At 43.1% G+C, this 51400-nt stretch overlaps 1 protein-coding gene across 2 annotated transcripts; it reads right to left on the bottom strand.

The window, feature by feature from the left end:
* Nucleotides 1-435: 435 nt before the first annotated feature.
* Nucleotides 436-44940, bottom strand: ZCCHC2 (zinc finger CCHC-type containing 2). Of its 2 annotated transcripts, none has more exons than XM_086608411.1 (14): nucleotides 43993-44940; nucleotides 30217-30328; nucleotides 26883-26959; nucleotides 24331-24402; nucleotides 20974-21086; nucleotides 18960-19054; nucleotides 15589-15690; nucleotides 13772-13829; nucleotides 10911-11049; nucleotides 9327-9391; nucleotides 8329-8423; nucleotides 5674-5802; nucleotides 3478-4986; nucleotides 436-2439 (listed from the first exon to the last, which is right to left on the bottom strand). In XM_086608411.1, exons 1-14 carry the CDS (start codon nucleotides 44938-44940, stop codon nucleotides 2372-2374), a joined length of 3582 nt encoding a protein of 1193 aa, XP_086464537.1. In that variant the 3' UTR covers nucleotides 436-2371. The 2 variants fall into 2 exon arrangements, with proteins under 2 accessions (XP_086464537.1, XP_086464536.1); XM_086608410.1 differs by having other exon boundaries at nucleotides 15607-15690.
* Between the last annotated feature and the right edge of the window lie 6460 nt (nucleotides 44941-51400).

The following is a 51400-nucleotide window of genomic DNA, read 5'->3' as shown; positions in this document are numbered from 1 at the left end:
TGGAAGAAAAGATCTCACTTTCCAGTTGCAACATTATTTGCACTGCAGTTAAAAAAAAAAGGCGTGTTTAAACTGGTTTTTAGCCCAAATCCACGAGCCATCAGAACATAACACAGGCTTAACCGTTCCGAAAGAACTTGAGTCAGCGTCCTGGGTCCATCACACAAGGTCATCTTCTTTCTCCCAAGCGATCTATCTGAAAGAAGTTTAAACCCAGAGACAACATCCTGACTTCAGACACAAGACCGACCTTACGTCAAATACACTCGGCTTTGCCTGAAAAGTGACAGATTCCAACCAAAATGGCAGCTCACCAAAACCTTCTGCGACCTCACCCCTACACCCACGGGCAAAGCATCACATCATGTCGTTGAGTGACAAAGGACAGTACTTGCACACAGATACTTTTTTTTTCTTTTTTTTTATTGCTGTTAATTCAAGGAAAAAGGTTGCATAAAATCCAATCTCTTCTAGAAATATAAGTGACCTTTCCAGTACATTTCAAATATCAAAGTATATGGTAAACATACAAATAAAGAGAAGGTAACATACCTCCTATTTACAGTACAGTATTTTAAATCATAAAATAAGTTCCATAAAGTACAACTGGCAGGTAATTCACAATACAAGTCCATTGGTGGTTTAACACCCTCACTTCAACTCAAACGCAGTTCATTCATTTCAAGTGGTCCAAAAATACCCAGATCAAATAAAAATTTTAATCAAAATAATTTTCATTTACTACTTAAACTTTTTTTTTGTTTTGTTTTGTTAAATTAAAGCTTTCATCTACCTCCCTCCCCATTCCCCCCCTCCAAGAAAAAAGTTTCAAAATGTACACTGGTGCTATAAATATAAATGCTACCTATGAAGAAATGTAGTAATCAAGCTTTTTTTTTTTTTCTTCAAGTTTTTCGTTTGTTTAGCAATTTATTAGACGGCTGAACCAAAGACTGATTTTTTTTTTTTACTTCATCCCTCTACCGGCCACCAGGTCTGATTTTAAGAAAACACATTTCTGCCATGAACTGTGAGGAATGCCAAACCCTATGGATATACAGTGGTAGTTGTTCGTCGGTGTTGAATGCAGCAGTCAAAAAATACACTCATCTTCCAGATAACCTCAGTGCACTTTAGGAAATCAAATATTACCTGGAAGCAATTTAGTACATATATTGGCTTTTAAAAATAAAATAAAAAATACAGCAGCATTAAACTTACTTACTCATGATACTGACATGATTAATACCATCTGAACACTCATTTCAGTCTTTCACATTATACCGTAATTACGCAGAGTGGTAAATTGTTATAAAATAGTGACTTTGCTATTTGGTAGACAGGTTCTAGTACTAATACCTGACTATTTTGTAGAAAAACCATAGCTTTTGTTCAGTTTGAAAGAAAACATTTACATTCTAAGTACAATGCAACACTGTAATAGTTTAGGAAAAAAAAAGATTCAATCAAGTCATGTTCATTCTGTGTTGACGCGATGTAGAACAGCTTTAAAAAAGGAAAAAATGCTGTCGACTTTCATTACAAATGCAAACACACTGAGTACAACATTCATACCATTGTTTTCACCTTTGTTGCTGAACATACAGGCTAAAAAGCTACAATGGAAGAAAAAATCTGTCAATTTAAGCTCGTTCATTGTTCTAAATCTGTTCCAGTCCACACAGTTTCAGCCCCTTCCTGCTCTGCGTATTTTCATTTACGTGGGACTCTCAAGAGCTGTGTGTACATGTTGTTATCAGATCGAGGACACGTACGGTGTCGTGTGCTCCTCTGGACTCTCCTAACAGGACGTTTGAACATCTCCCCTCAATTCATGAGCATTAATTTAGAGGACGGGCAGGGTCTGTATGAACTGCTAAACACTCATGCAAGTCCAACGATTCCACGTGGACAAACAGGGAAAGAAAAACCAGCAGCATAAGGAGAACGGGGAGGGAGAGAGGGAAGAAGATTGTGGTGGGGAACGTGACCAAGTTTCTTCTTTCACCATATGGCTGCTCCACCAGTGATGTCAGAGGTCAGGACTTTATTTTTTTTTTAAAAAAAAAAATGCAGTAAACATTGCACATGTCTCAAGTCTTCAGTGCAAAAGCATGGTTCGAATGCTCTTTCTGATTGTTTGGCTGTGTGTCTGAATTACATGCATTACGCAAGCCTTTTGTAGAACCAGGAGGAGACCAGGGACTCAGCTTTCTTCTTTTTGTATGGAACAGAGGTGCAAAAGCAATGAAAAATTCCAAAAGAATATAGAACCGGGAATGTCCCAAAACACAAGACCACCCCCCCCCTCCCACACACACCTTCCCCCAGCTTCCCAAGCTTCAGTTTAAGTAGGCAATGTTTACTTGTTTCAGTCTGCAGAATCCAAGGTATCATTGGAAGGGGGAGGGGGAGGTGCGTATCTCAGTCTGTAAGTGCCTAAAACAGGAAAGAGAACTACTAAGTCACTGCTCACAAGTAAAATGGATTACAAAACCACTACAAGGTATCAAAATGGGCATGCTCTCCAAAAGGCACTATTATCCTCCAGTCCTTTTAAAGTAGGTCCTAAGATTTCATACTATTTTCTTTCATCTGCTTGCTAAAACTGTAAGTTTAAAAAAAAAAAAAGATATCGACCGTAGATACAGGACGTTGCCTTTACTGGAAAAATGCAAAGAAAAGAGGATCCCCATCAAGGTTTGTCTTTCCCATTCCAGTCCGACCAAACAAGTAAACTCAGACTGGACACAGGCCAGGAATCAAAAATAGTTTATGCTCTCTGCAAACACTGCGTTTTCCCCACTCATCTGGACGGAGAGAGAAACGGCGTGTAAGACTGAAGCCATTCCTTTGATTTTTAGTTCCAATTGGTTTCTGCTTTTTTACTGCAACTTGTGGGAAAAGTTAAAGCACGTTTCATTTATGTTCTGCAAGATGGGGCACAGAAGGATGGCTGATTGCGCAAAGGTTAAGTTTTAAGAAAGTTAAATTATCAAATGGCCAGCCTGATGTTTGTGTTTTTTTTTTAAACTTCTATCAAGTTTTAAGAATCCAAGATCGTTTCATAGACAGTAACTGATATCTTTCACTTTTTGCCAATGGATTCTTTCCAAAAAGACACTGAACGAGAACGGAAAAATTGAAACAACATGCAAGTCTCAACATAATGCCAAAAACAAACCAGTGAAAAAAGAATGACAATTTAGGACTGATAAGAGTTCGACTTCCCAGGTCCGAATCATACCCATTGCCAACTCCACGCCGTGAACCCCGTTCCCTTGCACTGTTCTACAGAATTTCCAGGCAGAGATAAGATACTTTGCAGTTTTAGAGCAGGTCACTAGTGCACAACCATTTACACAGAACATACACACGCACGCACGCCTTTCTGCAAGACCAGAAACAGCACATTCAGAAAGGTAAGGAGAAACTGCTAAACTCCAAAGCAAGTCCGCTGGGAGTTATCGTGATTACCTTGTTGACTGGCCTCCATGGATGACTGCTTACAGTCCTGCGCATAGTGTCCACTTACACCACAATTGTAACACGAAACGTTCCCGTTCTTCTTGGGTCCCGACCCATTTGTGTTGGCAACTACGTTAGGTGCTGGATATACAGGATAGAACCTCCCGAATCCTGCCATCTGCTGCATACCATAGTTGGCTTGGCTCCCCATCACTGGGTCATGCATAAGCCCGTTTGCATACGGAGACTGAGGCAGGAAGAAGGGAAGTTGTGTTCCATTGCTTTGATGTGCTTGATTGAGGTAGCTGCCATTGCAAAGTGATGGCAGAGTGAAGAAGGATGGGACTCTGTAGACTTGTCCATGAAGTGGGTTATGATAAAAATAGCTATTAATCTGAAGGCTTCCATTGGTCCCACAGCTACACCTACGTCCGCAAGAACCGCAAGGACCAGATCCCAACTGCTGCGGAGGCAACATTGTCCCGTTAGTGGTGTTATTTCCAACGGCGTTGATGTAGGACGTGCTGTCGCTCTGCGCAGTGCTGTGTGTCAGAGCGGGGCTCGGGCTGGGGGCAGGGCCTGGCGTGTGGGTAGGGATTGCGGGGGGAACGGTGGACTGGACCTGACCGACACCTAAACCGGCCGACTGAGGTGGTGAGGAAGTTGCTACAGAGTTCAGCACGTTTGTGTTCTGGTTGGGCAACACACTGGTGGCGTGAGGACTGCCTGGCAAAGCGTATGAAGCTGGTGGAGGTGGCGCTGCTGCTGTGGAGAGACCAGCTGCTGGAAGAACTACCTTTAGATTGGTAGGCTGAGGGATTGCTCCTGCGGTTCCCTCAATGTGAGGCACCATTTGATTCAGTCCTACCACCTGGGATGCAGGTTTTGTGATGGGATCTGTAGTAGGAACTGGAGATCCTGGGAAACTACCTGGACTGTGGACTGGGATAAAGGCAGTATTTGGTGATCCAATACTTAAGTTTCCTGTCGGCTGCTGCGGTCCATTAACTGTGCAACTTTCCGATGATCCCTGGGGAGAGGGCATTTTCAATCTATGTATTGCCAAATGCAAAGCAGGGCTACCAGGCTGGACAGAATGTGGGAGGAAAGTGGATGGGACTGGCAGAGGGGAAGCCATCAGCTCAAGGCGTTTCTCGGGTTCACCAGAGGTCCCTGGGCCCATTCCACCAGGAGGTGAATTCGCAGACTCTCTCGCTGGCGAGACAGCAACAGGCGTGGTAACGAGCATTCCCATCGTTTTGCCATCTGCGGATATGGGAGGCGGGACAACTGCTTCAGGCTTTTGGGCAGCGCTGTGCATCACACAGTGTAAGGCAGGCATGAAGGAAATGTGTTGAAACTTCGCATTCAAAGGCTCTTCTGAAAGGCTTCCGTTTTCACTATTCACTGAAGAGATCTGAGCAGATGACTTGTTCAGATTTGATGAACTGACAGCACTGTAGCCTGTAAACCTGGTTGTGTTTTGATTCCCAGAGTCCTCGGAATTGCTGTCTGTATCTGTGGAGACCAAAGCATTTGTCAGTCAGAAGAATAAACCTGAAAGATAGGGTCGTGCCCTGGACTCATTTACCCAAATAAAGCCTCTTAAGTTTGATGAGACGAATGATAGTTGTCTTCCCGAATCGTAACAACTTTGAGATTATTCTCGTTCATCCAAATCAAGCTACGCCGATGCCCACACTTGCCTGTATCAAACTGCCCAACTAGCTACTGTCTCTTTGGCTTGTGTCTATCTGCAAACGCAAAGAGCAGGACACAGATGGAATCAGGGATGTGCATCTACGCAGAAAGACATTAACACAGCTTCCTCAAATCTGGAAGGTGGCAAATTAAACTGCCAATACAAGAAGGACCTCTCAGACAAGCCACACTTCTTTCAATATAAAACCAGTCCCTTTCATGCCCAAGTTTTTTCCATTGCTGTACTGCTGAAATTTCTCAAGAGAGCTACGCCACTGAGGTCAGACAATGACTACATGTCTGTAGCAATCTAATACTCAACCGTATTTAAACAGTCCTGCTGTCTGCTAGAAGCCTTCGAACCATCCAGTCACAAAACCCACAAAGCAAAATGTGTCCTGTGGCTAGTTCAGAAATAAAACCAGATAATAAAACTGAGTAACTAATTAAAATTAATACAGTCTAGGAATAAAGATGTTCATGCACACTTTCCATAAATACAACCTCTGTCTTTTTCTTCTTCACTATCAAAGCTTTCCCTCCCATCATGTCGTGGACTAGAAGGAGAACTGTAACTTTCAGATGATGTTTCTCCACATGTATCATGACCAGATCCAGCGTCCAAATTCAGATCTAGAAACAAAAATTGGCATTTTTATTTTTAATCTCAGTATATGAAAGTGGGGTTATTTTGGTTTGCTCACACCCCAAGCTAATTCAGATTTTTGTTTGTTCCTACTTAATTGCATCTGTCCCCTGTATTCCCAACATTCCCACTCCCAGCATTCAGGACTGGTCTCCTCCCAAAACCTGTCATGACTGAATCCTTGGTGTTAAAGGCGGTGACACTGAAAATACATATTTATGGAGAACAGTGAAAATGATCATCCTTAATAAATTTTATGATGCTTATACCAAATTGTGCTACAATAATAATTCCTTCTGAATGGTAGTGATCAAACGTTTCCATTCAAACAGGTGCAACACCCCTGGGTCATACCAGCAAGGGCAGAAAGCTAACTCAGCGGGCAACATCAAAATAATGCACCTTCTTACAATTAACTCCTTCAGAGCAGAGGCTTTAAGCAAACTGTACCAACAAAACCTGTTTAAAGAAAAAGAGGTGAACCAAAAAAAGTTTTCCAAACTCTGGATGAGATCACGGGAAACTGATTTGCTGAAAATCAGCTGTCAGGGTGGGCTCAGAGACTATTAGTGAGTTCAAGTAGGCAGCCAGTACGCTCCCAGCTTTCAAGTTCAGCCTCAAGGGCAAAAGAGCAGGACAGATGCCAGACACCAGCTTCAAGGAAACACCACCCCCCAACACCTTGGCTGGCAAAGCTCCAGGACAAAAATTAGAACACTATTCTTTATTTTATTAATCCTAATAAATTATTATTTTATTAATTTGTTATCGTTATTGCAAGTTTAACAGGTTGGGACAAGTCATCAAAAAGCTGCCTTAATGTTTCAATTCTTGAAATCATTTCCCGGATTAAACCTGAAATCAGTCAAATTATTTCAACAAGTGTTTTGAAGATCTAATAGAACCCTGGAGCAGCACTGTCAACCTCAGATCACCAAAAGCAAGAGTCTAAAGTGCTAGTCACAAATATCAAGTCTTTAAAGTTGCAACTAACTGATGACTCAGAAAAAAAAGGGAAGAAAAAATGGAAAAAAACCCATGATGCGGTTAAGAGTTACTGACTCAAAATAGAGCATTTCAAACCAAGCCCGGCTATACAAAGCTAGGCAGAGATTTAAATTTTTCCTTTAGATTATGTTTCCAGTAGGTTATCTCAAAAGACTTTTTGATGTTTTTACACAAGAGCACAGGTAGAAAGCTCATCTCTGAGCGGGATTTAATTGCTTCCAGCCTCTGCAGGTTGCAGTTTCTTCTTGGAGTGGCCTGAACGAGCCAGACAGGCAGTTTCACATCTGTAGGGTAGTGAGCAGACAGAACTCCCGGTGCAAAGTTAAATAGGGAATGCTTTGCCTTATGTCACACAAAGCTGCATCACCTCTTCAAGTTATTGTCAGCTCATAAAAGCTCGGTGCATTTGGCCTGACAAGAACAGTAATCCATCCGAAACGTATGCAGCAAAGCTGTCCTGTAGAGTATGTTTTCTGCTGCTACAGCCCTCAGCTGTAACTTTCTAAAATCGTCCTGGTTTTCCTAATCTTGTCAACTGTGAATCCTTAAGGTTTTAGTCAAATACTGTTTGTAGAAGGCAACAAAAACTGCCCATAAACCACATAACTCAGAATGGAATCCACCTGGAACTCTCAATGGTAAGAAGAAAGAATGAAAGTTTAATCAAGACTTCACCCCAAGTGGAAGCAAGAGCAAGCCAAGGCACTTTGTAAGAGTCCTTTCAACGCTTACACCAATTAGGTGGTGTAGAAAAAACTTCTTGTCAACTCTCTGTCATGACAGCTAAGTATAAGAGAGGTGAGGCTGCAGCTGATTTTGGGAGATCAGCAAACATCGAGATGGCAAAGTCAGTGGGTAACACAGCCCTTCAGAAATTTGTAATAAAGCTTGGAGACTCCATTTACTAAAGGAACACAAATATAATTTTGTCTTATAACTGACTGACGTACACAATCCTTGGTCTAGACACCAGATTTTGTTGGATTACCCAAACTTGAAAACCCTGTTAGGGTAGGGTACACAGTTTTGTGTTGTAGCTCAGTAGTCACTTGGTTTATAAAATACAGTTCAATGGTTCACACCAAAGGGTTTTCACCCAGGTTCCTCCTGGGCCGTTCCACAACAGCTCAAGAAACTACTGAGCTGCAAAGAGAATGCTAATGATGAGATGCTGGACCTCCACGCGCTCAGACTGCTAAATTTCATATAGAAGTAGCCCAACATTAACCGTTTCTGCAACTACTACTTCACATAAGGCAACTTCTGGAGACTTTACTAGGATTTTTCCAGTTATGCATGAAAAGAGACATACCCTAAGCAATTGCACACAGAAGACTGAGTCTAACACGTTCTGCACAGCAAGTCAAAGCATAGACTAGATATGACATGCTGACTTGAGACAGATTTCAGACTCGTAATTTCCCCTTTACTGCAGAAAAAAAGGAATAAATCAGCAAACCTGGAAATTCCGTTTCTTACAAACAGCTTGGGGAAAAACATCTTACCTTTTGCTGTCCCTGGACGAATGTGCTGTGAGGCTGCAACTCTAACTCCGTTAGTCCTGGTATTCAACCGGCAGTCAGTTTTCTTCGCTTTCTCCCTGTGTAAATAATTATCATGTTGTTTTTCTTTGTTTGTTTTGTGGTTTTTTAACAAATGCATGGTCACAAATAACCAACCATGAATGAACATTGTAAACAAAGGCAGTGACTCCAGGCCAGAAATGTATAATTAACAGATATAACAACAAATGTAGATAATAAACAAATCAGTAAAGCCTGTTAGTGCAATATACCAGGAACTAAGCTGCAAGCAATGCTACTAAACACTACGAATAAAATCTAAAAAAGAAAAAACACAGAAAAAGAAAAGGTGCAGCTGATTCTGCAGTCACCTTTGAAAGCTGATGTCTGTAACGCAGATGTACATCAGACTAGTATAAAAGCATCTGGCTACAGAGTAATAAAATGACAGCAAGTCAACTTGCAAGTAGGCAGAGTATTAGGTAAGGGTGGAAATGTTTTCACTCCCTCGCAGTGCAGGATTGTGTGGCACACAGAAAGCTCTGAAGCCCCCTGATGTGCAAATTATCTTCAATAAAACATCTCAGCAAGTTACCATACACCGCGCAATGTTGAAGGTTGCTGTCAATCCTTATTTGATTTTCAGTGTTTTCTGGACAGCTTTACACTTTTTCATTTTCAAATAAATATAAAGAAAAAAAGACAATTCAGTATGAGTTAAGAACATACTCCTGCTCCTTCATCTTTTTGCTAAGTGGCAGCTGAAATTTTAAGAAACGAATACATACAATTACATTCTATTTTTCAAGGTACTTCTTTTCAGAAGATAAAATAAGTATTTTTATGTAGATTGGCTGCACACCATGCCAGCTCTTGTTCCACAACAGCAGAACAAAGCATTTAATTGACTGTAGACTCTGTTTATCAGTGTGAACGCATTACACTTTGTTTCAGGATTACTGGTTACGTTGGAAACCTACTTTTCCAGCTGTGGCTTTCCTTTCTTCTTGCTTACTGTAGACAGACTTCGTTTTTCCATTGTATGCTAGATGGAAAATACAAAGTTGCCAGTCAAACAACAGAAATTTTATCACAAAAAACAAAAAAAAACCCTTCTAGACTGACAAGTCCATGAGTCCAAGACTACTGTGGTCACAGGTCCCCTAACCACACAGACAACTACTTGTTTGGTGCATTCAGGCCTCTGGAATAACACACCTTGTCTTGTGTTTATGCCATTATCAGCAAAACACCCAGCAAACTACTACCTGCAAATATTCCAAAGATATCAATCAGATTATTGTTTGCATGCTGTCTTTCCTTTGGAGGATAAAAAGGAAAGTGTTTCATCATATACCGGCTAAAAAGGCTCATGACAAGGCTTAAGGGGCTACAGAATTTATTGATTTAAGTGGAATTATTTGATGGTTGAGGGGTGGGGAGTACATGTGGCAAATTATTTTTACGTGGTGACAAAGCAGGTACCCAGCCTTAAACTAGAGGTTGCTGCTGAACTAAACTCTAGAATAAAACCTAGAAGCACGTAAGAAAAAAATAGCTTCTGCATGATTCTTTAAGTATGCCATTACTAGCTGCTAGTAATATCTCGTATTTGGCAAAGGAGTAAAATTTATGAACACTCAGAAATAATCTCTGTCCAAATATGCTGTATTTGGACATCCTTTAAAGAGGAAGCAGCTTTTCCTCTGCTTTAGTATATTAATTTTTTTCTTGCCTCGAGCTTACAATATTTTAAGCTTTGATGCAATCTACCATTTCTTCTTTAGATTTAAATCTCAATTAATTACCCTGCTTTGTGCAACAAGGAAACTGTTTTTGTTTGGCTTGCTATTCCCCACATCGTAATCAATAGCCAAATTCTGCATGTAGGATAAGAGTAATATTAAGCAATTTGAACATGCAAAGTTTTTCAGGCGTAAGCAGTGAGCAACTTTCCTTCCCTAAATTTCAGCAGATTATTTTATTTATAAATAAATATTATTCTCAACTATACTAACACCAAAATTGACCATTGAAGAGGCACAAATCTCACAAAAAGTGTATATGCATCTAGCTATTAACTTTTTTCAACAAAGATTAATACTTAAGCTACTTAGATACTGCAGGTGAGATAGAAAAAAATATGTTTAATCTGTTCTCCCTACTGCAGCATTAATACGGTTTAGTCATTAATATAGCTGCTAGTATGCTCCTTGCAATAACATAGAAACTCCCCAGGTGTTCTGAAATTCTCTCTGATGACAATATATTAAAATAACAGGAAAGTGATTAGAAATGAACATTAGACTTTTCTGATTACTTACATCCTATTGGGAAATTTTATTTACAAATTCACAAACAAAACACGCAACTTTACGATCCAGCGGTGAGTAACGATGGAGGTCTTTCTACTCAAGGTAAGTCAGTAGCAACTTGAACTTCGGCACTTATTTGCACCGATTTAACCGAGCTCTCCATCTTTTAAAGCTAAATCTAACCATCTGTAGTGGACTTTCTTTTCAAGCGTCTCCAAAAGTTGCTTTGAAGAAAAACCAGCAACGCACCTGGTCAAGTAGGTTTGTACAGTGCTCTGGGTGCTGCTGGACAATACAGTTTTTTCTTCTCCAGTCCATTACCCCGTTTTGCTCAGAGTGCTGTATGTTAAGGCTATCCAGTGAAGAACATTTTGCACTGCTAGTGCTGCTGAAAGGAAAAAGCAAAAGTTATGTCAATGTGAACAAACCCGCAGGCTTTTCCTACCAACGTACACATTTTTGATTCGTGTTGGGAAACTGCGGTATTTTCCTTTCAGAAAACCCTAGAAAGTCTCAAAAGAGTTAAAAGATGTAAACTAGAGGACTTCTTGTGCTCTAAAGTTATGCTAATGATCTGAGCATAATTGGAGTACTTTTTTTTTTTTCCATTTGTCTACTATAATCTGACACAAAATTCAGAACAGAATTTGTAGAACACAGTACTTGAGAAAAGTTTCCATGGATATTTCTGCACACAAAGTCTTTTTGTTTGCTTTTTTCATGCCAGACGTGGGGAAATTTTCTGGATAGAAACGTATTCAGAATTTGTCTTCTTTCTTGTTAACAGCAAAGCTGGAATTAGTTCGTAATCTCTCTTTCAGAATTCATGATATATTTAAGTAAAGAAGTGCATGGCTACTTAGAGACCATAATGCTGCTGTGTGTGTTTGAATTTTAAAGTAGTCATCTTGTTTTGTATTTTTACCTCCAGGATTGCTCATTTTGTGTAGTGCTGGGAAACCGTGACTGCTAGTTTTGAGGAGTGCTGGAAAAGGGGAACTGCATTTGGCATTTATTCTGGATCTTGTAACGCCTTCCATGGAAGCTTCTCATAACCGTGGCTGGTCAGAAGCAATATTTAACTAGGTCTGAGAGCACTTGTCAACAAATGCTGCTGGAAAAACACCCATTCTGACACTCAGTAGGGCACATGGACCTGTAAACTTTTAGTCTATGGTCTAAAGCCATGCCTTACTACTGACTGGATGAAAAAAAAAATAAAAAAAGGGAGTTAACACTTCTAAATTCTTATGAAAATGCTGATAATTGAAAGTGCCTTTTAATTCAGAGCTCTTGGCAAGCTGCTTCATGAAGGTTACTGCAATACAAAATGTTACTCAGTTCCCAGGACGGCAGAAATCTCGCTCACTCGGAAGCATGAGATGTGCTGAAGTTCTAGTAGCTACTTACCGAATAGCTCTGGAAATAAGTGCTCCAACTACTTAAAAGATGAACAATAGAACACTAAAAAAAAATAGTTGAAAAAATGCTGAGAACCCAAGAAGGTCCCACCACACAGACATGAGCCCATGACTGCAGAGATATAAGCAAGGTCACTTTAGAACCTTCTGCTGAATGGAGTTAAGTGAATCCGCTGCCAAATTTGCAGTCATTTCATGTAAGCTGTGATATTACTAAATTTTTTATTATGGATGTCCGGTCTCATTCCTACCAATAAATTTTTGGACCTTTTCAAGAGTAAAGCTGCCATACTGAATAAAAACAAAAGGCAGACAGATGTTTTCCTGAAATCTATCAATGCTGTTTCAGATGAACTGCTCTTGACTCTAGACAGTTTTATACGTATTTAAAAGATAAAGTTTCATTCAGTGCCATTTCTTTAGAACCCATAGATAGAAGGCACAGATTTTAAGAAGAGACAGACATATAACGTGAACAAGAGAGGACTAACAGACCTCTAGCAGCCAAGCAGTAAAGACATTTTCCCCTTTTAAATAAACAGAAAATAATAGTTAGCAAAATAAATTTCCATCGCAGAAGTTTGTGGAAAGGTCTGTCTGTCTTTCCTATCTGAAAGACAGATCCTAAGCTACAGTCAGCTTGAGTATACTTTATTATACAATGAATAAGACAATTTTTTTATTAGTAACTATATGTTAGTAAGTTTGGATCCCGCTCTTACGACTTCATAGCAGGCTGTATATCCACTGGTATAATCAAGAGATTTTGTCAAGATGACATTCTCTTCAGGAAGAAATGTAAGTGGAGAGTAAGTAGGAGGGTTAAAAAACAAAACAGAAACAAACCACTGAGTTGTCCAATTGGTAATTTCACAAGAATACCATCTGTTGAAGACCCGTGAACCTTAACCAACACTGCTTTGTGCTATGTTTATATTCTAATTATTGTAGTTCCAGGTGATTTCCCCCTCTCCCTTGACATAACGATATTTTCCAGATAAACCAACACAGAACAAACCTGTAAACCCCAATAATTTTTTTATCCATTTTTTCCTCTTAATATAGTTGAAGTATTGCACAACTATGTGCAAACATATCCAAAGTTTGTGGACAAAGTACATTAATCAGTGAATTCACATTACATACTTCATGTACATGAAAGCATATATAAGCTACTTTAATATGGTTAAGAAGTGCTTCCACTTACAATGGACATAAACCAGCAAGGTGTACACATTTTTGCTACTAAGCAAGGGAAAGAACAAATTATCTTCTCCTGTAAGGTCATTTTGAAGCAACTGAAGAAAAGCTTAAAACCAACATCTCTGGAAATTTTCAGTATATGTATGGGGGGGTGTGCACACGGGAAAAATACATGCAATACAAATTTATATTACTCAGCTTATAAACACAAATCAAAACATCAACTCAAGTCATGAAGATTCACAAAATTTGTGAGAGTTCCAAACAATCTAGACCTACAGATTTAGAAACGGTATCTTTTGAAATATTTTTCTAATACAGATTAAGTCAATAACATCCTCCAAATAACAAAAAATAAAACAAGAACACCCCACCCAACAAAAACCCCACAAACGAGCTTTAATCTAGAAGGAAACACACACTCCCAAAGCACAAGCAAATGAAATTCAGAAACATGGCGTGGTCCCATTACATCCTAGTACCTACTTGGCAACAGGACTTTTTCCGTTATGTTTCTTGTGAACTGCTGTGTGTTGCATTACATCTGGAAAAAAAAAAAATAAATGAAGCATAATTTCAACAGCAATTCCTATTTCCTCTTTTAGATCAATCCTACAAATTCATCTTTCCATCACTACTGGACACTTAGCAGAAGACATCTCTGTTAAACAGGCTAGGCTTAATTTACAGTGCTGAAATGAACAGATGGTGCGGAGAGGACGGATCGGTTTGAACAGACGGTGGAATCAAGACTCTTTACCCTCCATTTCACAGAAGAATGAAACAGAAAAAGAGGAGCCATAACAACCATTTAGGTTTGCTCACCTCTGCGTTTAATCATAAGGACTAAACATGTGACTGAATATCACCCAGTGTGAAAGGATGGAGAGAGAAGAAAGGATTCAGTCAGAAAAGTACAGAATTCTGTAATTTTTTCTGAACTGCCAAAATTAATCTCAAAAGTACATCACACATTGTGAATAGTGAATGAAAACAAGTCTTAATACAGAAGTATTGTATTCTGAACCTCAAAATTCACTATGCAAATCAAGCTTTACAAATTACATCTCACATAAAAAGAGATACTGCCTCAAACAAGAAACAAGAACTTTGAAGACATGGTCTACCCTTTTCTTTAAGGCAAGTGTTTAACAAAAGCAACTTTTCTTAATTCCAACTATTGATCTTAGCCTTCTTGGTAGTTATCATTTTGCTGGAACTCCTCTCTGTGCTACGTGTAAATCCAAATTATGATGGGGGGAGGTGTGGGTGGATCACAATTTTTAAACTTCTGGTAGCAGTTCACTAAACAGCACAAAAAGTGTTCTGAAATGCATTTGTAGTTTCATCAGGTGAATAGATTTTTTATTTTTTTTTAAGGACAGTATATAAAACACTATTGGAGCAATTTCCAAATATATTGTAAATTTACTTGGTGCATTCTGAACCCTAAAGAAGAATATGGCAATTATTTTTTTAAATAAGAAAAAGCTGTTTCAACTGCGTATGTGGATTACTGATTGCACATAAGATCAACCGCAAGCTTCTTATTAGCTATTGTGACATAATGGGGTACGAGTGTTGTCATTCTGGCAAAGCTAGTGCAAGTGTTCAGTGGTCCACGTTCACCTACCAGTGCCACTTCTCATCCTTTCCACCTACCAGAAGCTTAAACTTGTTCGCTACCAAAAATAACGCAAAACTGGCTGGTCATTCCTTCCAGATGAAATGACCGACCAGCCACTGGGCTGCTGCTTCCACATGTGAACTGTTCTTGAGGTATCTGGAAAACACCAGCCTTCAGACTGTAAACAATACTCCCAGCAGTCCCAAACAGTCCTTATTAACAGTCCAGAGTATAAAAGCAGCATAGGTTGAGAGTAAGAAGAGGAAAACGTGAATAGCCTTTCTGTGTAAAACTGAAAGCTTAGACAAATTTGGCACATTTAATGCAAAACAGCCTGCAACTCTTGAAATGCTGCACTCAACTTCTAACCCTGGTAACTGAAGAACAGGTAAAGACATGAAAAGCTACAAACAATCTTGGCTCAAGTAAATTGTAAAGTATATCTTCCTGGTTGCTTAATGTAGCTGTGAACATCTGCCTCCAAGCTGTCTATGAACACTCCCACTCCCTGGATTATACAGCAATCTCCTAAGGAAACTGCTGAAAAGTATACAAAAATTCTTCGTTTACATAGCAGTATTCATTCAAATCTCTCAGCTTTGTACCAATGAAGAAATTCAGTCAACTGTATGACTTCCAGAACTGAGTGTGGCAAAATTTCTCAGAGAAGAACCACCTTTGAGTACACAACTACCTTCCTCCTGACTTGAAGCTTCTGAACTGTCCTCCTTGAAGTGTTCTGGTGCCTTAACCGTCTTCAAAGAGGGTTGTAAGTTACCTGCAGAGAATAAAGTTCACGTAGTAACTTTATAGATCTTGAACAACTAGACAGTTCCTGAATGCTTGCACTAAACTGGAAGCTGGGGAAACGGAAAACTGAACTTCCTGGTTTGCATGTGGCAATAGTTTGAACATTGTCTCCTTCAAAGCTGGCCATCTCCAAGAGTAAAGGCTCTATGGAGATACATTTGTTTTGAAGAAAAGAGTGTGCAAAGCAATTTTAAAGCTATGGTGCAATTTCAAAAGGTTGGGACTGTTATTATAGTATTAGAAATGTCCCCATTATCCTGCACTTCAGATTTTTTTATCATCTTTTTTTTTTGTGTTGCAGCAGGAAATGAGAGAAGACTAAAGATAGTTACTAGAATTCTTCTACAACAATTTACGCTCCTCCATTGTCAAATTATTCACCTGCCAAGAGACACCTAATTTGGGCTAAAGTCTTCTAGCGCCCTTAAACACAGTCTTCACGCACAATTTTTGCCTTTTTATGCCAGACAGGATGGAAAAAGAAATGGCAAGAATAATTACAGTTTTGTTGCAAAAATACCACTGCTCTAAAAAAGGACTAAGCTTGGTAACGAATCTACCTCTAGGAGTCTTCTCTTTCCCTCTCAAAAAGTTCCAAGTTAGTGCAGGTAAAAGCATCTGGAAGCTGTTGCTTAGGAGCTTGAAACGTTGACAGGAAGATCCTTCCGAATATTGTCCGCACTGAGCATCCTAAGCCCCCAGAGATCATGCTCTAGTAAACTCTGTTGGAATCAAAAGTCTACTCCAGCCTGAAAAAGTGTCTAAAATAACTGACATGATGATCCAGGAGGGAGTTAGTTGGTTTCCTCCTTAACCAAACCATGGTGGCATAATTACACTTACTGAATGTATTCCTCAGTGTGAGGTCCCAACTGTCACCTAAGGTATAAAGACCCTTCGTTGAACATAGAATTTATTTCTACATAGGTTTCAGTAAACCACACCCTTCAAAAAGAGTGAATATTTTTGTATTTCCGTGAAGAGACATATTTATCCCCAACTCTAAATAGCAACCTAAGACCAATTTAAGCCAAAACTGCTTTGTCTGCCGATTAATTCTGCACCATCTTTTGAAAACTATGATGAGATTTTTCTTAAAAATACGCTTTCCCTCCCCCCTCTCCCCCTACTGTCATCACGTTCAAAATATGCCACCACGGGCTAACTTGCGATTGCAAGTATTGCAAGGATTTCAGGAATCCCAAACAGGAAACCCAGAAAAGCACAGAGGCCACCTGTGGTGAGCGATCCCAGACAAGTCATCCAGTCCTCTGCTCAAAAGAAAAACAACTATACTTAGATTTACTGCACTACTTGTCTTCACCAAACTTTTTCTTGGTATCTAACTCAATGCCAGGGCCCTGAACCACACCAACGGGCTTTGCAGCCCCTTCCCCTGCCATCTCAAAGGGCTCTCACCATTCTGGGTGAGACCACTGGGAAAAGAACCACCAGAAGTCTCATCCAGGGCCTCATCCTTTGGCTTGGGCGCCGCATTTGAGCTCGGGACCGTGCTGGGATGCTCTGCAGCCGTGCTCCTGCCTGACCACATACCTCTTTGATCCCGCTCTTAACCCTGACCTACTGACTTGTTCTTCTGCCTCGACCTCAGACCTGCCTCACTGCTTTGGACTTGTCTGGGAATCACCAGATTCTTGCCTGACCCTGGTCCTGATCTTCCTCATAACGGCAAAGTTAAGCCCAGTGCTTTGTCTTATCCATCAGAGACAACAGATCATCCTCTTCACATTATGACTCTTTGGTATTTGAAGACTAAGTCATCTTCCATTGGAGTTTTTTCTCCTCTCTGCTAAACAATTAAGTTCTTCATCCTATCTGTCACGCTTTCTAGATCTGACAAATCCTCGTGAGCTTTCGTGTACTCAATTATTTACTTATTATTATTCAAATAATCTCCCCTTTATGATCACATTATACTCCGTAAGACTTACTGCAGAATTAACATTTGTCCATTTTACCCTTCTAATCGACCTACTCTGCAGATCGTTTCTGCCCTGCGCCAACCCAGTCAAGCCTATCATGATGGAACTTGGCACTGGGTCTTTTTCTGACCATTTCAAATTATAATCATGTACAACAAGGCATTTGCAAGTTCTTCCCACCTAGATGTAGTCTGCAGACTAAAACACGCCTACTCTGTGCAGTGTGCCTATCACTAACATGAATCTTCCTGGACTTTGGAAACTCTTTCCTCCCCATAAAGCCTTTCATTACAACCCAGTTGTCAGAGTTTTCACAGCAGTAAACTCCAGTCAGTTTTAAAACCATCCTTGTCCTTATTAACTTTAACTTTTTCATGAAATTACCACATAAGAACGTCCTAAGTGTTACTAAAAAAATAAAAATCACAAAATGACCTACAGCTTCTACCCTAATCACAAGGCCTCTATGTGATCACGGAAGGAATACATTTGTCAGATCACACTCATCATCATTTCAAATTAAAGTCAGCCATCATGCCTCCCTTTTATTCCAAGCACGTATGAGCAGTCTGTTTGAAAACTCCAATTTATTCAAGTCTTTACTATGGTCTTCTGCAACTGCTGAGGCAATGGCCTCACAGTCAGTGCCTTAACTGTCATGGTGTAAAACATGCACTGAAAGAGGAAAAGATTCAACAGAAACAAAAAACATATCCTAAGGCATCCATACAGAGAAGCTGCACTTAGGTTGTACAAACAATTTGTAATACACAAGCAGGTTAAGAGGTTCACCAAGGAAATCTCTGCAATGTAAATGCTTTCAACAAAATTCTGGATGTTTTGAAATTAGGACCTTCCCACTATTTATGTACCTAAAATGAATTTTAGTTTAAATATCAAGACAAACACTTCATCTCCAAAAGAAACCAAACAAAAAACAGATGCGATTTTTTTGGGGTCTGCTCAAGCTTTTTGTTCCAAAGTTTAAGATTTCTTAAAAGGAAAGTCTCAAACTGTTGCACATACTCAATTCATAATTGCCTATTTTAACAGCACGATGTTACAGAAGAGAAGAAAGGAAGAAAAGAACACAAGCTGATGCTACATAGCATGTTCCCGCTGTCAAAAGCACGAGTGTCTGCTGAAGTGACTATTCATTGGCAGGGAGATCAAACAACCAGTGGAATACAGTGTAACATGAATGCATAATTATAAAAACATAATTAGGCACGACAGGAAGAATAGCTTTTTATAGACTTTTTGTTATATAAAACAGTATTAGGATATTTCTTACTGTGAGTGTGCAAAGATTCTGATGAAATTGATTGGAAGAAGTTGTATACTCTCTGATTCTGCAGAAAAGCTTGCGATGTATTTGAAAATAGCTGCCTGAAATTTAAGTGAGAGTTTGTTAAACTATAAGTAATGTTCCATAGGAAGAATACAAAAATTTACTACGGTACCATTTAAGAGCAACGCAGGCAGTTCTTAAGAAGTCCAAACACTTCAACTTGCATGTTGTGCATAAACAATGTTAAATGCTACTTTTGAGCTTTGTTGTTCAGCACAAGTGTAAGGTCAGAGTACAGGTCAGAGTACAAGGAATTGGTATGATGAATTTTTTTTTTTTCATTTAAAAGGTATGTGTTTTTGAGCCATCCCAATTCAAACATTTTAGCTACCTGTAACGTTTTATCAAAGAGAAATTTGGAGTGAGTCAAAAAGCACTGGACTTTAACATTTAATTTCCCAAAACAACACACCTTTTCCTTAGATACACTTATTTGGTTAAATACAAAGTTGAATTCACCCATAAGGTCAGTATTTAAGTTTCATTATTATCTCCAGGAGCAGAGGGTGGGATTCTCAATACTGGTCTGAGTCTGTTCCCAAGAGGCCACTGACAACTTCTTTTAGCTTCAGATAAGAAAATAGGCCAAGAATGAATGGTTTTTACATCCCATACCAAGTTTGCAGTAATTGCTTGCCAGGAAGCACTACTCAGTTCTATTTTTGCAGAGGGTATTTTTTCAGGAAGGCAGGGGAGACCAATTTTTGGCAATTGAGCACATACTTAACACCCCCAAATAAATATTTATGCTCAACTGATACTATAAGAAAACAAAATTTGTACACAGTAACATTATTATCGTGAGATTATTCATGTAGCATTCCAGTATAGTCATAACCCAGGTTGCAAATTGTAATTATAGTTCCGTATTATAACGTGGTTGGATTATGTTCAAAGGTTATCCTCAAACTGAATCCCTTGGGTTTGTAACTGCTATGCAGTGAGGCTTCCCAACCTTTCTGTCTCACAGATACGTTCTCTGCAGTCAACCTCTATTTAACAAGTTTATTCATTTAAAACCAGAATGTTTATTAGCCAAAAATTGTTCACACAGATTTAGTTTTTGCTTTGACAATCAAGCCAATAAAGACAGACAAATAACATTACAGAACCAAATGAAAGAAAATTTGGAAGGAGGAGGTTGAGGCACAGAGCAGCTCCATATTTTCTATAGTTAAACTATGAAGACAAACCCCAAAGATCCGAGCTGCTCGGACTCGCAGCGTGTTCTGCGCAGGAGCTTGAAGAGCAGTGCCTGATTCTTCACCAAGTACCCTAACCAAGACACGCTGCCTAACCTGATGAATAATTTACGTTGTTTTGAACAACTCTGACAGGAAAGAACAAACGTAACAAGATATCTGGAGCAAACAAGGAGAGCAGGGAGGCCATCCAAATTCATACTGCTGTTCTGGGTTACAGGGTTTGACCAACATGTCCCACATCCCAGCGAGCAGTCACATCGCTGGACAGTGGGTTATGAGATATGGACCGTTTTCTTACAAATGGGTGAGCTGCATCTGATTTTATACACAGGCTTCACAATTACTGCTTATTCTTTTCCAAATTTTGTTCTGTCTCACTCTATCCTGTCATAAAATTAGAACACATGTGCTTTGAGTTACTGTTTCTAACATTTCTAAATACACCCTTGCACAACAGAGGTAAGACCCTCGCTGAAGTGCCAATCAGTCCTATATAATGCTGCTCAGGACAAATATTTTCAGAATTGTATGATTATTTCTAAAGAAGTAATCCATTAAAGTTTAATAAGAGTCTCAAAGAAAGGGGAAAAAAAAATGGAAACAGTTAAGGGTATCTATTTCATCACTGCCTTCCCATTTTCTTCACAAATTGTGATAAGGTAGCAGAATTTCCACTGTCTCTAAAAATCATCTAGTTTGACTTCAGTTACTTTTCAGATGATGCATTTTAGGCTACGTGCTAAAATATTTACCTGATTATGGGCTCAAGATCAGCATGCCTTCGTTCTTCCCTCTTCTGAAAACCCTGATTTAGTGCTCTTAAAATAGTCTTGTCAAATGCTTCAGAAGACAATTCCTTTGGGAGCTGAGAAAAAGGTTAAATGAAAAAATGAGTAGCTGACATTTTAAAGACTGTATTTGTTCATCATCAGTCTTTACATCTTTCAGTACCAACAAGAAACTCTATTGTTCCAGTTTCAGACAGGTAATTTACAGACTAAAGGTACAACAAATCGTCGCAATTTAGTTTTGCTAGAGAAATACTTTGCTGTAAAGCCTCACATCAAATCCAAGTGTAAGATGGTTTAAAGCTCTATTTGAAAGAACTACACTCAGAAATGTACCGATACTATGTTCTTTTCCAGAGTAATTTATGGCCTTTTTTGATTTCTTTAAATCTTTCACACACAGAAAGTAGGTCTGAAAATAACATTAAAAAAAAAATTACTGGGAGGACTGAATGCACTGTACTCGCTATCATCACTTAGCTGTATTAAATTATTTTAAAGAAACAGGAGTAGGAAGGAGACTGTTTCAATTATATAATACACTAGACTTCAGGGGGCAACATTGAGATTAATCAACAGCAAGTCCTTCTCCAGTTGCTCTTAACACTGAAACTTCTTATGAAAATTCATTAAAACTATTTCCAGTGCCAGTATTGCAAAGTGAGGTCTTCTGATGTTCTGGTTCAAAGCATGTTCATTTTAAATGAAAAATATTCCACAGAACAAAGATTTTTCACATTTACCACTTCCAAAATAATGTAGTTAAGTACAGAAAGCTGATCAAATTTGTTAATTTATATTAAAAAAAAAAAAAAAATCTTTCGAGGGCAATTAAAAGCAAACTGCCATAGCAAAAATGCTTTTTCCTGAATTTAAAAGGTATTGCTAATCTGGTTAACATCCGTCACCAGTTATGATCAACAGCACTAAGGAATTTACACTAGAGCAGCATCTTCCTCTTGCATATCTGGAATACACCCAATCCAGAGTGCCAGCTGGAGACGACATCCTGCTAGTGGGACAACAGCAAAAAGCACTAAGTAATTTTTTCACTGAATGAAGTGCTGCTAATAGAGAGACACTATGTAGATAATCACTTGGTAACGTACATAAAAGGAACTTCTGGAATCCAGACAGACAGGTGCTGGTAGCATCAGATTAGCACAGGGCTATAGCACCTGAAGTGTATTAGATGTAAAAACAGAAAGAAATGCTGAAAGCAGCTTTTCTTAACTGACCCCTTTAGTTTTAATATGTGCAATTAAGGAACTCTGACTGAAGAATTAGTCAGCATTAACGAAAAAGCTACTGCAGAAGCAAGGGGATGAGCAAACGTCCTGTCCTGGTGTTTTCCATTTTGATTTGTCTCTGGAACAACCACTACCCTTTTTTCTTTAAAACTTTGATTAAAAGGAATTCAACTCCTTCTGTAGTTAAAGATTCAGAGATATATGAACCCAAACTAGGTGCTTACTATCTTAACTTCAGTTAATTGAGATAGCCTTGTTACTACAAGCTTGTTAGTCCTTCCACATACGTGGGTAATTTCCTACATGCAAAGAACTCTTTATCCTTATCACGTAAGAGGAGGTGCTCCTTAAATATAAGGCATCCAAATTATCCCATTTACTACCTTAGTTTTTCCCACCAATGCTTCTATTCTGAAACAATTTTTACAGTTACCTTACTCCCATCACCCACAACCTTGGAATATCCTATCAAGCATTTTGACCACTCTTTTCTCTCCCTAGGAAATTGAGCGTACTACTTAACAATGCCACGCAGACTGGAAATAAGAATAACAAAAAGCCAAAATGCAAGTGCATATGAACTGGACACCACTTGTACTTCTATACCTTGCTTTAAAAAGCACCAGAAGTTTTATCCCACTTTATTTAACAATTCTCTCTTTATTCTCTACTTACGGCTATCAAACCAACACAAGCCAAATACATTTCTCAGCTGTGCTCATTCTCCACAGAACATCTCAGCAAGCTCATAGCAGCCTGTGGTTGTCTTCCTCTTGTCCTGCCATCTTCTATAGATCTAGATGGCTGGAGCAGTCAAGCCAGCACACAGCACACTCCACATCTGAAGGGCTACCATCAGTCAAAGTGGACAGCTCTGCAACATTTTGGATCCTGTCTGTTTGCCTGGGTCCTCCTCCTCCTCCTGGCAGCAAGCAGGTACTAGAAGGTCCATTTCAGAAACTGGTGGTTGTCTTTACTTTACAGGTGGGAGAACAGGAGGCATGCAGTTGAACACTCATCCCAGAACTGCACAGAATCCCATATGACAGTCCTGCTTTTAAGGTTCTCTTCAGGAGTAGATGCATGTACCCTGTGATACGTGCTATCCATAATTCAAATCCTCACAAATGAAGCTCTGGGAACTCTTGGAACTAGACATTCCAACTAGATTCAAGCAGTAGTGAATACTCACTGCTTCATTTCTACAGCACCAGAAAACATAATATTGATAACTGAAACAGTGAACGAGACAATGGCCTTTGCACAGTAACTGGCTCTCCATTTTCAATTAACACTGCAGTTAAGAACACCAGATGCTATCAAAACATGCCCAGAACAGATCTTTCGTTAGTGCCCTGAACAGAGAGGAGTTTAAACACAGAATCTCCCAGCACGGGTGGAACCCAAAATATGAGACACTGGCAATGAAACACACAGTTCAAGGTCACCACACTCATGGGGACCACAGGTGGCCTGTGCTCACAAACGCGTCCGTTCCCTGCTTGGGGGCAAGGCGGAGAATGGCTTGGAAAACTTTCACTTTTTTTTTAAAACACGTGCATGCACGAACGCTTCCTAGATTTTCTCAAATTTCTCAAAACTCCTTGCGACAGCAAACATGCCTGCCCTTGTTCTGCTGAAGAATACAACAGTAAAACTGAGAACTATTATTCTCATGGCTCTGCCTCGTTAATTAGAAACAAAAATGATACTCTTAAGGTCACCGATAAGCAAATGAGTAGTGCTTGCACTTATAGCTTAACTCTGTGGAGTACATTAAAAACTCATCTGGTAGTTTTACAGTAGTTCAGTTAAAACTGTAAGAGCAATATCAGGCAAGACAAAGGATCTCCTCCTGAGAAACTCCCCAAACGCTCTGTTGAGCTTCATCTGTCAAGCTGCTCCTCCACAACATACATTATTTAAATAGTTAATACAATTGTGAAGTACAAAAAATCTGGTAGCATGGTTTTGTTTCTCTAATGACACCCCAGAAACGACAGCTCTCCTAGACTACTTCTGAAGTCATAAACCTGATGTGCAAACACGACTTTTATATTTCAATACGTACTTTTAGCAGGAATTCCTGAAGCTCCTGGTGTGTTTTTGTTACACATGTTACCGAAAAATCGGACCAGGTTACCTAGTAAGGAAGGAAAAGAGAATGAGGCAAGTTTCTTTTTCGAAGTATCACACCAGTTAGCTGATCTTAACGTTTCCATAAATCTGATGATGTCAGTACAGAGTTAACACTTGCAGATAAGTAAATACCAGGCAAAACTGGGATAATGCTGCACCTTTTCAAAGATATACCAATTCCAAGCGTACATTTTAAGATCACCTTCATGTTATTTGTGGCTAAAGAGAGCATGAACAGATTCAGGTGAATGCAATGAAGTTCCTGAAGATTACTGGCTTACTGACTCAGAAAGAAGTCAGGCAGAAGGCTCTGTAATTAGAGGACTTACATCAAACAGACATCATTAACTGCAAAAAACAGGTACCAGAGAAAAGGACTATAGGTCAGATATACTGGATTGAGCTCTCACTGCCATTATGGTGAGTGAAACAAAAAAATAAATAAATAAAAATATCTCTCTGTTTATATTACCTATAAAATAATTTTATCTGCCTCAGGCTTGAATCTTACACGGTCATATTGAAGTTGCTGTAGGTTCACAAAAAGTACTGCAAGTTACTCAAGAAGTAACTCAAGAATCAGACAGTATTTTGGTATATGCTTGTACACAATTCCAGTAGCTTATTGTTCTGACACAACATGCAAGTAGTAAAACAGCACTTTCACATGCATATTTTGAGGAAAAAAGAAGTAAGCTTGGTTAGATGAGTGCTGCCTGGCTGGAAATCCACTTCCGGGCTTAAGATTCCCATTCCATGCATGGGAAGAGTCTGTGTAGCAGGAGTGGACATGGCAATTATAAACATTCACTGACTCCAAAGAGCTGACAGGATACTGTCAACCACCAACTGCCTTCAGCTTAGTCCCCAGAAATGCCAACTATTCTTGCTGCCCTCAGTTGGGATGCCATGACTGTAATTGCCGTTTTAACCTCAAAAAAGCAGTGTCTGGGCAAGCACAAAACCATCTGCAGGGAGGAGCACAGCATATACCTGCACAGATGAGGAGAGGAAACTCTTCCCTAAAAGAACTGAGGTAGAGGAGTTTCAAGCTTACTCAAATACTTCCCAGAATATCTCCACATTCCCCCTTTAACAAAGAAATTCAAAACCACCGTCAAATCCATCTACGTGCTGAATTTTCAAAGCAGTTTTGTGACTTTAAATATTAATAATCCATATGGGCATTCTGTCCAAACCTCTCCTATCTGCTATTACATTTTACCTAGTACTTGGTTCACAGACTATTCAGACAAAAGATCTATGATGAGGTTGGAATACTTGGGCAAGTTACCCTTTAAGACTTTGAAGGCTAAATTCCACACCACCGTCCTTAGAAAAAGAAGGGTGCAGAATTTTTTGCAAATTTCACCTTCAGACATGATCGACAAGGTATCTGTTGCCGCTACTTTACTTCAAAAACAGGAATAGTACACATGCCAATCGAATTTTAAGTTTCTAGTAATACCAGAAAAGACAAAACTCTGTAATTTACATCTATTTAGAGAATATGGTATCAAGTTTTGGGATCAACGCATCAGTTTTCAGCTCAGAATGGCATCTTCTTAAGTTTGCCTCTTCAAAGAGCTCCAATGACCCACGTCGAATGGCCAGTTATAATGCCTGAGATCAAACACTCTTTGGTTTGGTAAAATTTAACTCTATGTTCGAATCTGGTAAACTACCAGATTCCCATCTATCGGCCAAATGACTCACGATGTCAGTGGGTCCTTGCTAAGAAAACTAGCACTTTGATTCAATTAGAACATCACCACCAATGGCTTTAGCAGCTATTACTGAACACCTACAGTCTTTAGTACCAGATCTCAATATCTAAAGCTTCTTTTCCAAAGCAGTGTCTCAGTTTTCTTTAAAATTCACTCACATAATGGTTTTGTATGTTGCCTCTGGCTATTAAAACACATTAAGACTAAAGTAGATAGGCCTTCAAGTTTGTTGACATTTTTATCTTGTTTGTTTTTACCTTAACAAACAAAACAAACCCAAACCAACCAAACAAACCCCCAGTTTTGTCAAAACCCACAGGAACCATCCTGTGATGGGTTCATGAGCATCCTGCAAATATTCATGAAAGAGACTGAAGATGACCATGTGTCTGCAGTTATATATTGTGTGGAGTCATAAGAACCCTGGTCCTATGCCACCTGGGCAAACAATCGACTAGTTTTAGAATTCTTTGCAATGCTCATCCCAAATTAGCAAAAGCCAGGTTCCCTAAAGTGATGCCACACATCCAGCTATGGCTGGTGTTTTACATCTTCCCATCTTAAGCCCACAACTACATAAAACACCTGATCTGCACACAGAACCTGCACAAGAGAAGTACAGGATAATTCCAAGAATTTCTGAGGACCTTAACGTAATTCAAAATTGCCTTCTGAGCAGGTATGTGAAAGAAGCTGTATATAGTACACAGATATCCTGAGGACAGTTACTTTAATATTCTGGAGGTTATTTGCTTACTTTGAATGTGTACTCCAAATGTTTGTCAGCCCTTTTTCTTGGTACTCCTTTCAGGGTTATCTTCTCAATGTGGACAGCTGAAAGAAAAACATCTTATTGTACATGCCAAAAATCACAGTTTGAAAACGTATCTGCTTACTTAGCCACTCTGAGAATCACTGTGTGCTATTGCTGACTCGCACAACCGCACTCTTCCTCAGATGCTCTTTCACTACAACAAACTGCAACAGGCAGGTGGACCCCTGCTCTCTACAAAGTACTTCTCTGGCCTGACCACAGCCCCTTCATTGCAGATCATGGAAATCTGTGAGAGCTTCTTCAGACCCAAAGTCACATCAATATAACAATATAACCACTACAAGTGAAAAGACAGTGAAAGCAAATCAAATTGTGTCTTTACTCCAATGAGTAACATGACAGAAGCCAGTGACAGTGCCTTCCAGATCCACGTTTCTGAAAAATCAAGTAGCAATGAGAGCAAATGAAGGCAGGAGAGCATTTCCAAAAGGCACTTAGGCAGAAGGCAATACGTGGGGAAGGATGGAGACCAGGATGTGCCTCTGATGGAGACAGAAATAAGTGTCAGCAAACAGAAAATGAAGATGAGAAGCAGAAGGCTACAGTAATTGTACTATAAAGAGTACCATCAAACTTTCTGAAAACACAGAAAGGCACCTGAAAGCACTTGCTGCTTTCACATTCCTTTGCCCACAGGCTACTGTATTCAGGGACAGGCAAGTTGAGGCTGCGACTTGGTAAGACACGGCACTGCATGGCTTTCAGGGGCTGGGCTTTTTTTTGTGAGCACATAACATTGCTCGAGTCACACACTGTATAAAAACCCTCATGCAGCTGACACGGGTTTTTCGCTTTTCCTGCTACGCTGGCCTAAGAATTCAAAAGAATTTTATTCCTTCACAAGCATAAACTCATCTTTACATGTAAAAAAAAAAAATGTTTAAAAACCAGTTCGACCAGCCCTACACTATCAATTTTTCCTTTCAATGCTCCTGAGACTTTTTTTCTCTTTTTGGGAGGTGGTGAGATGGCGGGGGTGTTACCAGTTAGCTTTTTCCTTTCAATTTTTAACTGCATGTTTACATGGGATATATTGGGAACTATTTATAACAATTAAAACAAAACAACCTCCTACAAGTATATGTTGCAAAGCTTATTCTTGGAGATTAGCTAATTACTACTTCATCTAATTTAAACATCTTTAACGAATTTTGTTAAAGACACAATTAAAGAATCATCCCCAAACATGCCAGCTATAAGAGAATTAAGTATTAGCAATTTCCTTAAAGGAATAATTAGCCAGCATATAACCCCAGTGATAGTGCTACAGCTTCCAATTCTTTTAGCAAAAGAGTGAAAAATACGGAGTGTGATGGTGTACACTGGTTGTAACCCTCTACCTGGGAGTCAGAGTGCTAGACAATTGGTTCATTTTTATCAGCTAATGAAGACTAGTTATTACAAGCAAAGAAATCTGAGTTGAGCTAAGGATGCCAGACAATAACATACACGTATATGCCATGAAAAGACCAATGTTTAGCCACCTGAATTTTTATCTGTCTGGTAAAGATAAAAGCAATGTTAGAAAAAGGACTATGGCACAACATGAGTTTTGGTAAAGTTTTTTAATGGTCAATGTTAAAATTGATACTATCAGCTGAGTTGATACCCGTAAATTAATTAAATAGTTGGTTCCCATGACTGGAACTGAGAATAGTGGTTTAAATTGCATTTCACTACATAATTACGGAATCTAACAACATTCACAGTCAAGCTTCTTTTCTAACCAGATTGTGTTTATTTTAAACTATTGGACATTCTCAATGCTAAATATGTTTGTCCTCAAGTATAAAGAAATTTTATTACACAATGTAGTGTCTTCAGCTTCCTTAACTTCTTTTTGTTGGTGTTGCACATTTCATTGTAGTAAGTGATACAACAAGTAATCACAGTGTTGTTGCTGCTCAGCTTGAGTTCCACAGTTTCAACAGACCACTTGAAAATTCTGTTTCCACAATGACATTTTAAATATTCTACATGGCTAGACTGAGAAGAAATGTTTGAATATACAAGCTAATGAGGTGTGTTACATTCCTACATGTACTTTGGACACAACACATGCATCCAGGATGATTAACTCAAGCGTGTATACATGAGATTGCTTCCATTGTAAGCATAAATTAAGATTTCTAAAAATCATATTAATCACAGCTAAGATTAAAAAACATGTTTAATCATCAGTGCTATTCTTTCTATCACATACCTACATAGCACGTATCACAAAATTATTCTGATCTGTCACTGTAGTTTCAAACTATAATAATACAAATGTTGATAAATATTTAAGCTTCTCCCTAGATTCAATTATTCATCTTTTCTGTGCTTCTGTTATTTAATTCAAAAGCCTTGCTAAAGAGAGTCTCCCTTTTGTGTTTCTAATTTGTGAATATGAACACTTTGAACTCGGTAAAAGGATTTGAAACAGGTTTGTTGCCTGTAATCTGCCATAATCTTTCTCTGTGTTTTTTTGCAAGGAATTAAAACTCTCATATTGCTTGCCTTCAAAGTGTAATTATATCTCCACAGTAGAGACAAAAGGACATTTACAAGGACAAAAGGAATAGTAACAGTTTTCCCAGATTGTCAGCTCTTCACTATCTGCAGGATAGTGCAGACTAATGTTAAGCAGACAAGTGATATACTAATCTTGTTGGAGAATAAAGGGTAAGAATAAATCTGTTTTAAAAAATGCTTATTTCTTCAAAGAGAAAAAACTGTGCTGGCAATTGCACAGAAGAGTCCTGTTTACACTCTGAAGCCTTGTTCTCACTCTCCCCAGAGCCAGAAGACTACTTACTTCTACGGAAAACCTCTCACTTCTCCAAACCATCACTTCTATAAAACCTCCCAATATGTGTTTTTTTCTTTATTTATTTGCTTTTGAAGACTAATCACATACAACTGAATCAAGTAGCAAAACAGTTTTAGTTTTGCTACAAAAATTTAAACATTGTTAATACAGTTGCATTAAATTTTCTTTTCTCCAAAATCCCACCTCTTTCTTCAGGAGGAAGCCCAATTGCATCAATTTTCATGCATGCAGTCACTAGTAGCTAGCAGCTAACAGGAATGACAACTTGTTATAATAAAGAAAAGACCAAGTAGGCAGCAGAGAAGCTATCAGACTCACCAATCACTGCAGTTTCTCATCCAGACAAACAGCAAGACAGATGCAAGATTTCTACAACCCCATGCAGAGTTTAGAATTCAAAACAAACCTTAAAGGGTTCCTCAAAAGAAATCTCAGACAACATACCTTCTCGCTGAGGTCTATGGGAAGCCACTGGTAGTCCATCATGAGGTGCTGTGGTTCGTTCTAGCAAACTGGTCTCATTACTTGACACGCAGTCGCTATGGGAAAAGTCATTCTAAATTGAGAAGGAAAAAAAAGGAAGTGTCTTAATAGAATACATATTATCAAAGCTTGCCCTAAACAGCAGAAATTAAAAAAAAAAAAAGTTCATTATTTGGTATTCTACAGGAGAAAAATCTGAAGTTCCTAACGGTGGCAAAAAGGTGGTCATTAGCCATTTCAGTTCTTATTTTTTTATTAAACGTCAGTTATAACCTCCAACGTTTCACTGACCTTATTTGAAAAGCAGAACAGGGTGGGGGGACAGATCACGTGCCTTTAAAGTATCTCAGGCTGGATAATTCAAGATCATTAGCTCGGAACTTCAGTGCTAATTTACCATTAGTATGAACTCTTTCAGTTACTAACCTGTGAAGTCATCTACTCACTACACTCTAAACATACTCTCCTCAATTATATTCATGCCCTCTTCCGTACAGGAAATCATGAATAACTGTTTGGACAGTCTATCAGGACCAAATCCATGCACCTCTTACTAACTAAGCATTCAGAACACAACCAGTTGCCACCAACACCCTCTATTCCGTGGAGAAAAGGACGGACTGAAAGCTCATATCCCCCTACATTTGCATGCAGACTTCAAAACTATATGCCAAGAATTACTACAGTTTTAATACAGTGCATAAGGAGGGACAGAACAGGAAATCATGCTAGACAGACAGCGTGGACAGATAAGTAAGAGAAGAAAAATAAACTAGAGAAAAGTATTAGATGAGCAGGGACTTCAAGTGGTTTCTCCAGGGTAACAAGAGTCTAAATATTTTTTCCCAAATTAAGATACAATATTAATGTATCAATTTACAGTTATTCAACAAACATGTCTGGTTTAAAAAACAAACCGATCAACTGAGATAAAATTCAGCAATGTTTTAAAAAGTCCAATGACTTTAGATGTAACTGTTTTTGCCAGTTGATCAGTGTAATTCCATGTTTCAAGGAAACGACACGTTGCCTTAAAAAGAGACATCCACAAAGAACTAGGAAATACTGGAAGTTATTAGCAAGTTTCTGGATTATTCTGTTTTAAGTGAGGTACTTCTATTTACATGTAACAAGTAGTGTAAGACACGAGCTTAGGAAGTACCTAAATACCATCAATGTGCAAATATATTGATAGTAGGAGCAGCAGCACAGAGGGGAGAGAAGGTGGTTCTCTGTTTAGCACCACAAATCAACCAAATACTGTTTTTACCAAGTACTGGAAGCTAAAACAGAGTGCAGGTTTCCTGGAAAAGCTTTCAAAGGAAGCCAGCTCAATAGAGGACATTCGATGCTCCACAAATCTTTACCAACTGGTCTGCACGAAAAACTAGAAGGTAAACAAATATCTCTCTTATTAGTAGCTCTACAAAACAAACACAGTTCCTGGGAGAAATGGATACTTTTTGGAGTAGACGTATATTGAAAGTTCGAAGTCTGTTCCTCTCATTCAGGATGAAGACCATTGCTCCACTGACAGACCTTCATAAAAGACAGGTAGAGGAAAAAAAACCTCTGCAAACCTTCAGACAGTACTCTATTTTTAAACATAGGAAGCATAAGATTCCGGAAATAAGCGCCAGAATATATGTGGGTTTTTTTTCTCTGAAGGACTTGAGCAATACAATGATGTGCCCCATCCCTGGCAGTGTTCAAGGCCAGGTTGGATGAGGCTTTGGGCAACCTGGTGTAGTGGAGGGTGTCCCTGCCCATGGCAGGAGGGTTGGAACTAGATGATCTTTGAGGTCCCTTCCAACCCAAACCATTCTATGATTCTATGATCTATGAACCAGCAGCCAAGACTAGTTACCTTGTCTGGTACAGAAGTCACCAAGACTGTCACGGCAGACGGATCCGAATGAGGAAGCAGAGAGGTTTCAAAAGACATTGAAATCCCCTTGCAGTTTATCAGTTCTTCAATGAACTTCGGATTTGACAGATGTGCCAACTAAAGCTTGCTTCATCTTACCAGACCACCTTTACATCATCCACAGCATGGGTACAAGCTGTGGAGACTCCTAACAACACATTCCACTCACTCAGGACCCAGTAAGTACATGGGCACCAAGCCTGCCCTCCTGGGCATTGTTAACCTAACTTTCTTCAGTCCCATCACCAGCAGTACACAACCAGCAAATGAACATCTGGGTGCCTTTAGACCACGCTACAGATGGTCTGAGGAACTCAATGACATTTTAGCTGTTTCATCTAAATCAGTGTACGGTTTGTGTTCTACACTCAGTGTCAGTAATTTCAGGTTTCAAAGCAATCAGATTTAAAATATAGAGCATGCTTTGCTTCTTCAAGATAAAAATCATACCAGTTTCTAGTCACTCAGTAAGCCATCTCAGCAAACTTAACTGATCAAAACAGTCCTTCGTGCTTCAAACATCTAATAAATTATAAGCACAATGTCAGACATCAAATAAGGAAGGAAAATAGCTGTGTATCAACGAGATTGCATTTTAACAGCTTTAGCGAATTTCCAAGTTTAGTTTAATAAAAAAAGAACGACAAAAACAACCCACAAGCATGTTCTGAAGAAAGCCACTTTCAGCAAAACTCCCATTGATACTGTTTTGTCAGACATTTCAGAACAACTGTGGACACAATGAAACCCAAGTACTTCACTTTTTAAGTATTAACTCCTGGTCATGCATGATTCACAAAACTGTTGGCGTTTGAGCACTAAAGCTGCCCTGTTAAAAGTGTGATTCATTTCAGACTGCCCATAAAAAGCACTATTGCTACGACTAACTGGCTGTTTCCAAACTACAGAAGCTAACAAGTTCAGCACGTGCTTTGGTATGAGCGGGGATGTCTTCCTGACACGAAATCAAACAACTGAACCAAGACTTCTGGCCAAGATCGATGTCAATTCCCTGGCAGAGGTGAGGTCTTCCTTAAACCACAGCCACACGCTTTGCCAAAAGCAGCTTTGATATCTTCCTTCCACACTGCATCCCGAAGAGGACAGACATTTGGATTAACTCTGACAGAGGCTCTTCAACTATTCAATTTGCTATACTTTTCTAAGACATGTTTTACCACCTCTGAAATCATGATTGTAAGAACTGAAGTGCTTCATTCATTTTAAGGAACAAGCTGAGACTTCCACCTAACCAATTATTTTTTTAAAAAATTCATAAATGCATCTAAAACCAATCTAATTTAAAGCTCAAACCTTCTTTTGCATTCGAAGTCAGGCTATCTGTTATAATTAATGAAAAATAAATTACAGTCTATTCTAATAAATAACTGCTAGTTAAGAAGTCAAAGAAATTGTGAGCAGTTTTTAGGAGAGAGGCATGAAAGTAAGATTTACTTCAAAGATGTATTCTGCTCAGCTCATGTCAAAAAAAGCATTCAATATTGCTGCTACACCTCTTAATGCTAGAAAACTGCTTCTCACCCAGCATATACATCACCTTTCTAACCGTTCAAACATTTTTGCAGAGAATTATTCTAGAACTATGGCAGTGTTCTGTACCAGGCAAACTGCATTCACGTTTGAAGGCTCCCTCTACACTGCAAAACATTAAACAGGTCATAGGATCATAGAATGGTTTGGGTTGGAAGGGACCTCAAAGATCATCTAGTTCCAACCCCCCTGCCATGGGCAGAGACACCCTCCACTACATCAGGTTGCCCAAAGCCTCATCCCAACCTGGCCGTGAACACTTCCAGGGATGGGGCATCTACAGCTTCTCTGGGCAACCTGTGCCAGTGCCTCACCACCCTCTGAGTGAAGAAGTTCTGCCTTATATCTAATCTAAATCTCCCCTCTTTCAGTTTAAATCCATTGCCCCTTGTCTTATCACTACACACCCTTGTAAAAAGTCCCTCTCCAGCTTTTCTGTAGGCCCCCTTTAAGTACTGGAAGGCTGCTATAAGATCACCCCGGAGCCTTCTCTTCTCCAGGCTGAACAGCCCCAACTCTCTCAGCCTGTCTCCATAGCAGAGGTGCTCCAGCCCTCAGATCATCTTCATGGCCCTCCTCTGGACCCGCTCCAGCAGCTCCATGTCCTTCTTGTGCTGGGGACTCCAGAGTTGAACATAGGTCAAATCTGTATTTAAGCAAGTCCTGATACCAATGATTTTATAAATCATCATAATTGCAAAAGAGTTCATAGTTTATTCACGTGAAAAATTCCTCACCTAGAAAGTCACACCAGCAATGTGTACTGTGTGTATTCCGTGAATGACAGCTTTCCCAATACCCAGGGGGTAAACAGCAGGGTAGTCCAGGGCAGTCATGGCTTTGCCTTACATCCTGCAGCCTGCGAGGTTGAGGTTGTTTCTGTGCCCGCTCCAGACCCTACCTTAAGCTGCGTTACAGCTCCCCACACCTGGTGTTAGCTACTATCACAGTCCTACCTCCAACACTCACAAGTAACTAAACTACAAGTGGCACTGTCAGAGCAGACCACTCCAGCAATCCGACTGGAAAGTCAAGGCAGCCTGAAGGGCCAATGGATATTATACGTGACACTGTGGGTTGCCACCTGGTGCCAGCCAGGCCAAACACCAGTCCTTTAAAACTGGGGATGCTGCCGAGGAGTTCCTGTTCCAGGGTCATGCTGTATGGAACTACTTGTGCTCAGTCATCTCCTGCCGATGAACAAAACGTGTTCACACAACACACGTACGGTTAATACTGGCACAAGCCTCTGCCACTGCAAGGCTCCCACATCGAGGACTCACTGCAGTTCACAGTGCTGCTGCTAGTGATTAGAATGAAGCAAGAAACGTGGGTGGCCCCACACCAGCTGCCAGATAATCAATTTGATAATTGCACAGATCTTTGTGACGGGCTAGAGGATTAACGACATTTCCTCTTGAAAGTGAAATGAGCTAAGAGAACGCTCCAAAAATTGTCTGCTCTCACAATCTACATACCAGTTTTGTACCCAAGACATCTTTTCTCATATAGTTGAAAGCAAGTCAGCATATTAAAAAAAAAAACACCTATCACTTGAGACGTTTCCCGTGACTGTAAAGACAAGCACCAAGTGGAGAGCGATCCTGCTTGGAAGGATGTTGCTCTGTAGAACCAACATAAGAATCACAGAATGGTTTGGGTTGGAAGGGACCTCAAAGATCATCCAGTTCCAACCCCCCCACCATGGGCAGGGACACCCTCCACTACACCAGGTTGCCCAAAGCCTCATCCAACCTGGCCTTGAACACTTCCAGGGATGGGGCAGCCACAACATATGGGAGCTGGGCAAATCTCAGCTAGTCTACACATAGCAGATGTCCAAACTCTGCCTTCTATTAACATAGACGGCTGATCAAAAAGTATCATGCTGGTACTGGTTTGGTAATATGTAATGAAATCTGTTATTGAATAGCCTACTAATCATCACAAGCCAGTGACCAATGCACATAAGTATTCTGATGTTCATGTTACACTTTCACAAAAGATCTATTCATGCATCAGCTCTGATGAGCACTAACAAGGGAAACCTGCTTACAGCAGCTGGACAGCTTGATTAGTTCTACATGTCCAAATATGAAAGCTTATTTTTCTGCAAGACTTTGGTAAATGTGCTTTTAGGGGCAGCACTACTTGGCCTTGCAGGCTGTGTAGACGTAAACTGGCACAGCTCATTCATTCATGTGTACGTCGGAACTGGCAAATGAAACCAGATGAAAGAAGGCATCCTGGAAGAACCAAGATCCAAATCATGATCACAAGTGATTAACTACGGCATCTGTACCTTAGAGAAATTTGAGTGATGTCAGGATAATCATTAATAGACCAAAGCCATGATTTGCTTAAAGCAATCCTTACAAGCTACTCCTCGATACACACATACGTAGCTACGTTAGCACAAAGGCTAAACATCACCTCTAAGAAGCAACAATCAGCTTAAACTACGTGTCCTTGTGTGCTGCTGAACCCTCTCTTTCTGACAACTGCAGCACAGAGGAAGCCTTTACTCAGGACTGTGTGCAACTGTATCTGCACCCTGTCACCTAATTTTTGCTGTTACTTGGATATACCATGCCATCTTATACTTAAACGGAAATCCAGAACATGCATTTAATACTCACAAATGCAAACACACAGGACAGCAATGCTTAAAAAACTGTTTACTGTTGACAACTGTTGATGCAACAGATTGTCTCCCATGCAAAAAAAACACTGCTGTCTTGGACAAGCTGCTAGCCAAATGCAATATCAAGACTAAAGACAATTGCACAACCAACACTGCTGCCAAGTCACGCTTCGGTTTGCAAGCTTTGAACCATGCAATGGCACTGTCCAATCCATCTGAGATGTAGAAAGCCATCCTGCAAGACTAAGAACAGAATCAGCCTCAAGACCTAAGGCCACAAAGATCTACCAAATGATCTGTCTTTGGCCACAGCCAACAAACAACTTACATGCTTCCTTGTTAACTTATCTTTTAACATGCAGAATCAAGCTCTAGAACCATACTGCTTATTCCACATAGAATCATGGGCTGGAGAAATGGGCTGCCAGGAACCTCATGAAGTTCAGCAAGGGGAAGTACAAATTCCAGACCTGTCGAGGAACAGCTACAGGCACCACGTAAGCTGGGGCCTCACCAGCTAGAAAGCGTCTTTCACACATATAAACATGTATATATGTACATCGAAGAGAGGGTGCAAAGAGGATGGAGCCAGGCTCTTCTCAGTGGTGACTAGTGACAGGACCAGATGGTACAGACACAAACTGAAACACAGGAGGTTCCCTCTGAACGTCAGGAGACACTTTTTCACTGAGGGTGACTGAACACTGGCACAGGTTGCCCAGGCAGGTTGTGGAGTCTCCATGCTTGGAGATACTCAAAGGCTGTCTGGATACGGTTCTGGGCAACCAGTTGTAGGTGGACCTGCTTAAACAGGAGGAGGTGGTGGACAAGGAAACCTCCAGAGGTCCCAGCCAACTTCAACCGTTTTGTGGTTCTGTGACCAGACATAAGATCCCAAAACACGAGAAATTTATTTCACTGACTGGCTGAGCATACAGTTCAAATGGACAACATGCAACTGCCCTGTTAACTCATATCTAGCAAGCTGGACTGCACAGAGAGAACACACCGTTGCCCAAGAGTACTTCAAGGCATGTTTGTTTAGTGAAACTATTTTAAGAGCCCACCTGTAAGAGGCAGCAACAAAACACTAGGAGGGAGACAGAAACCTGAAAAAACATCAGCTGATTCAGGGAGGAAAAGCACAGGAGGGAGACAGAAACCTTTTGAAAAAAAACATTGGCCGATTCAGGGAGGAAAAGTACACGGTATGACAGCTTCAGCAATCACATATTGACTAACGTAGCACTGTGAAATCCTGACAATTTGGAGACAAAGGGCACACCAACCTCTCAGGCAGCATTAACAACTTCAGCTGTCGAGGCCTTTGACAACTACACCTGAAGTACCAGACATGTCAGCTAGAGCAACGATTTACAGCACTGGGGGAAAACCCAGCACCTCCTTTCTCTAAGTCTCATCTGCACCCAAGCTTTTCACTGGACTTAAACCATTGTTTCAGTCCAACCTCGTTAGCCCACGACAAAGCAGAGAACTGGAAGCCAAAGCCAGCGATGCAACAGCTCAGGTGCTGCTGCAAGGCCAGTTGGTTGCTCATCCAACAACTCTATAGAACTTCAGTACTGTTACCATTACCTCTCAAGTGAACAAGAAGAAAATTACTCAACTGTATGAGCTCACACTGATACAAAAAGTTATTCTCAATGAGCCTGGAGTGATGGAAAGATTTAAAACCCATCTGCCCCTTGAAAGCAGTTCATGGAAGCACAATCAGTACTGAGATGCCTTCATTACTACTTTTACCTACCAGCAGAGGGTAGTGTGTCATTTTGTCCAATTCTGGAACTCAAGAGGTCTGAGCAGCACAGTTTAAAAGTACCCTTTCATGCATGGCAGTTCTAAATAACAGAAAATCTCTCTATCGTTCTTATCTCACTCTTAAGACACATCCCAAGGCATTAGATCGCCTTTCACTATTCAAAGTGTTTTTACTTTCTTCTTCCCAAAATTACAAGAGGTTGAGGAAAGGCAGAAGCTCACAAAGGAACGCAGTTTCCCTCAGATCTCTGAGCTTGACCTCTGCAAGCAAGTATAAACCCTTAGACTTGGAGGATACTACAGAAATTCACTCAGTCTTGGAGGAAAAGTAGACATTTAGTATTAATTATAGTTAATGAAGAATCAACTGTAGTGTTTTCTGGGGCAGCTACGGCTAGACACTGACAGTAGCAAGTAAGGGAGGTGACAGAGATTTAAGTAGACAGAATCCTACTGACTTCGGTCGTTTCACGGATACAGCCACCTTACTGCTGCTGTCTGCAGCCTTTTCTGCAGCTCTTCACAAATAGCTGAGGGTCCTCAGTTCTCCAAGCGAAATCCTGCTATTTACAAAAGAAACTGGCATGAAAAACGAGAGGCTGATTAACCCTGGTATAAAGGAGCTGGGCAAGGCTACAAACCTGTCTTGTCCTAACACCTCACAGTCAGAACTAAACGACTAAAACAACTGAGAGCAGCAGAAATTTTTGCTCTGTAATTTCCCGGAGCATTAGTACGCACATTTAGACAGGAGTCTTGCATTTTAGGAATTGTCTTATCTAGTTATGACTTCATTTCCAGAAGACTTCCAGCAATATTTCTGGAAATCCTTAACTCCTGTTTGGAGTCAGAGAAATTCCTATTCAGAGACAAGGGTGTTCGGTTCACTGAGGGAGCCAGAATACTTTTTATCTCAGTATGCAAAACTCGTAAAACATTCATATTTTCCTGGAGCATTCCACCATTTAAAAGATCCTCGCCAAGAGCAAAATGACATTTTTTATCTTTCTGTCTCTAATTTAAACCAGACTCTGAAGACACACTTTTCCTTACATCCAACTCTGTGACACTAAAAAGAGTAGCTGCAGCTTCAAAATAGGATGGCCTGCGTATTTGTTCCCACAGAGAGACCTCTTAGACTCTAAAATCAAGTTCTACCACCTTGTTCTGCTGCAAGTCACTGAAGATCAATTATAAAAGCACTCTTAATTTGCAGACGAAACATCCTATGAATAGCTTACTAAGAAAAATACTCTGTAAACACAAACTTTCCCTTTGTTAGTAAGCAGAGACTTTTTCTGTAAAGAATCCTCCAGCCAGCTAATGATAATACTACTCAGCAAACCATTATCTCCAGGAGATTGCTTATTTCAACAGAACCTTAGCTCTGTTATTGCCCAGGATGCCTGATAAAACGTGTATTTATTATGTTAGCACATATTCAGACCTCTGTCACTATTTCAGCGTTCCCATCTCTGATCTTGGATGGGACAGCACAAGATAAGCAATAAACTCAAACACCTTTGACACCGATGCACTTATTAAACAAATACAACCAACACGATGATTAAGCTATGTGTTCTGCTACTTAAACCAATATATAGAGTGGTATCAGCAGACTTTTTGCACATTGGTACTTGTTTTATGACTACAGATGTGAATGCTGCTGATTTAGTCTTATACTTCAACTTTAGATTCACAGTTCAGATTCTGCTCAGCTTAATGTACCAATGACTTTTTTTCAAAAAAGTGTTATTATAAACTACATCTTCATTTAAAAATCTGCAAATAGTATCAAGTCTTTATAAGAAAGGAAAAAAAAAAGTATTTCAGAATGCTTTCTTAAAGTTTATGCAATTATAAGGCAATCTTGCCTCTGCCCATCCCACTCCAGCAGTCCCACCTCCTACAACTCTTGAACATCGGCCATTTCCAGCTAACGTTGAAATGTATCACCAGGAAATGTTAGGTTCTTAAAGCTGGAGAGGGATTTTTTACAAGGGCATGTAGTGATGGGACAAGGGGCAATGGCTTTAAACTGAGAGAGGGGAGATTCAGATTAGATCTAAGGAAGAAACTCTTCACTCTGAGGGTGGTGAGGCACTGGAACTGGATGTCCCATCCCTGGAAATGTTCAAGGCCAGGTTGGATGAGGCTTTGGGCAACCTGGTGTAATGGAGGCAGGGGGGTTGGAACTAGATGATCTTTGAGGTCCCTTCCAACCCAAACCGTTCTGTGATTCTATGAAAGGATGATTAAAACAGGAAACCGAAAAGAGCTGCAATCCTATTAATTGTCAAGAAGCTACTTTAACGTGAGCTCAATCTTACCAGATGGCTCAGATCCTATCCAGAAAACACAATCCCAATCACGGGAAAAAGCAAACTGCACTATGTTCCAGTAAACCGCCCCCAAATTCTTTGTAGGTGAACCTCCCAAGTTCTGCTGCTCGTTACAGCTAAACACGATGGCTCTGCGGAACCTAAAAGCAAGCCCTTTTGTTAGATACACCATGGGCAGTAGCACAGTCCTTGCCCTAAGGAATTCAGAATCTCGACACACAAACCAGCTGGTTCCATCCCAGTCTGAACTCCATCACCGCAGTGGGCGGATTTCACACCACCGGTGCTTGCCACGCGTACCGTGTACAGCCCGTGTTTCACACGCCCCGTGAAAACCCTCCTGCCATCTTCAGACTATTGGGAAGGCACAGGCGGAGAAGACCGGGGCTGAGCCAGCAGCCTCTCAGCACAAAACTTCCCGTGTTTCTCCGCTCGATTAACGGGGCACACCGCAGCCCCTCCCGGGACCGGCCGCGCTGGCGGCAAAGCCTTCCCGCAGAGACCCCGGGTCTCCCCGCGAGAGAAGGGCCGCGGGACCCCCCGCGCTCCGGGCAGGGACCGCTTCTCGGCCCCAGGCCCGAGCGGGCGCGGCGGGGCCCGGGCAGTGCCCCGGGCGGGGCGGGAGGGGGGGCGCTTCCGGCCCGCGGCACCGGGCGGCGCGAGCCGGCACGCCGCCCTCCCATTGGGCGGCCGGGCGCGGCGCGTGATTGGGCCCACGCGCCGCTACGTCGGAGCCGCGCGCGGCCGAGACCCGTCCCGTTACGCAACGCAGGGGAAACCGCCCTGCGGCCACGTGACCAGGAGCGCAGGCTCCGCCGCCGCCATCTTGAGTGGGGGCGGGCAGCAGCGGGGACCATGAGTCACCGCATCCCTGCCGGGGAACGGGCTCACCCGGCGGCTCGCCGCGGACCGGCCCCTTCGCCCCCGCCGGCACGGCGAGGGAGGGCGGAGGGGAACAGGGGCTGTGCCCTCGCGGGGCGGGGAGGCGTCATGACCCGTCCGTCCTCCCTGCAAACAAAGCGGGCGGTCACCCCCTGCCCCCGGCCGCTCTCAGGCCGGAACGGAAAGAGACCCCGGGCCGTTACGGTGCCCTGGGGATGCGGTCGCCCCCCCGGTCCGTTCCTCTGCCCTCGCAGAATCCGGCTGTCCCCGTTCAGCAGGGCAGGAGAAAAGCTCGAGCCCTTCTTCCGAGCGCGGCCATTGCTAAACGTGACAGGAACCGCCCGCTCCGGGCGCGGCAGCACGGCGGCCGGCGGGCTGGCCCCCGGGCACGGGGCACCGCCATCAGTCACCACAGAGGGGCGGGGGGGAAGCTGCGGGTGCTGCCGCCATGGCCACGGAGCAGGCTGTAAGCCAACGGGGAGCCTAGCCCTGCTGGCCCGAAGGAAAACTCAGGTCTTTAGGAACCGTTTGAGTTCGCAAACGCAGAGCCCTGAAGGCGCCTAAATTCCAGAGATTAAAGGAGGATAAAAAGCCTAACAGGATTTTACATCGAGTCCAATTCAACAGTATGGCTGCGTTTTGCCAGGGAAGTCTTCAACCACGCTCACTCCATTTCCTCCAGTGCCTTATCTGCGAGGGTCCCACCATCCCTGTGAACGTGAACTGGAAACACTCAGCAGAAACCCATCGATCCCTCTGTTCCCTGACAGCCGTTCTTCCCTAGAAGAGGCTCTGCTTTATTTACAATCTGACCATTAAACAAGCAAAAAAAAAAAGCCTACAGAAGGGATGCCGTTTCGGTCCTGCGTGGATTAGGGAATATGTGATGTGCATGTTCAGCCAGGCTGACTCGGGCCTCTCCGTGTTCCCTGAGTGAACGAAACCACCACAACTTGGAAGGCTGCTTTTACACCAAAGCCAGAACGCTGCTCAAAACAGACTTCGACTCCAGGAGTTCATGGGAGCCTGATCTCCCAACACATTCGGTGGGACACGCTGAGCAGCTACAACTGGTGTGCCGATTTCAGGCAGGAAGTATGTTTCCAGTTATCAGCAATTTAAACCCAGCAAGAACAGCGTCCAGCCTTACCGCTTCCTGCAACTTGATCTTCTCCCCCTGAAGATGGGCTCCCAGGATTCATTTTGGGATAGAGCTAGACTTGATGCTGGTCAATGAGCCAAAATAAATGCTTTTTGGACTTATGCTACGAATTCATTACGATTTCAGTACCGCAACATCTACCCACTCGTTCATGACTTGCCAAATGTGCTTTGGCCTTAAAACGATACAAGCATGTGAAGGTTAGGAATTCATCCCTGTCTCCTCGAGTGCTCCTCAAAAGCACACCCCATCTTTCCCAAACAGGAAACAGAGCCATTCCTTTCGTATGGCAGGCAACATAAAGCAGTTTTCTAGGAGTGGCTGAATTGGATAGCACTGCAAGTCAACTCAGAAACAAAATCCCAAACCCCAACCCTTCCTGTTTTGTACTTTCTCCTGTTTATACTTGACAGAAACCTGATGCGTTTAGTTGGACAGCATGATGAACACCTCTCTTACAGCCCTTTCCTCCCCTGTGCATGAGAGGCCATCTATGGACCAAAACCTGCAGAGCTCCACGGTGATGGCTCAGTTGCACAAATATGGGGCAGGTTTTAAAGCCAACACTCATCCAGAGGGCAGCAATGAATGGCACTGGGGGAAAAGCTCAGTTTAAACACAGGAGAAGGCTTCACCCACTGGCAGCCTCCATTCTCAGCGACGGCCACCTTCTAGCAACAAGTGGCACATCTGCTCTCAAGATGTGCTTCGCTGCTTCCTGACAGCCACCCAGAAAACCATCTTTTCTCTGAACAGAAGCTCCAGCAGCGACACTTTAACTTGCTCCTTGAGCAGAATGACTGCCACCCCTGCCCAAACGTCTTCGGCCACCCTACGGAACACGACTTTCCAGAGAACCAGCCTTGGAGCCGCTGACCCTCTGGACTGCTGCCCTGATCCTTGCCAACTCCAAGCCTACGCCTCATCCGGGGTGCGTGTGTGGGGAACAGGTTCTGCATAAAAATTATTTAAATACATTGCGTTAAGCCCCTAGAGAACATTCTTGGGCCGTCTGGCTCCTACCTGGCATTATTACCATTACTATTTTCACAAGTTTAGCCACGTACTTCTGCACGGCACCACTCCTTCCGCGGCCTACAGCGCACGAGCCGGCCAGTCCAGCTGTGGCAGGACTGGGAAAGCGGTGCTCCAGAAGGCACGGCAGGCTCCAAACCTCGCTCCCTCCCCGGTTCCACTGCACCAGAGCCAGGCAGCGTTACTTCACGAGAAGAAATTCATGGCAGACGCTCTAGCAGCAGCTGGTCGGGGAGGCCGGGGCCTGCACCGCCGGGGGCAGATCGGCCGGGAGGGGGCCGCATCCCAACGGGGAGCTCCGGGGAAAGGCAGGCGGCCGCCCGCAGCTCCGAGAAAACGGGGAGGGGGTGAAGGAAGGAGGAGGAAACCGCCTGGCGAGATGGCGCAGCGGGAAGAGACCGGGACGCGGCGTTACCTGGGCTTGGTGGCGGCCGAAGCCGCCCTCCTCCTCCTGGTCCCCGCACAAAGCCCTCCGCAGCCGCTCCAGGTGCTCCCGCAGCGTGACCCGCTGGTGGAAGGAGAAGGCCGGGTGCAGCGAGGCCATGGTGAAGAGCAGGAGCAGCTCCTCCTGCGCGCCGAAGCCCAGGCCCTGGGCGGCGGGGAGGCCGGCCTGCCCGTTTTCCCCAGTCCCGTCCATCACCACCACCACGTCCTCCTCCTCGGCCCGCTCCTCCTCGGCGGCGCCCGCCTGGGGCCGCCGCGCCGGGCAGCTCTGCAGGATGGAGTCCACCTGGGGCAGGAGGCGGTGGAGGCGGCCGGCGGCCTCGCGGTTCTCGGAGCCCAGCAGGGCCAAGTAGACGATGAGTTTGGAGCGCACGGCCGGGTCGCGGAAGTCGCCGAGCTGCCCGGGGTCGCTGAGCCCGTTGGCCTTGGCCTCCGAGTCGCGGAGGCAGTGGTAGTCCTTGCGGGCCAGGTCTTCCAGGCAGGAGCCCAGGAACCGCAGCTCCAGCGGGTTGCACAGGTCCAGCAAGCCCACCATGAACTCCAGCCGCTGCGCCGAGCCCAGCACCAGCCCGAACCACTCGTACACCGTCTCCTTGTCGGTGCGGGCCGCCGCCGAGCCGGGCCCGCCGCCGCCGCCCGGAGCGGTGAGCGCGGCGGGGGGGGGCGGCGGGCCGGGCCCGGGCCCAGGCCCCGGCCCCAAGCCGTGCAGCTGGCTCGGCCGCTCCAGCCCGCACCCCCTCGCCGCGGCGGCGCCCCCGCGGGCCGGCGCCCGGGGCACCTGCTGCAGCTGGAGGTGACAGTCCAGGGCAGCGCCGGGCTCCTTCAGCCCCAGCCCCGCGGCCGCCGCCGCCGCCGCCTCCTCCACCACCGCCGCCGCCTTATGGCTCGTCTGCTTCAGGGGCAGCTTCATCTTCAGCATCCTCGGCGCGGGGGGGCCGCGAGCATCCGCCGGGGCCCGGCTCCGGGACAGGCCCGGCGGGAGCGGGGAGGCGGGGGGGGAACGCGGGGCGGCGGTCAGCAGGAGCCGCTCATGCCGCCGCGGCCCTCCCGGCGCGGGAGAGGCGCGCGCAGGGGCAACGGTCCCGGCGTGCGCGCGCGGGGGGGAGTGGGCGGGAGGGTGGGGGAAGGGCGGGCCTCGCTCGCGGCGGCGGCGCCCGCGGCTCCTGCAGCGGTTCCCCCGCCCGCCGCCCCGCCCCGCCCCGCCCCGGCCGACAGGGGGCGGGCGGAGCGCGGCTCTCCGCCTATCGGCGGCGGCAACGTCAGCGCGCTCCCCGCGTGCGCGGCGCCCGCCGCCGGGGCGGCTCCGCGGCAGCCGCCGTGCGTGAGGCAGGGCGGCCGCGGGCTTCTCGTCGTCGGTCGGGGCCGCTTCTCCGCTCCCGATGAGTGCAGAGCGGTTGTGCGTGGCCGCGGGGCCGTTCCGGCCCCGGGCGGGCCGGTGGCCGCGGCCTGGCTGCCGGCTCGGCCTCGCGGCCGCCTCAGGAGCTCGGTTACCCGCACAAACGGGAGCAGCTCACGGGTCACCTCCGGCCAGTCACGGCACGCACCTCGCCGGCTCCCAGCTGGAGGGTTTTCCTGAGACAGGCCGTGTCGTGACTGGTGACGGGTGTGCAGGACGCGGCCCAAAGCTGCACCGCCCCGGTGGAACACTGCTAATTACAGAAAAAAACTACGGCACAGTGGCTTAGGGATAGTCCGTCGGGAAAGAGCAGGCTTGCTTTCTTATTCTCCCGTTTTTTTCCCAGCTGTTGCGATCCATGGCGACTAGCCTACAATTACAAGATGGAGCAGGACTCTGAGTAACAGAAAGTCGTGATGCTCCTCGTTTTGCTCCCCACACATTTCCATAAAGACTATATTTGAAAACAGAATCGTGGCTTGCAGAACAAACACCACGGGGAAGAACAAAATGTGGTTTAATTCCAGTTACGCCAAGCGGCATCCCTGAACTGCTTACAGCGACAAATTGCCAGTGCTAACTCCTCCTTATCTGTCTGGCCAGAAGCAGATCGTGAAAGATCCTGCTTCACGAAAGAGCCTGCTTATTAAAAATCTAAGTAAATGTCCTGCTGATTGTAATAATCTTGTAGGCATCGCTCCGGTTTGCCACAGAGCAGTCCTGAATCATGGTTACAAACTAAACCATATCTTGCATTTCTATAGATGTGCAGCAAGCATATGGATTTTATTTTAAAAAATCAGAGGTCTGACTTGTAGGTGCCATATCCTAGGTTGATACTTTCCTAATTGCTGCTCGATCCTATTCTAGTAACGCAAACGGACTTGAACCTGACTCTCTGCAGCTCTCCTGGTTCATCATCATCACCGTGGTCACGGCCTCTTCCCGGACGTGTGGCATCACGAGTGTAGCAGGGAGTGGGAAATGGGTCATCCTGGACTGCTAGCAGTTCCTTGCTGGTTCCAGGGCCAGGAAGGTGAAGAACAGGCATAAAAAGTCTCATAAACTCATTTTATCCTCCCTTATTTTCTGCTGTTTGCAGGTTAGGGCCTGGCTGGACCTGCAAACCGTTCCAGACCCTTACAGTTATTAGTCAAAGCAGCCACCATGATACCCCAGGATAATGTTTTCTTACATTGTCATTATGTAATTCTAGAATTACATTAATTCCTGTCACATTGTTAGGATTTTTTTTTCAAAGAAAAATTACCGTGACTGTCTCAGGGGAAGTGCCAAGCTGGAATCGTGGAAGCACAGAAATAAGGCTTGAAGTTTCTGCTCAATAATTTGAATGGCTGTTTAGTGTGAACAGAATTTGCAGGATGAGACTCACAATGACACAAATGTAAGAAATAACATTTCATACTTGAACGACACGTGATTCAAATAAAACGTGACATAGTTCCAAACAAATAACACCACAAAGAGTGAAAAAATAATTTCATTTTGGGGGAAAGGGAGGAGGGGGATGACAGTCTGCTGATCCATTCATAAATCCACAAAGGGAAGATAAATTATGCACGCCGGAGGGCAATGGTTGCGAGTGCCCTCCCCGAGCCCAGAAAATACGTGAGCCCATCCCTGTTGGTGATAGTTCCCGAGCTGACGCTTAGCTTCCCAAATAAGCTTCAGAACCTGATTAACTCAGCCCTTCTTAATGGTCTCTGTCTTCACGGCTTGAACTATGATACTTGAGAAAAATCAGATTGGAAAGATGTGAGGTCAGACAAGGAAAAAAAAAAAGGAAAAGGAATAGCATGAGAAAGCAAAAAGTCGACAAAAGATATTCCAAGTGGGTTTACAAGTATTTCAGCAGCTGAGGGAGGTGGCAGCAAGGAGAAATAGGACGATGTGGAAAGAGAACTGAAACTCAAGTGCTGGAGTGAAATGAAAGTGAAACTGAGGGCTGTGAAGGGAAGGAGGGCACGGACACGGACAAGCCGGCACAGCAGGAGAGGCTACTGTAAAATTTGGCTTACCCAGGGCAGCTGCCCTCGAGGCTTTTTAATCTGATTTTCTTCAAGTAGGGGTTGTGTAGATCTGTAACGACTGTTGGGCTCACCGTCACGCTGACTTAGGGCACGCACGGTGCAGAGCCGGAGAGGGAAAAACCTGTCTGCCATCTCTCTCTGAGCTGAAATCAGAAAAAGATTTTTCTGATATTTTTTTGGAGTGCCACAGGGTCGGCTCACGCACCCCGGGCCAAGGGCCAGAAACGTGCCACGCGGAGCGAGACGCCGTGTCCAAGAGAGTCGCCGCTGCCACAGCAGGATTTGCAGCCTTCCAGCACCTAAAGGGGCTACAAGAAACCTGGAGAGGGACTTTTTGCAAGGGTGTGTAGTGATAGGACAGGGGCAATGGATTTAAACTGGAAGAGGGGAGATTTAGATTAGATCTAAGGAAGAAATTCTTCCCTCTGAGGGTGGTGAGACACTGGAACAGGTTGCCCAGAGAAGCTGTGGCTGCCCCATCCCTGGAAGTGTTCAAGGCCAGGTTGGATGAGGCTTTGAGCAACCTGGTGTAGTGGAAGGTGTCCCTGCCCATGGCAGGGGGGTTGGAACTGGATGATCTTTGAGGTCCCTTCCAACCCAAACCGTTCCACGATTCTGTAATTCTATGACTAGCGACAGAACTTCCTGAGTCTCCCTCCACCTGCTGCCTTTTCATCTCGACAGCCGAACCCCTGTTGAAACAGCCAGAGCCTCAGATCCTCCCAAGTGCACCGAGGCTTCATCGCTGACCTGGAAATGCCGTCGTTAGTGATGGATCCTTCCGGGAACTTGGCTGCCACAGGCTGCTGGCTCAGCTCTTCCGCCAAGCTGTGACCATCACAGTTGGGATGAGCTGTGGAGAACTCCAAGGAGCCCCCGTTCCCTGTGCTTAGTGTGTCACCACATCGTGCACTGGCAGCCACAACGTGTCTGAGCGTGACGCCTCCCTCACTGGGTTCTCACAGAGAAGTTTTTGTTCCGCAGGCCTGAAACTCCTCCAGCAACGCTTGCAGAAGGGAGAAAGCCATTAAAAAGAATAAAAAGCATGACACCAGGACACTGGACTGAATGCTGAAGCTAAAGAGGAACTAACAAAATAACCTTCAACCCTATCCACATACATTTCTTTTGTTTTTTTTTCATAGAATCATAGAATCGTCTGGTTGGAAGAGACCCTCAAGATCATCGAGTCCAACCATTCACCCTGCACTGTCAGGGTCCCTAAACCATGTTCCTCAACACCAAATCCACACGGTTTTTAAACACCTCCAGGGATGGGGACTCCACCATCTCCCTGGGCAGCCTGTTCCAATACTTCACAGCCCTCTCTGTAAAGAAATTTTTCCTGATATCTAACCTAAATTTCCCCTGGCATAACTTGAGGCCTTTCCCTCTCGTCCTGTCAAATTATTTTAAATTATCCTGGTTTTTTTTTTCAAAATTTACTTATGACCAAGGTAGTGGAACATACCCTGTTCATTTCAGCAATATAAAAAACGCGTTTCGTAGTCTCTGCTTATTCCTTAACCACTACTAAGGGTCTTCTAAAACTGGTTTGTAAGGACGTGAATGAGGTTCATCTGAGGCCTGTTTGAAAATCAGATAGGAAGGCTGTAGGATCCATATTTTTCTTTTTTAGGAGAGAGAGATATATTTCATATAGACTAGTATATATGTATTTCACATATATCAGGATTTTTTTTTTTCATGTTGATACTGTTGGCCAGCTACTGTCTCTGCTCTTAAGTGTTTTCACTATTACAACAAGGCGTAACAAATGCTCAGTGAGGATCGGTGCGTGGATTCCTCTACTACAGGGCAGAAGATACGTAAATAGGGAAACAAAAGCCTTCCTTTCCTCCTTTTCCTCCCCATTCCCAGACTGTAGGAAGATCAACTGCCTCTTTATGCACATCTGTTTAATTCACCATCAGTAACACGGACCGTGGTCAGGTCTCCCAGCCCAACTCTCGAGGTGTAAGGGAATTGTTTCAGGCAAGGTCACACAAATGTCACAGAAAAAACAACCTGGAAGAAAACGTGAGTTCCCTGATAAAGCTGTGGAGCAATTTTGCTGACTCATGATTTGTCATTTGTCTCATGCTAGTTGACATTTTTTTGAGTATCTTACCTTTTGTGAAACAGGAGGTAGTTACCTTTTAGCCCTGAGATCTGGAAGAAAAAGTCTTGAGAAGATGACAGCTTGAAATTCACTAAAAATAAAACCTGCCAAATCAATAGGGTGTTACTACTTATGTTTTTATTCTTCTTGCTTTGATGGATTTTGGATATTTGAGCTGGTTTATTCTTTCTCTGGGCCTTTTTTTCAGCGTAAGTTGAACAAGCTTATATTTGAAAACTAAAGATACTTTTAAGAAATGACATTTTTTCAATGTGCATTTATGGAATGAAGACAGGTGTTTTTAGGACCTCACATTCAATATGACCAGTAAAATGCAGAAGGTGACCCACAGAACTAATGATGTTAGCATCCAGTCAGGAATAAACATACAATTTTAAACACAGTTTAAACACAGTTTTGAATTTAAAGTTACTGAAAAATAAGTTCAGCGTAGGCCGAGGGTGTGTTCCGGGGATCAACTTTGTGATGAAAGGCTATTTCCAAAGTCAAAGTTGTTGGTTATTCATTTGCAAAGGTCACCTCTGCCAGGCCTCTTTGGCAAGCTGGCTCATAAAGGTCCTGTTACGAAACGCGGTGGCAAATCTCAGCTCACCGCTCCAGGGGAGCTGAACAGAGGCCACAGTCTTTATTTTACACAACTGCCCAAAGTGAATTATTACTGTTTTCACCTGGATGCAGCTCATAAACGTAGGAAAGACGGTGGCATCACCAAGCTGCTAAGATAGGCAGGCCTATTTCAACTCCCGGGCAAGCGGAGCGGGTTGCTTACCTGCGTGGCGTTCCAGCCCGTGGGATGTACGGCAGCCTCGACCGGTTTGCTTTTTCCATGTAAAATAGTAAATAAAAATTACCAAGAGCAAGAATACAGCAGCACTGGGATATTCTTATCCTTTGGATCTTCTGGCCAGCAGTTTCCCTACCCTGATGGAAATTCTCAGTGGGATTCGGCTGTTGCAGAGCACAGCCTGCACTCGTTCGGCTCACGCCGAGTTCACGCCGGCACAAATTGCGCGGTGCCGGGACACACCGTACCCAGAACTGAGATGTGCACAGAAAGCTACTCCCTGAGCTGGATGACAGTTCAGTTTCAAGGAGCAAAGCCATGGGATTTCCAACGCCGTTCAGCCTGGGGCTTTCTAACACTCCAGCCAGGACAGTGGTGAAACGCCAGTGACTGCGGGGAGCTACAGGTGAACCCACGTGCTTCCACAACGAGCAGCACATGAACTCGTGCACGTGAGCAACCTGCACGCACAGCTCAGCTAATGCTGGGGTTTTACTGCCATGGGAAGTCCTACTTAAATGCGGCCATCTGAGCACATGCCCAAACCAGCCTCTGTTCCACTTAGCAATGAAGTGCATCCGTAAGTGTACGGCAGTGAAATGGAAACACCTACACAGAGAAGAAAAGACTTAGGCCACCCTAAACTTGTGATGAAAGTGGATTGAAATCCGTTCTGAAATGAGGGCTCGCAGGAGGAATGTGGGTGCGGCTCAGGCACGCAAGAGCCCAAGTGCCAGGCCTGCCCGATATTAGTCATGCACACGATAATTATGTATGCAACGAGCACCCGGGAATCAAACTCTCCCGAGAGGTTTATTGGCGAGATTATTTCACAATCTCTGCACTTGAGCCAGGAGGAGGAGAAGAGCAACCTGCTGCTCAAACCATAAGGAACCATCGCATGCATTGGATGTTCTTCAGAGCAAAACTCTCGCCAGTATGGACTCCAAGGTACCGGGGAAGAAGCGCTGCATCCTGACCTTTAAAACGTGCAGTCACAGTCGC

This window comes from Tauraco erythrolophus, chromosome 3 (assembly GCF_009769465.1).
Source record: "Tauraco erythrolophus isolate bTauEry1 chromosome 3, bTauEry1.pri, whole genome shotgun sequence".
Taxonomy (NCBI): Eukaryota; Metazoa; Chordata; class Aves; order Musophagiformes; family Musophagidae; genus Tauraco; species Tauraco erythrolophus.
This window is presented reverse-complemented; position numbering and strand designations above follow the sequence as displayed.

Bases quoted from the DNA above. Each gene is read 5' to 3' on its own strand.
- ZCCHC2 (XM_086608411.1), bottom strand. From the start codon at position 44,940: ATGCTGAAGATGAAGCTGCCCCTGAAGCAGACGAGCCATAAGGCGGCG. The intron at 30,329-43,992 runs GTAACGCCGCGT...TTCTCAATTTAG, and splicing joins TCGGCCGCCACCAAGCCCAG to AATGACTTTTCCCATAGCGA. The intron at 26,960-30,216 runs GTATGTTGTCTG...TTTTTCTTTCAG, and splicing joins CCATAGACCTCAGCGAGAAG to CTGTCCACATTGAGAAGATA.